The sequence below is a fragment of the Lactuca virosa genome, chromosome 1 (genome assembly GCF_052849685.1).
Source record: "Lactuca virosa cultivar CGN04683 chromosome 1, Lactuca_virosa_CGN04683_v6, whole genome shotgun sequence".
NCBI lineage: Eukaryota > Viridiplantae > Streptophyta > Magnoliopsida > Asterales > Asteraceae > Lactuca > Lactuca virosa.
The window spans coordinates 39,946,154-40,016,025 of NC_136426.1; the positions used below are offsets into that span (position 1 = coordinate 39,946,154).

The 69,872-nt window shown below is 38.1% G+C and overlaps 3 protein-coding genes, 1 long non-coding RNA gene and 1 pseudogene across 18 annotated transcripts; 3 read left to right on the forward strand and 2 right to left on the reverse strand.

Annotated features, from left to right (window-relative positions):
* Positions 1-7,749: 7,749 nt before the first annotated feature.
* LOC145108068 (glyoxysomal fatty acid beta-oxidation multifunctional protein MFP-a-like) lies at positions 7,750-12,482 on the reverse strand. Of its 14 annotated transcripts, XR_013708413.1 has the most exons (10): positions 11,382-12,482; positions 11,213-11,299; positions 10,997-11,088; positions 10,464-10,529; positions 10,308-10,382; positions 10,098-10,165; positions 9,939-10,020; positions 9,133-9,582; positions 7,958-8,361; positions 7,750-7,885 (listed from the first exon to the last, which is right to left on the reverse strand). XR_013708413.1 is itself a non-coding variant. In XM_079045466.1 (7 exons), the coding sequence occupies exons 5-7, from the start codon at positions 10,378-10,380 to the stop codon at positions 9,964-9,966; spliced, it is 231 nt and encodes a 76-aa protein (XP_078901592.1). In that variant the 5' UTR covers positions 10,381-10,382; positions 10,464-10,529; positions 10,997-11,088; positions 11,213-11,299; positions 11,382-12,470; the 3' UTR covers positions 9,863-9,963. The 14 variants fall into 14 exon arrangements, 7 of the variants coding, with proteins under 7 accessions (XP_078901352.1, XP_078901592.1, XP_078901470.1 ...); XR_013708387.1 differs by having other exon boundaries at positions 7,750-9,582; positions 11,382-12,462; XR_013708417.1 differs by lacking the exons at positions 7,750-7,885; positions 7,958-8,361; positions 9,133-9,582 and having other exon boundaries at positions 9,863-10,020; positions 11,382-11,773; positions 11,866-12,469.
* Positions 12,483-16,241: 3,759 nt separating this feature from the next.
* Positions 16,242-18,973, forward strand: LOC145108666 (uncharacterized). 2 transcript variants are annotated; one of them, XR_013708506.1, is made up of 4 exons: positions 16,242-16,461; positions 17,448-17,575; positions 17,661-18,046; positions 18,702-18,973. It is a non-coding gene; the product is annotated as an uncharacterized LOC145108666 (long non-coding RNA). The 2 variants fall into 2 exon arrangements; XR_013708479.1 differs by having other exon boundaries at positions 17,661-18,973.
* Positions 18,974-36,747: 17,774 nt separating this feature from the next.
* LOC145113143 (uncharacterized) lies at positions 36,748-38,652 on the reverse strand. The gene has a single exon (XM_079049264.1). It carries the CDS (start codon positions 38,650-38,652, stop codon positions 36,748-36,750), a length of 1,905 nt encoding a protein of 634 aa, XP_078905390.1.
* A 2,829-nt stretch (positions 38,653-41,481) lies between these two features.
* On the forward strand, positions 41,482-43,710 carry LOC145104404 (subtilisin-like protease SBT3 pseudogene; annotated as a pseudogene).
* An 858-nt stretch (positions 43,711-44,568) lies between these two features.
* Positions 44,569-45,093, forward strand: LOC145113147 (uncharacterized). Its single transcript, XM_079049270.1, has one exon. The coding sequence runs from the start codon at positions 44,569-44,571 to the stop codon at positions 45,091-45,093; it is 525 nt and encodes a 174-aa protein (XP_078905396.1).
* The last annotated feature ends 24,779 nt before the right edge of the window (positions 45,094-69,872 follow it).

Sequence of the window (69,872 nt, forward strand, 5' to 3'; positions counted from 1 at the left end):
AAAAGCCAATATCCACCTCTTGGTCTTCCATGAAAGCATCACAAATACAACAAGCATACAATCTACAACTAACAATCTACTTAACTGCTAGGGTCCAAACCCTAACTTTGCATACAGATTTTCCAGGAGCCACCTTCGGGTCTTTCATACAATGCCAAGGGATACCTCTTGGTCCTCCAACAATACATAAGTCAATGGGCCGGCATTGGTGCCTTCGACCCATAGTACAGTGAGGAGACTCAGCTCAGACTGTTGAAACCCACAAATAAATCTCTGGCTGTAGATCCGCTAAAATCCTCGAGCTATCAATCACAAAATAACATCCAATTAATAATCGGATCCCGACTCACACTAAGAGTCCAAATTAGGGTAAAATACATTTTTACCCTTTTCGAACTTGGCCCAAGGCCAAGACCCAATCCAATTATCCAAAAAGCCCAAATTCTAAAATAATCACCCAAAGCCAAAATATGGCCCAATTTTCCAAATTGGGCCCAATCCCTTTCATGGGCCTTCACCCAAGAAAGTCCAATAAAATCTCAACTGCCTAACAATAGAATTCTGATGGCCAAATAAGGCCCAAGATAATCAAAGTCCAACATGGCCCAAAACCGAGAGCCCAAAAAGACCGAAGCCCAATCTGCTGAGTACGCGGGGGGTACTCAGCTCGTACGCCCAGTGTACATACTTGAGGGGTTGTACGCGCAGCGTACCTACTTGTATGACCAACGTACTCCACCAACTTAACCAATTTCCCATATTCAGCTCTTAATCGATTAAGACTTCATCCCAAACTCATATCTGACTTCCTTAAGGTGGTTTATCACATAAAGTTGTCAACTTTACGTGCATGCATGGCTTAATGGGGCTTTAGAGCTCAAAAGAGCTTAATAAATAACTTAACACATGCATGAGATCCAAAACCACCATAAAGTTTGCACCTTTATACCTAAGAAACCCTTAATATGTCCAGATCTATAAGGATAAGCTCCAAAAACGACCTTAGCTCACAATCACCAACCAAAGGGACCAAAATGACCAAAAACAAGCCCAGAAATAGATCAATGAAATGAGATGACAAGCTTTGAACTTTATACCTCAAAAACCATGAAATGAAGGTGCTAAAGCTGGATCTTAAAGCTCTCCTCCAAAGAATAAGTCGTCCAGCATTTTCTTCTACTACTTCAAGATGCACAACACACACCAAAAGCTTCACAAGAGCTCAAAAAGCACCACATAAGGCTAAGGAACGAATTAGGGTTTTCAAGGGTATGGAGGCTGGTTAAACAAAGCCAAAAGAGGCTATCTTGTGCTTTATATAGGGTACAAGACCTAAAATTAGGGTTCTAAACTTGCTCACGTACGCTAAGAGTACTCCACGTACGCCCAACGTACGTGGATGAGCTCCGCGACCACCTTCGGCTAGTATGTCTAACGTACAAGGAGTATGCCCAACGTACTCCAACTTTCCTAAAGTTGGCAATTCATCCCCCCAGGGATCAATTCTGCAAACACTATACCCCAAAGGGTCTAAGCCGAAATATACAATAAATCGAGTGTTACAACTCTCCCCCACTTAAATTAGATTTCATTCTCGAAATCATTCCTTACCATCATTGGCACGCCAAACAGCCTGAGCAACAACAACCACACCCATATCGAGTGTTACAACTCTCCCCCACTTAAATTAGATTTCATTCTCGAAATCATTCCTTACCATCCTTGGCACGCCAAACAGCCTGAGCAACATAACCACACCCATATCATACAACAGCCTTCCCAAAGACAACCGACCCCAACCCTAGCAGGGCTCTCCAATCCTGATGATGAACGAATCCTTTCTCAGCCTAAATTAATCCCCTGTAGAATAACCACTTCTATTACCTGACATCTGAAATCTCGAATTGGTCTGACTCCCCGACAGACCGTCCATACTAAACCACTACCAGGTCAATTCTACTTTGAATTCCAAACTAAAGAAAACACTTCCAACCCTTGATTATCTTGTTGCTTCTACTGGGAACAAAACCACTGATCACTCATTGCTGCAGAACACTTTTACTTGACAGAAGACTTAGGTGTTGTTTTTTTTTTTGAAGCGAAAATTCTTGAAGTCTGCGGACCATCTCTGCAAACCTCTGCAGCAGAAGAGGTGGACCAAACGGTTGCAGCTTGTAATAAGAATCTTGTTTGTTTTTTAACATCTGCAGGCTACTGCAAAAAATTGAAATTTAAATAAACTGATTTTATAAAATTAAAATAGCTTTACAACACCAAAATTTTAATAATTGAAGTTTTACAACATTGAAATAAAATTCATTACATTTTCTATAAAAACATTTAATACTATTTACAAATTAAATGAAGTAACATTAAAATTACATTGTTTTAGCTAACTAATGTCATTTTGAGTTGCTTTAAATTGCTCTTGATTTAGAATTTCTTTACAAAAGCTTGATTCAAGACTTGGAACAACATTTTTTTTACTCCAGTTTGCCTTTGATTCACCTACTCCACAATACAAATTTGATTTCAAAGAGCATAAATACATCACATTTTTAACGACATAATTCTGATTACAAGCAAAAAAATTCATATTTTTACATTTTTATAAAGAAATTACAAAGATGTGCCAATAGCTTCGTAATAGGCACAAACAAATACCATTTGACCATTTGCATTTGTTACTAGAGATGTGCCAAGTAAGATCAAATGAAATGCAATTAAGTTAAACTCCAATATTCTCTCAAGCATTTCATCGAACACCTGTAGTGCACAACTTGTTTCCCTCTTAAATTACTACCAAAAGATGTATACAAATCCACCCAACTCAAGAACTTACAATACGTTCATTCCTATTGGCTGTTTTATGCAAATTTGTAAAATCGTAACAATTTTATGGAAAGTTTTCATGTTAAACCAATATGCTTTGTTAGTTGCCATCATTTTTATGAACTCCTAAGGTTACTTCACGTAGAAGTTGATTATTGTAACAAGTTAAGAGATAAGTAAACATATTTTATTGTTTGACTAATTACCTTGCCTACTTTTGTCCCATTAGTTTGCTTATACGTCCTTAATACAAAATAGATTATTCCTTGAATACTCCCATTTTCTATCACTATTAGCCCAGGTCAACTTTTACATTACTAATTTCTAACCCAGAGACTCGTGATCATTGTCAAATTTATCAAGACCCTGAAACAACACCTATATATTTCAGCAAATTAGAAACACCATTTCAGCAAATCAGAAATCAAAAATCGACTTTAGAAACCAGGAGCATAAAATCGATAATAGCACATCTATATCAGAAATCAAGGAAAAAAAACTACATGCCGATTTCACAAGGAAGATGCCGACGAGAAGAACTGAGACAGCGACGACGAGGTTCCCTGTGAGCAGTGACGGCGATGGTCTGTGAGTGGCAATGATGGGTTGAGAAGGAAGAACGACAAGGAAGGAAGAACGATGGGAGTTGTTTTTTGATGAGCGGCCTTTTTTTTCTTCTTCCAATGCCCCGTCTTTTTCAGGTTTAGATTAGAATGGGCTAGAAGAGACGAGCTCAATGTTGTATGGGGCAGAGGACGGGCATAGATTTTTTAATTATAAGCCTTCTAAAAAGCAAATTGCTGCAAAATTGAAAGTGTTGCGCGTGTGCTGCGCCACGCAGCAATCAGCGGTCTGAAGAGCTTTTTTACAAAAAACAAACAACCCCTTAGATAATCCTTCGAGTAGAAGACTCATCCCTGCAACGGTTAGAATCAAACGAGAGCTGCGCAACAGGGTCGAATCGATTACTCTGAGATTATTTAATCCAAGCCGCAAGTGACTTAGCATATACTCCGAATAACAAGCGACTCCACACACGATTCCCAAATCACTAATATCTCCTCGGATCATCAAGTTGCCCCCTAGTTGCTTTCCAAAATCAGTCGAGACCTCCCTGGTCCCAACTCACCTGCCGAATAACCGATTCACCGGATTTCCACCCATTTGATGCGAAAATTAGTCGTCCACGCGGCTTCCGAACGAAGGCCTCATTTGACAAGAATTGACCTAGCTATCTCGCCACTATGGCTCCAACAATCTTCCTGATTCTACCGATCATAACTAATCGTCAAACCTGACGCCACCAAATCCAATGCTAGAAGTGAATGCTACATGACCAACTGTAGTCTTATATCACAACCGGCCTCATACAACCCACCACTTCCTTAATCTCAAGAATGTTGTGGCCTTCCCACACTCTCACAACCTGACCTACCCCGGTCTAATCCCACTTGAATAAATCCACAAGCCAAATCAAAGATTTGTCATGCCCTCAGAGCTACTCAAGAACCGGTGAATGCTACACGTCACCCCCGCAGACTTACATCACTCTTATCTATCTGCCTACCTAGTGAATGTTACGGCTACCCCGCAGTCTTACATCACTCCTATACCACCTGCCAATCTAGTGAATGCTACGGCGACCCCGCAGTCTTACAACACTCCTATCTTGCCATGGCCACCGACCATGGTCTTACCACTCATCTACCAATCCATCCAGGATCATCCTGAGTCGAACACACATCTGACTATACCCCAATCAGGTATTCGGGTCATGCTTCGAACCCCAAAGCCTTAATCAGACAAGAACAGGCAGAGAGGCTCTGACACAACCCTCAAACTGGATCCATATGTATTCCTGTTATCCATCACAAAGAAGACGCCAACCAGCTGTTGGAAGTTTCCTGAACTCTCATCTTACACAATCTTTAATTCAGACGGCCATCAGAGTTGTCTTCCCTCCCGACTAGGATGTGAAACTCATCCAAGTTTCACTTCTGATTCAGTTTCCGGAAATATGAACGATTCTCCCCCACTTAGATTTGTCGAAGCTCTCCCAACCTACATAATTTGATGGATTCCCAACCCATCTTACCTCCTTATAATTTGAACCACCGACGACTTGTGCTTACCAATACTAGTGTTCAATCACTAGCCAATTCCAATGACCGCACAATTCTTGAAATCTGGATGAACACTCCTCAAAATCTCAGCAAGTTCAACAACCCCAATCGCTTCCCATGATACAACCCAAATCCTTAAGTCCTTTATGTTGATGTCAAGGACCATAACCCTTGAGATAAATAAATTGCCCTGGTACTTCCAATGACCAACCAAGCTCATGCATCTGCCACCACCATCTTCTTGATACCGCTCCTTCCCTAGCAACGGTAGTGATTGAACCCAAAGGTTCTTCCATAGACGACCGCCGATCCTTCCATCTCAAATGCTAACACAACTGAACTCCGACTTCATTGGAGAACTACCCACTAATCCGACTATAGACCTTCCAATCGATACCCCTGAATTGACCCATCAAAGAACCGGAACAACAACCGAAGCAATTGAAACCCTCTCAGCAAGATACGACCCACTACTGACTCATGGCATGCAAAATGGCATATAACAATTCTTGATGATATAACCCAGACAATAACAGGTAACTAAACCAAATATAATGCTTACCCAAACCAATACAAAATTCCAAAGCGATATCAATACTGATAATAATCAAGAAGAAAGCAAAAGATAACATACCCGCAATAGCACATGCTGGAACCCTGGCCTCTCATGACTGACACTACAATGCTCGGTTCCTTCCCTACCCTCACGACCATCAGTGATCCTCAAGGTAACCGGAACAGGTGCACTCACTGCTCCGCCCCTCAACATCGGACAGTCGGCCTTCTTGTGGTGCACTTGGTTGGATTGAAAACATAACGGGATTGTCCCCTGAGGACAATCCCGACTAATAATGACCAACCCTTCCACACTTGTAGCAGCCCATGCCCCTAGAACGACAAACCCCATCGTGCTGCTTCCCACACGTGTTGCACTGATCTCGGCCCTGCTGGCCCCTCAATCGCTGATCTGAAGTCTTAGGTCTCTTTGAAGGACCCTCGAATGCCTACACAAGCTCTGGCTCCCTCTTCCCCAAGTGATCCAAATCGATCTCCCGCTCTCAGGCTCTAGAAATCATATCATTCATGGTCTTGCACCCTGAAATACTCATGAACTCCCTGATCTCATCCCTCAGCATATCATGATACCTTAACTTCTTCTTTTCCTCATCCGTTGTATACTGCGGAACCAATAAATCCCTCTCCCGGAACTTGGCAGTGATCTCTGCCACAGTCTTTGTAGTCTGACGAAGATCCTGAAACTCCTTTTCCAACTGCTGTACCTCAATAGCTGGTGCGAACTCATCCCTAAACCGAGTCACAAACTCATCCCAAGTTATCGTATCCAGGACCTCGCCTCCCAGGGTGAAGTCTACCTCCTCCCACCAATCTCGAGCTCTGCCTTTTAGAAGACAGGAAGAAAATCTAACATTCGACCCCTCATGGAAGAAACTCGTCCAAAAAGCGTTAGCCATATCTGCTAACCACCTCCTACTGGCAATGGGGTCCTTCTCCCCAAAGAACTCGGGAGCTCCACAAGCATGAAACTCACGGAAGGAAAGGGTGCGAGCCCCAACAATCGCCAAAACATCAGCACGGAACGCTCCCAGACGCTCATCCAAAATCTCCAAAATTCTCTCATTGACCGTACCAAAGATCACAGCAGTCTGCTCCACAATACTGCGGGTAATGTCCGACGAGATGAACTCCCGCATCTGCTCGCTAATCGGCTCAATACCTGCACCTGAGCCGGAACCATAACCTGAACCTCCTTCCTGAGTGCTCATTACTAACTAAAAAACAACATGAAAATGATCAGATTATACTCAAGAATCCTCATCCCACAGGCTTCCTAGATTCTCCGAAACTCTCCCAGATTCGAGTATGGATCATGTGCTTTCAGTAGTACGAGCCCAATACTACCTTCCCCACCTATCCATACTTTCCTCAAGAATCATCCCAAATCCTCTAAGTCGCCTTCTCAAACTGATACTCCAAATCGCTAAACAGCGCAACTAAACCCACTGAAGCACTTCATAGGCTTTTTCTAGGTTCCCAACCTCACCCTGCCGTCAACTATTGAAGAGCTCCTAATAATGTCAGTTAACTACTTCATGAATACAATCACATGCAACAAAGCTTAGATAATCCGTCAAGTAATAGACTCATCCCTACAACGGTTAGACTCAAATGAGAGCTGCGCAATAGTGTCAAATCCATTACTCTGAGATTATTCAACCTTTGTCACATGTGACTTAACATATTCACTTAATAACTAACTCACATCACTTAAAAGTTCCACAAAGCATAAACCAAGCAGCATTATGGCACAAAAAATCTAACCAATGTGCCAACTAATTAAGCCATTCTATCCAATTATCTAAAAACCATACTAGCATGCAATCCCACGGCTCAACAATCAGGCATATAAAGGCATCTTTCCTACCATGAAATCCTGAGCAGATCCTTAGCCCTAACCTAGCATGCGATTCTCATAACATATAATCATAAGAGACATGTATGGGTATTCTGGGAATCACTTACTTAAGCTCGGCTGATTGCACGCACCACACCCCCTTTTGTCTATATAAAATCCTTTTTTGTAGTTTATTCCTTTTTCAAAATCTTTTTTGTAGAAACTCATTTTCTTTCAAAAGATTATCAATTCCTCAGTTTGAGTTCAGACATACCCGAGAGTGTGCCTAAATCCCTCAAACCAAGGCTCTGATACCAACTTGTAACATCCCAAATTTCAAGGTAAAAATTTCATTTTTAATACAATAAAAACACCCATTTTTCTTTTACTCAACCATTTAGAAGTATTTCATAATAAAACAGTTATCAGAGTACAATCCCAAAATTACAATGTTGCGGAAAAACATGGTGTACTCGCTGCAATCAAGCCGGGCCCTTTCCTTTTGAACCGGAAGTACCTGAAACCATAAACAATAAATTGTAAGCACAAAGTTTAGTGAGTTCTCCAAAATACCGCATACCATACATACAATAGAGAATGCTATGTGCCATCCATAGTCTTGCCATTATGTCAAGAGCCATATCATGGTCTTTCCTTGCCAAGTTGGGGCCAAAACCCTAGTTCTTACAGACAAGTGCCAAGAGCCACCTCCTTGTCTTCTATGCAAGCATCACAAAGACAACAAGCATACAATCTACAACTAACAAGCTACTTAACTGCTAGGGTCTGAACCCTGGTCTTGCATACAGATTTTCCAGGAGCCACCGCAGGGTCTTTCATACAATGTCAAGGGTCACCCCTTGGTCTTCCAACAATACATAAGCCAATGGGCCGACATTGGTGTCTTCAACCCATAGTACAGTGAGGAGACTCACTCAAACTGTTGAAACCCACAGATAAATCTCTGGTTGTCGATCGGCTAAAATCCCTGCCCTATCAATCACAAAATAACATCTAATTAATAATTGGATCCCGACTCACACTAAGAGGTCAAATTATGGTAAAATACCTTTTTACCCTTTTCGAACTTGGCCCAAGGCCAAGGCCCAATCCAATTGTCCAAAAAGTCCAAATTCTAAAATAATCACCCAAAGCCCAAATATGGCCCAATTTTCCAAATTGGGCCCAATCCCTTTCATGGGCCTTCACCCAAGAAAGTCCAATAAAATCTCAACAACCTAACAATAGAATTCCGATGGCCCAAAAGGCCCAAGACAACCAAAGTCCAACATGGCCCAAAACCGAGAGCCCAAAAAGACTGAAGCCTAATCTGCTGAGTACGCGGGGCGTACTGAGCTCGTACGCTCAGAGTACACGCAGGGCTTGTACGCGCAGCGTACTCCACCAACTTGGTGTACTTCCCATATTCACTTTTTAATCGATTAAGACTTCACCCCAAACTCAGATCTGACTTCCTTAAGGTGGTTTATCATATAAAGTTGCCAACTTTACGTGCATTCATGGCTTAATGGGAATTTAGAGCTTAAAAGAGCTTAATAAATGACTTAACACTTGCATGAGATCCAAAACCACCATAAAGTTTGCACCTTTATGCCTAAGAAACCCTTAATATGTCCAGATCTACAAGGATAAGCTCCAAAAAGCGACGTTAGCTCACAATCATCAACCAAAGGGACCAAAATTACCAAAAAAAAGCCAAGAAAGAGATCTATGAAATGAGATGACAAGCTTTGAACTTTATACCTCAAAAGCCACGAAATGAAGGTGCTAAAGTTGGATCTCAAGGATCTCCACCAAAGAATGAGTCTTCAAGCTTCTTCTTCTACCACTTCAAGATGCACAGCACCCACCAAAAGCTTCACACGAGCTCAAAAGCACCCCACAAGGCTAAGGAACGAATTAGGGTTTTCAAGGGTATGGAGGTTGGTTAAACAAGGCCAAAAGAGGCTATCTTATGCTTTATATAGGGTACAAGCCCTAAAATTAGGGTTTTAAACTTGCTCATGTACGCTAAGCGTACTCCACGTACGCCCAGCGTACATGGATGAGCTCTGCGACCACCTTTGGCTAATACGCCCTGCGTACTCCAACTTTCCTGAAGTTGGCAATTCAGCCCCCCAGGGACCAATTCTGCAAACAATACACCCCAAAGGGTCTAATTCGAAATGTACAATAAATCGAGTGTTACATAGACTGCAAGAAATAAGAATATACGAACATCATTTTAAGGGCCTTTGCAAGACCAACAAGCTTTGGAAGCCTTTGAGTTCTTGAAATAAAATCAAAATCACAAGTCAAAAAATTATAAAAATCCCTACACTAATGATAAGTAGGTAAAAGGTAAATCTTAACCAAACTTTAGCAAAAGATTTTACATTTTTTCTTGAAACTACACTATAACAGATGATCCTTTGTCGATATTATATAGAATACCCTCCACTAAAAATACTTACAGAATCATGCAATTGATAACTAGCAAGAAAAATGATAACATTATTTAAAATTAAGCAAAAATTTACATAATGTTGCATTTATTTATAGTTGTATACCTCCAAATCCAGGAATAACACCGAGCTACAATTTAGGAAAACCTAACTGAGTAGTAGAAAAAACAATTCTAGCATGGAAAGCCTGAAAATAAAATAAAGAACACTTCACAAAATATCATTAATAAAAAAGTAAAAACAGCCAGAAAAAGTAAAACATACCATAGCAACTTCCAATCCCCCACTTAAAGCAAGCTCATCAACAGCATCAACAGACAGTTTTCTTGCAGCTGAAACCAACACCAACATTTTAATATATATATATATATATATATATATATATATATATATATATATATATATATATATATATATATATATATATATATATAAAATTACCTTTATGAGGGGTACCGTGGTAATTGAACATACCTTCAAGGGTATCAGATAGAATATCAATTGATACTTGATACATAAGCATGTTTTGATGTTGCTCATGTGTCATAGCTGTAAAGAACAAAACACAAATGGAAATTTAAGAAATTTAGCAAAAATATGGATAGAATGTACGTCAAACACTATGCATACCTTTTCCTTCATGAACTCCACCAAAAGCATTAATGTCAAAACCACAAGAAAATTTTCCTTTTGCGCCTGTTTCAGATCTTGTAAATTGTTAACAATTATATAATGCTTAAAAATACTTAATTTATACATAAGACTTTCTAAAAGAATAAAAAAAATTGTCTATAGCAACGATTGCCCTCAAATCAAGTCTTCGTAAGGCTTGGTCAAAAGAGTATTGGAAATAAAAAAGATAGGAGAATTTCAAAATAATTAATAGATGATAAGATATTAATGAAAATACATAAAACACACTATGGTCAAAAGCCATGCCAATATTCTCATGTCTCAAAAAAATCACCTACCATGGATAAGTTTATTGATGGAAAATGTTTTCTAGAAACCTGATTATATATACTCATCTATTTTTCCAAAATTATCCTATGCTTGTATATATTTGTCTCTCTATTTTATCTACCAAGGGAATTGCAAACGAAAAGCATGATCATAATTTCCCACGTATTTGATAATTATTAAAGAAGTTCTCAGATTTTGACCTAATTGAAGTATGATGATAATAACCCAAATAACTTAATGTTCGAAATCCATAATTGCATAGTATTTCCTCAGTAAATGTGCCTGTTGATCCCTACAAATATTCCAAATATATACACCAGTATTATATGATAAAATCAACAGTACATCTAATTTGAATTGGAGAAATTGTCAAAGTTAGATGGTTAATCATCGAAGATTACTACCAACAATGATACCTTTCCTTTTGTGCCTTCAACATGGATTATCTTCATCTTTGAAATTGACTACTCCAAATCCAGAATCCATAAGAAATATCAGGTTGCCTTAAATCAAGAGTGCTAATAAGTAAAAACACTACTTGCATATTCCAAAACAAAGTATGTGTTAGAGGTAACTAATATCCACCTTAATGAAATTGAAGACTATCTCAAATCTAGCCCTGCTATTGCTCATATCAATATGAGTTTTCTGAGTAATCAGAGATGAAAAAGTGTCTCTTGTTTCATCACAAACTGAGACACTACTAGATTCACTGGATCCACATTCAAAAATCTTCACCAACACCACTTAGTAAAACATTTAGTAACAACTCAAACGTTCATATCATTTTAAATCTAAAACTTGTGAAATTGACAAAGTGTGGGATTGAAAACTCGTCTTGATTTGTGAATTCATCAATTGAATACAAGTACTCAAATTGCACCTGATTGAAATACGAACAAATGTAGGATAGAGAGGGAGAGCGAGAGAGAATACTCTGTGACATGTTTGATTAGGCTCTGCCGACCTTCAAAAACCTGGGTTTAGAACAGAGTGATACGATCCAACTAGTGTTAGTGGATGAAAAGAAGTAAAAGAAGTGAATATAGGGACAACGAGGTCACAACACGATTCAATGTAAAAGCAACAAAGAAGATGGCGTGACCGGTGGCTGCAGTGGCGTGTCGACGATTGGTGAACAATGACGAAAATGGTGATAAAGTGTTTCACGATCTGGTTAGGGCGGACGATGACTGAAGTAGTGATGGTGGTTGTTGGACTTTTTGGGGCCAACGGTATTGAATGGAGGAGGGAGAGGCGGAGTAATGTGGTGGTGGCGGTTGGACTTTCAGGGTCGGTCGTCGACGGTCGGGAGGTTTCTGGCATATATGGTTGGATATCACGTAGGTATAGAATGGGTAGGTGTGCGTGTTGGGTTTAGACCCAACTTTTTTTTAAATATATAAATAAAAGACAATCGATAAAATAAAGATAGGAGATTTTTCTTGTAATAGAGTTAAAATAAAGATAGGAGTTGCTGAACTTAGAAACATAAAGTGATAAAGCAAGAAAGGAAATTAGAAGAGTAGAGAGGAAACAAGAATTTTTTCTGATGAATCCAACAATTTGTTATTTGTTCGTTGCCCCCACAGCCCAAGTCGCACATCGATTATAAACCATTGATTTGTGATTGTTTACAAAAGGAAGATGGGAGATAATTTATTATGTTTCTATAATTCAAGGATGAGACATAGTTGTGCGGCATTGTTTAGTTCTTCAATGGCTGCTACTTCTCAGATATCCAAAAAAAATTGAGATTAGGTATTCTATAAAGGGTTTATAATTATATCATTGGGGGACTTTAATGGATTTTTGGGCTTTGGTTACTTGGGACTTTAATGGGTTGTTGGGTTTGGGTTACTTTACTCAATACTATAAAGTGTTAAAAATTAGAAACACTTTGATAATATATCTAATGGAGTTATTTATTTGATTAATTTTGATTATCATATATTCAATAAGTTATTTGAATCTAATTATATATGTAAGTTATTTGTTTTACTTTAAAGAGTTTCTGGTAAGTAATTCAATTATGTCATTTATTGTTGTTTTTAATTTGTTTTAAGTTAATAAATTTGTTATTAAAGAGTATTTCTTTTGTCAAAAATAAAGTTTGGAGTTTTATTGTGTATTTCAGTTATGTAATCATTAATTAATAACATAGATCAATGTTTTTCAAAATTATAAATAAACTTACTTGTCGACCGTAGAAAAAAATCGTTCTTCCGAAGAGTATTTATGTTAGTTTCTCGTTGGTTAGAATCTTTGATGAACGACATAAGAACATTTTATATTAATTGTCTTTTTTACATATTTGATATATAATAACTTAAATCGAATTAAACTTGGTATATGTCTTTTTTTTGAAGTTTTATTTTTGGCCCCCTAGTTTTAGTGTTCGTGTTCCGTCCCTGGTATTGCAATGGGAATCTAAGCATTTTATTACCGTATGCATTGCAATTCAGGACTGACTTTCATCAAGTAATTAATTATTTAACGTTTGATAATAATTGATATAAAAACTAAATAGTTAGCTTATTTAATTTTTTACATATGATATCGTCCTGATCTTGCATGAAATTGATGACACAAAGGTGCAATGCTGATGATATTAAGCTCTCTTTACCAACTTTAAACTAATGTGAAACCTTCTTAGCTTAACATTTTATCCGGGGGCGGAGTCAGGATTTTAGGATAAAGGGGGCTCACATCATGATAAGATAATAGAGTCTATAATGTAACATCATAAAATTTAAGATCGGGTTCTTAAACTAATCAATTAAATAAATGAAAAATGATTTATATAGTTAAATCATCAAGGGATAATCATATCATTAGTTGATATGAAGTTTGGAAAGTTATAAATGAAAATAGTAACATTTTAAAGTTAAAAGGGTAAAAGTGTCAAATTTACGAAGTTAATTGACCAAAGGGTTGACTCGGTTAGTGGAAAGGACTACTAAATTCATATAATGGATGGAGGAGGAGTAAGTATGTTAACCTTTTATATTGATGTTAAAATAATTGAAGTAAATCAAAATTTGAAAAAAAGTTGTAAAGTTGAGGGACTAGTTTCGACAAATAGAAAACTCTGTGACTAGTGTTAACATAGTCATTTGACTAATCAGACAAAATGAATTATTTTGGGGTCAAAGTGTGAAAGATGTAAGTTTCCTTTTATTTATTGATCAAATGGTGTTAAATATGAGAACAAGGAAGGTTAGGGGTCATTTATGCCAATTGTCGAAAGTAGTCACTAGTTAGATGGGGTTCTCTTCATTTGAAGAGAGGGGAAACGAGATTGAGTGAAAGGAACAAGGAAATGGCGATTTATATGACACAAAGGAAGATTTAGAGTAGTTATTGAGGAATCAAGCTAGGAATTGAAGATATGAAGCAACATCAAGCTTGAGAGGTATAATTTCTCATCCTCTAACTCTATATTTCGAATTCAAGGTTTGGGGAAAGCCCCAATGTCGAAATTAGTTTGATTCATTGATTAGGGTTTTGGTTTCTAACCTCCCTTGAGTTTATTTTGGTGGTTCCAATCTCAAACCAATCATTCCATTGATGGTCTTGATGATTTGGGTGAAAACCCTCATGAACCCTAGAAAATCCAAATTGAGAATATGTTAATTGTAATGAAATGAGATTAGATTCTATGACCTAGATGATATTTGATAGCAACAAATCCAATTAGAAGGCTCAAATTCATTAATGATGGTAGAATCAAGCATAAAGATGGGTTTTAGATGGTTATGTGAGAAATTGTGATGAATACAATGAAATTCTTTGAATATGAGCATTTGATGAGTATATGATACTCATAATCATGATTTGATACTAACAATATGATTTGAATGCAATAACATGAAGGATTGGGTGGTCTATAGTTGAATTTATGGAATAATTGGCCATAAGGGCATTTTGGGAAATCTATTGATAATTTCATAATGAATATCATATAAGAAGTGAATGATATTCATGAACATGAAATTGACACTCAAGAGGTGATAGTGAAACATAAACATGAAGGAATGTTAGCAAATATGCATCTCTAGTGATTGTTATAACGCAAGGGCAATTTTGGAACATGGAATAGAATTGAGAATTCCATAGTTAGATTGGGCATTTCCAATGAGATTAATGGGGGTTTTATATGCTTGACAACATTTATTTGAGTGTTCAATAAGTTGGGAACAAACCTTGTGAGCTTTGGAATGTTCAAGTGAAAAATGGACTAGTTTACTCTTCTTCTAAACACTTGAGGATCATCATGATCTTAAGGTTTCAATGAACACTTAATGGATTAAGTGGAGTGTTTTAAGATGATAAAACACCTCCTAAACATGTGTGAGAACCTATACAAATGGTACAAAGTGATTTGCAAAAGGGTCTTCAAGAACTATGCAAAGTATAGTGTTATATTGAGAAAAAACAAGTTTTGTGTGTGTACAGACAAGGAAACACGACCCGTGTTAATGCAGGCTTAATTAACACGGCTCGTGTAATCCCCTGATTTGGAGATTTTTTTGTTTTCTTCATAACTTTTGCATACGGACTCGGATTTACGCACGATTTTCGCTACATTCATATTTTTGCATGAGGAATGATTTGAAACAATAAAATTTAGTATTTGAACCTTTGAGGGGTATTTTGGTCATTTTAATGACTTATGTCCATATATGGTGTAGGTAGTGTTTGAAGAGGATTAATCTAGGGAAAGGAACTAGAAGAGAATTAGCTAACCTACGTGTGATTGAGGTGAGTACATGTTGGCATTTTCCCCACTTTGGGGAACATGACAAAATGATTTTTATAATAATGAAATACTAATGTTTTGATATATGAAACGTTTTGAAGTAAAAGTGTTAAATGCTTTTGGAGATAATGTTTTGAAAGAATGCCTTGAAGGCAAAAATGTTTTTGAAATCAAAGAACGTTTTAGAAGAACAAATATTTTGATAATGTGTTTGAAATGTTTTGAAACGAGTATTATGATACTAATGTTTGGTATGTGTAAATCATGGAAATTAATGACAAGAAATGTAAAGTAATGAAAAGGAATGGAAAGTAATGAAATGAAAACTGCCCGGGCCATGATACCTTGTGAGAGGCACCGGAGGAATCTATCGGGGTGGCGCCTCCCCTTCGCGAGATCACTACAAACTAAATGACATTTAATGGCACACTTTTTTTAGTGGCATAATTTTTTTGTGCCACTATATTGTGCTTTTAATGGCACATTCTAAATGTTACTATAAAATTTAATGGATTTAGTGGCACTTAATAGTTTATGTTACTAAAAGTCACATTTATCAGTGACAAACTAGACTAAAAGTTTTATATTATTTATTTTAATTTAACATTTATTTCTTTTATGCCACTAAAACTATAAAAATAATTGATTTTTTTTTTTTTTCCCCACAGGTGGTTTTCATTTGCATTTACTTTCACCTAGGGCTAATTAAGAGGGAGAATATTCACAGAAACACCAAGAGAGAAATACGTTCTGAACTTCATCGTCATCGGTGCTCTAAACCTAAACACCATAACCGCACCTTCAGGTCGTCACCTTCGTTGCTGTCCGTTTTCCCCGTCTTCCTTACCCACCAAAGCCGCCGCATTTGCTTTATTCTCCTCACCGTGTTTTTTGTTCAATCAGGTAATCCCTCACGCCTCTTCTTCCTCCTTCTTTGTGTTCTCCTCAATATTTTCCTTTTATTTTGATCGACATTATTGATGCTAGATTCATACAGGTTTTAAGTGATTTCATATACGATTTCGATAAAAATCAGTAATCATGGCATTTGTATGGTTCTAATTTTCACTTTTGTTGATACTTTGAAATTGAATTATTGTGATTATAATGTGGTATTTTATTTTTCATATACAAAATCTAGTTCAGTTACATCATACCTAGTTCGAATTAGGAATTTATTCATATAATGGATGAATTCTACATGAATTGGTCTTAAGGACTCTCGATAATTGCTCAGTGAATGATAAACCATGATCGTTTCCAATTGAGGATATATTTTTTTTCCAATGAGTGCTGATTGGATAATGAAACAATGTGGTTTGGAACTTGTATTGAGTGGGATTTCATTTAAGCACTCAAGGTGTTTGTTAAAATTCCTGAGTGAGTTGTAGTCCTGGTTGGTTTTAGTGATCAAGTGATTTTGTATAGTTCTCGAGTTCCTCTTTTGCTAGTTATTACAAAGATTGTTAAACAAATATTTTCTTGATTTGTTTTCTTGCTAATAGGAGGAAGTTTATGATGACCCTTCTTCAGAGTTTGAACAAAATTATCGTTATTTCGTTTCTTTCATTGAAAATGGTTTTATTGGTTAATTTTTATAACCAAATCATGATTTTACCCCTGTTGTTGGATGTTTCGCTCTTCCTAAATCTTATGCAGTTTCATTTGGATAAAGATGATAAAAGTAAGTTTATTTTGTGCAATTTCCATTCCATCACTTCTTTAATTTGGTTTTATAAGTTTTTCCACTTTGGCTCCTTATTATAATGCTGCAATCTGCTCTTGATCGCCTTGGTTAGTGAGTTTTTTCACATTTGTTTGTGTTGGTTTTGTTTATCATATAACTTCTAGTCTATTGACTAACTTTTTATTTTGTCTCAATTTTGTAGCCTATTTGCAGATCGATTATCCAATGTTATTTGAACTTAGCAATCCTTCTTCTAGTAAAGCTTCTCATTATGGTGTGCTTGAATTTGTTGCAGACGAGGGTTTGATATAGATATAGATTCCATACTGGGTATGCGATATTATTCATTCTTTTATATATTAACTTGAAAAATATTACATATCCAATTCTTTGTTTTGATTTTTTTTCATCTTAGATGATGGAGAACATGCTGCTACCAGAAGGAGATATCGTAAATCTGAAGAATGCTAGTTACTCAAAGGAGTTATGTGGAACTTCAGCCTGACACTATGGATTTTCTTTATATATCCAACCCAAAAGCCATGTTAGTGTTTTATGGTACTGTATGTCCTTGCATTTAATCTTTTTTTTTTTTATATTATATGGACTTACTTTTAATATTTTATCTAGTTTTGAATTCCCAGCTTAGAGATGTCAATGTCATCCATGGTGGTCTGTAACAAATTTTATATTTATATAGTTGAGAGTTGAGACAGATTGTGAGGTTGATTTTGCACCACCTCTCGAGTCGCGACTACAAAGAACCTAAAAGACCTGTTAAATCTAAGACACCACCAGAAGGTCTGTTTTCTCTTATTCTTCTTTTACATTTTTCATTCATTATCTTTTATTAAATGGTCCCTATGGCAGTATATGTTACATAAATGGTCTCCATGACAGAAACTATTATATAAATGGTCCTTGTATCAATATACTGTTACATAAATGGTCCCTATGGCAAAATATGTTTCATAAACAATCCATGTTGCAAAATTTGTTAAATAAATGGTCTTGTGGAAGAATCTGTTACATAATTGGTCTTTTTGGCATAAACTACTGCATAAATGGTCCTTGTGGCAGGATACTATTACATAAATGGTCCATATTGCAGAAACTGTTACATAAATCATTGCTAGAAAACATGTCCTCACTCTCAAATTCATATATATAAATAAGTTGGTTGGGACTAGGCCCAAGTTGTTATCAAATAACCATACAAATTCTTGTCATTGTTATGTAAATTTGGATTTTATTTTCGTTTTATGACCAATTATTAGTTTTTTGCTTCAAAATTTTAGTGAAGCAATCGATTTAACTCTAAAAATTCCTATCAGTCAAGGTAATATATTGGTATTTAAATGGTTTGTGGTAGGATAGTTTTCATGGAAGAGCTTTATTTAATGCATAGTTTCTTGGAGCCTAATGTACATCATTTATATTAGTTGCAAATATGCAGGTCATGCCAATATAGTTGGACAAAGTGCTCTCTGTAACTTTTTTCCTGTTTTATTAAAGAGGTAACATTAAAAAATTCCAAAATTATATTTTTTTCTTCATGGCAGCTCATCAGGTGAGTGAAAGTCATCATAACAATGGTATGTACTTTCAACTAGGATAGCCAAGTGATTCATGATACTTTTTGTGTGTTGAGATTATTAGTGTATTTAGTTCGACAGTTTAATGTTTTAAGTAATTACTAGCAAAAAATTTTAGAATTATTAATCCTCATGGAAGATATTTTGTTGTAAATATTGAGAATATTATGTAAGACAAGTTAAGTTTTAATTTAGATAATATTTTTGTGTTTTACATTTTTTATCTTAATTGTTTGTTATTATTTTATATTACATCTAAATTTTAAAAAAATAGGACCTAATTTTTAAATATAGATGTTTTATGATAAAGAAAAGCTAAAAGCATAAAAATTGCTTTTATTTTAACAATTATATAGTGGCATAAAAAAGTGTCACAAAAACCAAAAGTGTTATAGTGGCATAAAAAAATGCCACTAAAACCTAAAAGTTCTATAGTGGCATAAAAAAAATGTCACTAAAACCTAAAAGTGCTGCAGCGGCGCAACAAAAAAATATCGCTAAAAGCCTTTAGTGGGAGCGCTTCTAGCGACACTTTTTGTTTGTGCCACTGATTGCCAATGGAGTCTTTAGTGACATTTTTTTTGTTTTCAGTGACACTTTTTTTGTGCCACTAAACGTCGTTTTATTTGTAGTGGATAGATGTCCTAATGGAAGTGATGCCTTGGTGGATTGATTTGTTCTTTCCACCTTGGTCTAGACTTGGGAGTGGTTCTTTTATTGGACGTAGATCCTAAGTATAAAAATGACAACGGTTTAATACCGGAATTAGCCCTTAATGATAAAAGAAAATGAAATATGGAAATATGGATTTTGAAATGAAATGAAATGATATTGATGACATGTATGAAATGAGTTTTCCCTTGAAATGCTTGAAAATGTTTTGTGGTCTAAAACTATGTTTTGCAAAGAAGAAATGTTTTTGGTAAAAATGTGAAATGTTTTGGGTCATAAACCCACGTAGCTCACGAGACATTATTGTCTTACGTATCTTTTTTTAATGTCATGTATCTCATGTTACATTTTAAGGAGAGAGGATGATAGATGGAAGTTAGAAGCCAAGTTATAGAGAATGGAGTGGAACGTTATAAGTTCCTTATTATTTTGTATTGATGTAATTCTTATTTGCTTGCTATGAATTTATTGATGCTTAATGGTAACACCCAATGTTTTAATTTATAAAGGTTTTTGTGGGACCAGTTTTTGTTAAATGTGAGTTAATACCCGAATGTTTTTAAAACCATAGCATGAAAATGTTTTGAAAAATTTGGGGTGTTACATATAAATTATTTGTAAACAATGGGATGAGATCGAAGTTGTGCCTTGATTGACAATGAAACACTCGATCTTTGCCACATCTAACTTTATTTCTATTTATTAAACATTACTACGGTAAAATGGATCTGATCTGACTCGTCTAATAAGTTTTTTATTAAAAAGAAAACGAGAAAAACAAAACGAAGCATCCCTTTTCAAATAATATTCCAACTTCCAAAAATTCTTAAGTTTGCTTGTTGAAAACTAATCTTATAACCGTTAGGACCACTAGGATTGAACATATACTTTTATTTTTGACGTTGGTATGGTCCACATTTAATATATAATTGTTTAATCACATCACATTGGTTATTTGGAAAACTTAAGATTGAAAGTTTTCTTATGGATCATGAATAAAAAAACTAATTTTATCTTTTATAAATTTAGATATAAATTTTTTCATGTTACGATGTTCAACATCAATTGCCTCTTTGATATTACTATTCCTCTGAGGCCGTGGGATTATATTGTTAACATATTTCCTAATATTATCATCAAATATGGTTCATGAGCATCTTCTTTTAATTTGAAAAAAGAAATCAAAAGTTCTTTTCTACTCATAATTTATCTTATAATTATAAAAAACCAAATTGCCAATAATAACAAAACTATTAATTACAAATTACAAAAAGTTAAATGTGTGATAACTAATAAGAGTTGAAACTTATGTTGATTGAAAAACGGAAATCGCCTAGAAGCGCTTCTTAATCCTGGACATTTGACGTCTTCGAATAGCAAAAAGAGGTATGTCGTTGAAAAAAAAGGTTTATGAATTATGACTACAAGTCTCCACAATTAAAATAAAAAAGAGGGCAGTGGGCTTTTACGTTAATCTAACGTGGGTTTGAAATTTTATAGCAAATTTTTTATTACTTGTCTTGTATATTATAATAATAAAATTTAAAAGATACTGAGGGGGCATAAAAGAATCATTTTCAAATTTTACTGTATTATACATAATCTTTTAATGAGATTGGGAGTGGCTAAGCACCTGCATGCCACCCTATTGTCTACGCCCTGATTTTATCCACAATCAAAACAATTCAATTTAAACTACTACTCATATTGAGATTTAATATAATTACATGTGTGTTGATTACTTATAGAAAATAAGGTATGGATAGGCAATTACTTTCATAAGGTATGGAGAAGAGAAAGACTTGAGGCATGACAATTACATGTAGATTCTATGTTGCATGCATGCATGACAATTACTTTCATCTTTAAATGTTGGGTTTTTTTTGTATAATTTGAAGGATTTTTCTGTTTTTACTAAACGGCATCAAACACTTCCGCCCCATGCAAAGCATGGGTTTACACTCTAGTTATATTAAAATAGCAAAAGTAGTATAACAAATAATATTTATTTTTGACAACTTAATAACATATTAGTATCGTACGTACACTTGTATCTATTAAATATTATTTTCATCACCGAAAAATCAAAAGCTAAAAGAACCAAATTGTTTAACAACAAATCAACATAACCAAATTGTTTAGAGTTTTTTTTGTTTCTAAATAACCCTTCCATATATATATATATATATATATATATATATATATATATATATATATATATATATATATATATATATATATATATATATATATATATATATGGAAGGGTTATTTGGAAAACAAAAAAACCCTAAAAAAACCCTAAAAATGCATAAAAAAAATACCTAGACATTACAAAACTTTTTTTTGAATTTTTTTATCAAAAAATCGCAGCCTTTTTGTAAACAAAAAAAATTTTCAAAAAAATTTTCAGCGATTTTATGTTAAAGCTACGATTTTTTGATAAAAAAATTCAGAAAAAAGTTTTGTGATCTCTAAGTATTTTTTTATGCATTTTTATGATTTTTAGAGTTTTTTTGTTTACATAGAACCTAAACCTATATATATATATATATATATATATATATATATATATATATATATATATATATATATATACTAGACAAATATCCGCGCATTATGAAGGATAACATTGTATGGCTAAAAGAATGCAACATACGACACTTTTAGGAGATTTTTTGTATACTTGGATGAATTTTGTAGTCACACACACGTATGTCACTTGTTTAGCTTCATTGTAACCAATGTGTATATGATATGACTTTGATGTCATTTTGTTAATATGAAAATACATCATGTTATATAAATACTAAAATGGATATATGTATACGTTGTAGAGAACGAAATATTTTAATAATTTAATCTTTTACGTTATAAAAAATGATGATTTTTAACATTTTAAATAACAACCGATGTTGTTTGAAAAAGTTTAAGTGCACAATACTTTTTTTCCATTTTAAAATTTGTAATATATTGTCATTTCGTTTTTAAAAGTTAAAGAAGTAAAAAAGTTACCAATTTGGTTCATCCATAATACTCGAGGCAAGAAAATATGCAAATATTAACTATGATTTAAATTTAGTTAGGGGTTGTTTGATGAGGGTTTTTATCGGGCCGAAAGATAGGACTCTACCCGACAAAAATTTATCAGCATGTTTGATTTGCGATGAGGGTTCTGACTCGGTCCTAATTCTGACCGAGTCCAACCTTTTTCTCCTGATCTGGTTTAACAAAATAACCTTTGGCTGAGTTTTACTCTTCGTTTTTGGACTCGATCCTCGGTCCAAGTGTTTAGCATCTATTTTTGCTTTTGACTCGGTCCAAGCCTCTAACCCAGTCAGCTTCTAACTCAGTTCGTTCTAACCTAGTCAGCCTCTATCAACCTCTATCAAACGACCCCTTAGCCATTCGACATATAAAGTGTTGGATTAATGTGTCTAAGCTCATAACTAAATTGGTATATACTTGTAATTAGAAGCAAAGTCCTTTCGGGTTACCCTCATAACCAGAAATAGTTGGAAATAATATTAGGAGAGAGATAACTTATTAGATTATTATAGGATTAATAAACTAATTGGAAATTATGGAAAAATAATTTGTTAATATATTATATGATTAATATATTAATTAGAAACAGATAATTGATTTGTTAATTTATATGATTAATAAATTAATGTGAAATCGATAAGAATTGATTAATTATTAATCGGAATTAATATGGAATTAATTCGAGATTAATTGGAATTAACTAAAGGTGTAAGGGGTGAATTGTAATTGTTCAATAGTTGAATAAAAGAGGCAATTCTAGAACCATCCAAGCATGGATGGTTTTAGGAGCTCTTCTAGGGTTTCTAGAAGCATCATGGTTACATAAAAGGAAAGGATTTGAATTATGATTAATTATTATTTAATCAATTCAAATCTTGTTTTGTCTGCAAGTTACCTAAACTATAAATAGGACCCCTTGGCTTGAAAATTTTGTTCATGACATTCCCTAAAGTCATATGAACGAAAATTGTAATGCCAGTGTTCCAGGTATTTTCATTTTAGCATTGATTCTATGACAGCCGTCAATTTCCGGTCAAGTCAAAGTCAAATAAAGTCAACAAGTCAAACCGGTCAACTCAACTAACCCTTGTATACTAGGGTTTACGTTATGTAATTACTGTACAACTCGTTATTCTAATGAGAAATCATCAATTGAAAAGTTCGTGTATCTAAATTTCCTTAACCTAAAACTGTGGTAAGTAATGAACCAAATCGATAAAACAATGTTGCATACCCATCGGGAGTGTGTAGGACCCTTAAACATGGCTTAACGGGGTTTAAGGACCTTGCGTTGCGAAGCCGGACACTCACAAATGTCACACACGAAACCTCTCTCAATCGTTTTCACTCTATCTCTCTCTATTTAGAATCTCTCTCAAATCTCTCCCAAATCTCTCTAAGTATGAGAAATCTCTCCAAGTTTGTGAAATCTCTCCCAAATCTCTCTCAAAAGTTCCTTTAACTTTTTATAGTCTTTCGGGCCATCCCGACCCTTAATCGGGTCAAAAACCGCTTAAAACGGGGTAAAAACGAGTAAAATAGGCTTAAGGACCCGAAACCCATCCTTTTGGGCCGAAGCCTCTTAGAGCCGAAAGTCCCCTATAGGGACCGAACTGCTGAGCTGAAGCCCCAAGAACCGAACCTGCCTTTCGGACCGAGCCTCGCAAGAACCGAACCCGAAGGTCCTCTCGGACCCGAACCTCGCGCGAACCGAACCCGAACCCTTCGGTCCATTTCGCTTCCTAGTCCACCTTCGCCTTCGGTCCCACCCTCTAAAGGAGCGAACCCTCGCACCTTCGGTCCCTCATGCGAGAGGCCTCGCAGAAAAGCCTTTTCTTCCCGGTTTTCGACTAATTTTGCGTTCTAAGCCCGATTTTAATTATTTTAACGCGGGGTTTTCACCCAAAACTTTATTTTAACATATAAGGCCCCATATTTATTAATTAATCACGTTTTTGAGGATAAATCTTATCCAAGATTTAGTGGGTGAAGTACAAGAGGTGGAGTGTTGACTTTTCTTTAGTTTATGACACAAGCAACCACCCACACCCACTCCATGACCAACCATACTCCTTCCACCATACCTAGGTCATGTCAATGTACTTTATCATCATTTCCAGCCATTTCCCACGTTCTTAGAGCTGGAACATCCACCCTCTCTCCTCACACTTCATTCAATCTCTCATTTTCCTCCAAGAATCACACTCCAAACTCTCTCATCTTTCTCTCTCAATTTCGAGAACTTCAAGGCATACTCCAAGGCTTATCTCCTTCATTTGTTAAGTATCATCATCTTTCTTATGATTATTACACATCCTCCTACTCAAAATCATAGATTGCTTACACGAATTCCATCACATTAGTGTTAGATTCTCGAATCTTCAAGCAATCCTCCAAGTGTTCTTGAGTTGAACACTTCTCTTCTTCAACACTCACCCACTGAAATCATATAAGGTGAGTTCATACCCCTATCTTTTCATGTTTTTCTTAAGTTTTAAGGGGGGGAATACAAGTTAAAACACAAGAACACAACTAAACTCATTTAACAGCCTTCATCAGAAAAGTTCAACTCCATTCACAGACTGTTTTGGTAAACTTAAACATTTTAGTTTTCAAAACTGTATTAGGTGCAAATATTTCAGGTTCATACCTTTAAAATGACTACTTGCACATCACTATAAGATTTTTCTACGATTTATGGTGATTTTTACAAAACTGTCTATCATTTCATAAACAAATCCGGACCAGTCTGTGAATATGAACATTTTCACACAAGTTAAAGACTTCTAAAAATCATAATAAAAATTATGAATAAACTAGACACATTTTGTGAACTCTCAAAATTTACGGATTCAGTTTTCGACTTCGTATGATTTTTCTATAATTCTTCTAAAACAGTGTAGAAATGTCAAAATCTAGATAACAACTTATAACTTTCAACACACTTTGTAACATGTTGAGCAAAGTGTTAATATTTGAAGATTTCATATTTTACATGTGTTACTTGTTGTGGTATAATTATATAACAGAAAATACTCACTGAATTGTAAGAATCCTCCACCATTACCATTAGTACAAAACAAAGTAAGATAAACCTAGTTATATTTTGCTATGCATTCGACTTGCATAGAAAAGGGTTCTTATACACCACAAACAAACATACTAAACTATAATAGGTATAGTTAGGTTGCATATACATTTCAAACATTTTGATAAACTATAATAGGTATAGTTTATGTTCATTTACATTACAAAAGGTTTTCAAACGAAAAGGGTTACAAATACAAAGTACCAGGTTTTCATATGAAAAGGGGTACAAATACAAAGTACCGTTTTCATACCAAAAAGGGGTACAAATACAAAGTACCGGTTTCATACTAAAAGGGGTACAAATACAAAGTATCAGGTTTTCATATGAAAAGGGGTACAAATACGAAGTACCGGTTTCATACCAAAAAGGGGTACAAATACAAAGTACCGGTTTCATACAAAAAGGGGTACAAATACAAAGTACCAGGTTTTCATACGAAAAGGGGTACAAATACAAAGTACCGGTTTCGTACCAAAAAGGGTACAAATACAAAGTACCAGGTTCACACAAAATAGTTTTTATGATATTAAAACTATATTTCATCTAGAATTGTTAGACTTCAGCTATAATTGCTAGGTGTATATGCTAGAGTTATATAAGAATCTAGTCACAATCAACTTAGAATTGGTGGGCCCGCCTTATCTCCTGTTCCTTGTTTGGTTGTGGACCTAGGGCAGACCCATTATATTCAACGGTTTATTTAACTTAAATTTTATATGACTTATATACGCTGGGCGATTATAGAAGGAATCTATGGGTCTTCTAGGGTTCATTATCGCATAACATAGGAGCATTCATTCCACACTTAACTAAGAAAATATTGGATTTTCTGGAAACCATACTTTATCGCTTTTACAAGGAAAACGGTTTATTTCTCAAACAAAACTCTTATGAACTCACCAACTTAATTGTTGACACTTTTTCAAACCTACTTGTATTCTCAGGAAATCAGTGAAACAGGAAATCAACAGCATTTTGAGGATGAGACGTTAAATCGTCAAACAGTTTATTTTGTCATCATAATGTAATTGATTTGAAACATGTAAACATATACTTTGGTGTAACTTTTTCAATTATATTTATGATGGTTGTATTTACTTTGAGCACTATTATACTCGTTGTTGTGATACTATACATGAAGTCCTCCACCCCCGGACGTTTCCGCCATCCTTGGTTTGGGGGTGTGACAGATTCCTTAAACAAATTGCAAATTTGGTCCCTTCGTTGGGCTTACGAGATGGGTACGTTGGGTGTAGGTCCTTAAAGATGGACACAAATTCCCTCGTGTACGCTAGGCGTACGCATGCAGAGGGCGAACCCTAATTTTTAGGGTTTTGACCCTATTTAAAAAACTTCATAGCCTTAAATCCTTTCTTACCTCCAACCTCCATCTCTATTTGCCTCTATTTCAAAATCCTAATTCTTGTGTATGCGTTCTGAAGCTTTAGAGTGACATTTTGGTGTTCTTGGTGGTGAAGGAAGAACTTTGGAGTTGTGGTGTTGCTCTCAAGCCTTTGGATCCAAATTCTTCTCATCTTTGTGCATCTTCAGGAGGTATAAAGTTCAAATCTCGATGCTTGCCTTGTTAGATCTTGTTAGGTTGCTAGTTATGACCTTTTTTGTCGTCTCTTGCGTATTGTCTACTCGAAACCATTTGAGCTTTCCTTTCAAGCATTTTAGAGTGTTTAGTGTCATAAAAATGCAAGCTTGGACCTTGTTATTCTTCCATGCAAGAGTTATGGAGTTTTAGATGGTTAAATAGTTAGGATTATTAATAAATAATACAATTTAAATATAAATATTAAAACGTAGCACTTAGAAAAAAAAATTATATATGATTGTAGTCACCCATACTACACTATGGTTAGAGGTCTTTAGAAAGTTTTGTTTTAACTGATATTTTATATTATTATATAGTTTAAATTATTATATAGTTTTGTATCAAATTAATATAAAACTTTATATGTTATAGATAATGGCAACAAAAAAATTATTTTTAATCAAACTTATATTTATATTTATATTTATATTTATATCTATATCATTTGTATTTAAAGTTAAATTATTTATATTTGACAATATTAACTTGAATTTCATTGATTTATTAACTTCCAATAATAATGTAAAAAATTAACTATATAATACTCTTTTTTGTTTATGTTTATTGAGTTCTAAATCGGTAAAATTATAAATAATTTAAACATGATTAAGACTATGTTAAATCAAAATTATATTTAATTTTTATTAGTAGTTGAAAACAATAATGATGTGTATTAATTTAGAACGAAGTTTAATAGTAAGGTGGTTTCAAATCAATATAGTAAAACATAAATGAATTATCTTTAACCACATTAAAAGTTTAAAAGAATTGCCACCTTTATAATATACTAAGCGAATGTCCGCGCGTTGTGCATATTTAAAAAATTATTTATGTGCGTCCATATTCTATGTGTATTATTTATATAAGAGTAATTGAAATATATATCTTATTTAAGTGAGTCTTAGTAAGAGTAATTGAAATATATATCTTTAACCACATTGATGTAATAAAAAATTATTAATTGCATTGAAATTCTATTTTAATATTCCAAATTTTCAAATTCCAATTAAAAGTTATTTAAAAAGAAACCACTACAACAAAATAAGTTTTTTCATTTATGATACTTAATTGATACTTATGAGACTTAATTAAATAAGATTAAAATATTAAAATTGTGTTTAGTAAATTAAATGACTAATATAATCATCTAATTTTTAGTACCAAAAACCTTAAAACCAATAATTAAAAAGTAAATTATTTACATATATTGTTTTGTGTAAAAAACGACATTTATATGTATTAAATTACAATAACACATACATTGAAAAAAAATATTAATGTTTTTTTCTCCAAAGTTAAAATTCAAATGATGCTAACCAAATTTCATAAAAGTGCTGAAAACAGATTCGGTTAATTTGCCAAAAAATAATAATTGTTCTTTGTATTGTATTTAATTAGAATATCTTTTAGGAAAAAAAAGACAGTTAAATCAAATCATAATAAGTTATATTACCTTAGGAATTTACAGATGCAATGCATAATAAGTGATATTAGCTTAGGAATTTACAGATGCAATGCATGACACCATTTATACACAAATCATTTCATTATATACTTATAAAGGAAACATTTTTCCTTACACCACATTCATTTGAAACTTTCATTCCTTTTTCTTTTCACCACATTCATTTGAAACTCTCATGACTTTTCAATTTCTTTCTAATAATGATTATAAGTTGCTTAATAATGTTAAATAAATATCAAACCTAAAGTGTAATCATATACAAACTAAATTTCAATATTAAAAGAATATATTTTCTTATACTTATAAAGTTATGTTTTTAACTTTTAACATAGTATACTTAATTTATTAGGTCTAACATGTTGTTGTATATAAACCATTATCATTTTGAAAATTTTGTATAAAATACTTAAATTGTTAATTTAAATATAACTTTACAATATCAACTTAAATATAAATTTTAGTTCAACTTAAACAACCCAAAGAATATTTAGTAAATAGTTAAAAGTGATAAATTGTAGTGTCTTTCTAATAATGATTATAAGTTGGTTAATAAGGTTAAATAGGTATCAAACCTAAAATGTAATCATAAATAAAATAAATTTCAATATAATACTTTTACTTCTACTTATAAAGCTAAGTCTTTAACTTTTAACAAATTATACTTAATTTATTAAATTTAATATGTTGTTGTATGGAAACCATTATCAGTTTAAACCTACAACTTTTGAACAGTTTGGACAAAATACTTAAATTGTTAATTTAAATATAACATTACAGGGTCAACTTCAATATAAATTTTAGTTCAACTTAAAAAACCCAAAGAATATTTTGTGAATAGTTAAAAGTGATAAATTGTAGTGCTAAATACAAAAACTAAATTGTCATATCATTTTAACTAAAATATTTCTTAAAGATATTTTTATAATTGTTAAAAGTTTTAAAATAAGTAGCTTAAAATAACTTACAATAACAATAGTTAAAAAAAAACTCTATATAAATGATTATATTGTTACCTTTAAAATCAAAAAAAATTGTTTGATGTTTTAAATAATTACAAAATAGAAATTAAAACGTTAAGCAAATAAATTTTAAAAAATTAATTAACAATAACAACAACTATAAATAACATTAAACCATATATTATATTTAATTTTATTCATGAGTAACCTGTCAGTAGAGGTCATTCAAACGATTAAGATTATGCAGTTTTAATAGATTTATATATTATCATATAACTCAAAATAATCAATATATTATATCAACTTAGTATACGAATTATTATATCAAATTTAACAACAATATTATTTTTATATTTAAAAAAACATATATTTGTAAAGATTTCAGCTATATAGATGTTTCTGCGCAACGCGCGGGCAATAGCCTAGTGAATAAATAAATAGATGATTAAATTCAAAAGGGTTTAAAATATCTTCTTATGACCTTTGAAATACAAGATTTTTAAAATATCTTAAATGTGGAAAATTTTCAAACCGTAATTCTTAAAAAATATAAGAATGCATTAGGAGTATTTTAATAATCACTTTTTAAATTAATTCACACGAACCAATAATGTAGTCACCATATTGTTCTTTTTTCCCTAGTTATGCCTTGTATTTATTTCATCAATATAAACGTAACTCATTAAAAGTCAATACTCATATTTTCTTTCAAAAACACACTTCAAACACATTTATATTCATAACACAATTCAAAAACATCAAAATTTACAACACTTTTCTTTTTTCTTTAAATATACAACATTCACGTAAAATTGACAACACACTTTCAACACATAACACATCAAAATTAACAACCATTTTCTTTTGCCTATAATGTACAACCTTGAAACAATTTTTCATCATCTCTAAATACCAAAAACAATTGGATCGGATCATGTAGACAATAAAATTCAAATGGAATTTAAAGAAAATAGAAATAAAAAAGAAGTGGAAAGATGAAAACAAACCTATTTCAAACTTCTCCATTCTCGTGCAATATAGATAATGCAAATGATAACAAAAGACAACCAAATGATTTTTATATACACAACAAATTTCAATTAAGTAATTATTAAGTAGCATAAGGTGAAGACTTAGGAAGTGTCAAATGAATATGGTTCAAGATAGATGATTTATCTTAAACCACATTCATTTGAATGGTCTCGTTTATATATATATATATATATATATATATATATATATATATATATATATATATATATATATATATATATATATAAAGGTTCATGTGAGACCATCATATTTTGTGAAACATGGGGACGCAATCCTAGCCATATATTTTGGAGATCAAAAAAATATTTTTAAAATGCAAAATAAATGGAAATTTTCAATTTTAGCCATACAATTTTATCCTTCATAATGCGCGGATATTTGTCTAGTATATATATATATATATATATATATATATATATATATATATAAAGTAAAATTAGTTACCTTTGCGATATTATGTCATTGCACGTGATCTGGATTTGGATTGTTTATTTAGCGTTGCAACAGCTCTAAAAAAGTAAGCATTATTGATTTCTTAGAATCTATTGAAAAAATAACAGTCACAAAATACTAAATAAGAAACTTCTTACTTTTCGATATGTGTTATGATATCATAGTCTTCAAATGTCTTCATACCTTGACATGAATCCAAAATGTAGTACACATGTGTACGAGGGCAGACTACAAATAATATGTAGTGAAACCTAGTAAAGTTTAAACATGTCAGCAAAAATTATTGACAAACATATAAGGCGTATAACATTTTCTAAAATATCATACCCTTGCAAATACGGTGCTAGAAAAATATCTTTATCTTGATGAAAGTTCATTGCATCAACTAACTCATTTACAACAACGTTTGTTCCGAGTTCCTCATCGGTTCCACATTGCAAGGCCGTGATTTTTTGCGGGTTTATGAAGGCACATTTATTATTGTGTTGAAACATTGAATGTAGCATCCTGAAAAAAATGTATATATTATAAAGGTAAACTACTATGAAATATTAGTTATTTAAATGTTAACATACTCACATCTGAAAGCAAAAAATAGAATCAACATCGAGTTGCTTATTCGTCATAAGCTCTTTAATCACGTCCGGATAGATTACAACGTCAGTCCTCCCAGCTCCAAAGATCCCTGGCTCACTTCTAACATGAATTGGATATTCAATGTTGCAGCTCATAAAATTTTTATACAATAACTTGATCTTCGGCCTGCCATTTAGTTCTTTTGGCATCACAAATTGTCGTATTTTCTTTGTAAGGGGCAAACTGTTGGTCTCCTCGTACTTTCTTTTTTGGTGTATCTACATTAAAAAACCATTTGATCAACTAAAAGTTTTAAGGCCTAACAATAAGTTTAAGCTACTACTTTATCACCAGGATTATGAGAAGTATTAACCTGTGTTGATGTCGGTGTTGGTGTCGGTGTTGGTATTGTCGTCGGTGTATGGGGAGGTCTTTGATCTTTTTGCACAGTTGGAGTGGGCTGGGAAGCTTAGAAATGGTTACATATTGATTTCATTATATATGACTATAATATTAAAAAATAAAGGAAATTTGTATTTTACCTTAACTAGAGCAATTGAATTTCGTGGCCATTGTGTAAAACCATACAATGCATTCCCCAAATTACATGTTTCTTCAGTCGGCACATGAAGAGGGAACAACTTATAACCATCATAAATCTTTCGTACAAATACCTTCACATGATGCTCTTTGAGCGGTATCCCATGTAACATCCCATTCTCTGATGGGTAGACTTTCCCTTCGGCAACTATATGATGTTGTGTATCGGATGGTAGCAGCAACCGACACTCAATGGGAGCCTACACACACATACACACACACACACACACACACACATATATATATATATATATATATATATATATATATATATAACATGTACTTAATTAGTTTGTTAATGCGTGTTTAAATATATTCTATATGAAGAAACAATGTATACCTTTATATTATCTAATGCATCCATCATTGTAGATACAACACTAGGTTTCTTCAATTTTGGGCTTCTAACTTTTATCTCCTCGTTCCTACGAGTATCATCATGTTGCATCATGCCATGATTCATACTAGTAGCCACCATAGAGTCGACCATGTCTCCAACAGTATCTACCACCTTAGCCATCATATCAGGCACCATATCAGTCATCAGCTTATCATATAATTTCTCATATAACTTATTAAACAATCTCTCCTCTAGCCTCGTCACCAAATCTTCCAAATCTGGTAACTCTTGTTGTTTCTTATTTCTCTGGTTAATCCTTGATTCTTTTAGAGTGACATTATAACCCACCGCCCTCGTGCGACCTGAGTGCTCTTTTCCTAAAATCGTTGCCATCAAATCAACTCCGGGTTTATCTTTTGATATATGTACATGCAAACAAAAGGATTTTATTAAAACTTACTTATTAAATAAATGGTATATAGAGATGAAGAAAAAAAATACACTTACAAACTCATCCGCTAATTGCTCACTCTCAGGCGCTACAATGTAATCCCCTGAGGGAGTGCATTTTGTCCTAGCATAGATAAAATCTCTTGCCTGCTCGCTTGATATATGGTGTCCTTTTATTTTCGCACCTAACTCGATATCTTTATCCCACCGAGCTTTGTTCCCACGATACCCCAATGGGCCTAAGTGCACTGGATTTTTGTTCTTCTTCACAGTCTCTTTCCCCTTTTTCCTTTTTTCCTTCACACATATAAATGCAATTAGAATATGTATTGTATAAAAATATCATAAATAGGTACTAAAGCCTAAAAAACCTGGAATTCTTCAGTGGATTTTAGCTTAACAAAATCTTCCCATGCTTCTTTGGTTAGGTACGGGTAAAAACTTGATGCATCAAGACCATTGTCCATGAAATCAGTAACAAGCGTCGACTTGTAGGCCCTCCATGACTTGTTGCATACTTGAAGTGTTTGTTTTTTGGGAGCATCATTTGGTATATTCCAATAATTCTGTTTTTTTAAATAAAGTATAGTAACTATTAGTAACAATTATTAATTAAAGAACATTTAGCAAGTAATAAATATCATACCTTAATGTCCAACCACAAGTCATGGAGCTCTGACTTAGATACTTTATCCCAACTCTCTTTAAGGATAGAAATCCTACTCCTGGCTGTGACTCCACAATAACTTGCAAACTTAGGTTGATACTCTCCAATAGCTCGATTATGTTTATCGAAATCAACATGCATTGCTGCTAATTTTTCTTTAGTCTTTTCCCTTATCAATGTGACGCTTCTCTTACTCCTTTCTATATTTTCCATTGTTGGACGGGTATGTTACTGTAGAACTCGGATTCAATGCAACTATCATGTTAGTTTAGTAACAATTTGTTTAAATTCATCCCAACAGTTCAACAAAAAATCGGTCAAAACCGTTCTAGTCAAACCGGAATACCCGGTATATATTAAAATATTATTAAATTTTGTACTAAAAGAAAATGCATGGACACCAATGTTTTGATTATGTAGGTCCACACTTTGCTTTTTAAAACTACTTAACACTCCCCTCCCTTTATAAAACTCTCATACACTCCTAAATTTTCTTTTCTGGTGGGATGTGGCATGTGGGAATATGAATTGTGATGCAACCTAAACATATAAAAACAATCATAATTCTTCTCCCATATTCTAATATTCAATACAATCTAATACATTTTTTTTATTCTTTCTATTATCTTTATTTTTTTTCAAATAAAATCTACATAATGACATTTATTGTTACTTATTTTTATTGCAGACTGTTCTAGGATGCCATATTTCATCTTTTCTCCACTTTATGATGCTTATCGTGGATTAGATAAACAAAAACTATTTATATTATTGAACAAAAGTTTAAGAAAAAATCACATGTAACTTATTAGAACGCAGAGATGAATTCGATCGACCTTTTGTACAATTGGGTATTTAGTTGTTTACTAATAGTATAAAGAAGAGTGAAGATGGTAGCGGGTCACGTAGTAAAATTAGAACAAACTGTTAAAAAACGTCGACTAAAAGAAACATACCTGGTGGTCAACGACTGTGAATGTGGTGGCGGAGGTTTGACCGGTGGTCGCCGGTTATGGAGAGTTTATGGCCAATTGACGTCTAATTTTGACAGATGGTCACTGGCGATAAAGGCAGAGTTGATAGTAGTCGCCGGTGATGAAGAATTGCTAGTGTCGCCGTCTTTGTTGGCGAAAGATGCTGCAACGTGGAGAGGGTAAACACGGTAATTCTTGGAGGAGGATACTTACGGTCTAATTTAGGGTACAGGGGGTAATTTTTGGATGGAGATTTTAAATACTTTGGGTAAATTAATTGCCCTGTTCCAATAAACGATCGGCCCATTTTTTTTTCTTAGTTATTTTTCTAATATATGCAATCGGAGTTGGTACATTTTTAACAAAATACCATTTGATTTTGTTTTTCTAATACACTCCCCATCATTGTCATATGTATTTACCTTTTCTTACATACCCATGATATATATATATATATATATATATATATATATATATATATATATATATATATATATATATTAATCGATTACAATAATTTTGACTTTTAACTAGTTTATTTGAAAATTTTGAAAGATTTTAACTATATTCTAATTATATAACATACATAATGAATTCTATAATATTAAATAATAAATAACAAAAGCAATATATTTAAAAAAAACAAAATATTAAATTATTTACAATATTGAACTAAAATACATTATAATTAAATAAAAGAAAACAAAGTCAATAAACACAAATATCTTCTCTAGTAGATGTCTTCCTAACTAAGATGTCATTTTTTTGTTTCTGCAAACAAACAAAAAATAGTAAGTATATAATGTCATAATCTATTTCGTTTCAAATGACAATCAAGTTGTTTTGTTATGGTTTTTTAAATTAAATGAATGACATTATACCTTTTCCTCTTCTTAGATTCAACATAAACTCCTTCGTTGTGGTCTGACCTTAAATAAACACTATCATTGATAATGACATCTGAAGATGTGATGCCGATAGAAAATGGAGGTAGCTCGTCAAATTGGTTGTATTCTTCCTCGTCCTCAACATTTTCAACACCAAGTATACGTCGTTTACCTTGTAGGACGATGTGTCATCTAGAATTCTTTGGGTCCTCAACATAAAATACCTGATTAGCTTGATTGGCTAGAATAAATGGCTCAGATGTATAGCCATCTGTGGAAAGGTCAACAAGTGTGAAACCATCTTCGTCAACTTTAACACCTCCTTTATTCTTGACCCACTTACACTTGAAGAGCGGTACTATAGTTGATGAATCATATTTTAATTCCCAAATTTCTTGAATGACACCATAATATGAATATTTGGCTATTATAGCTCGTGCCTCATGATTCACATTAGAGTATCCAATCGAGGTTGCTATTAACGTCACACCACTATTTTGTTGTGTACTCTTTCGATCCTGTTTTTCAGTGTAAAATGTATATCCGTTAATGTCGTAGCTCTGGTAAGTGGACACGGCATTTCGCGGACCATACGCTAATAATTTAACCAAAGGATCAAGAGTTTCTCTATCTAACTTTTCTTTCACCTTTTCCTTCAACCATGCTGGAAATGTTCTGATTTGCTCCTTAACATACCATTTCTCAGACCTTTGTTTGTTTCTAGACCGTAACTTTGACATGTGCTCATTTATGTACGGAGCAACAACTGTCATGTGTTGTAACACTGTAAAATGTGCTAGGTGGAATTCATCACGATTAGGCACGATCACTTTCAATCCAACTACACCTATACCTTGAAGTCTACCTTCATGTCTTGATTGTGGCATCCCAATAGCGGGAACACCTTTCAGATAGTTTGTACAAAATTCAATCACCTCTTCTGAAGCATATCCTTTAACAATACTGCCTTCTGGTCGATGTCGATTTCTTACATACCCTTTTAAGAAACTCATGTATCTCTCAAATGGGTACATGTATCTCAGATATACTGGACCACAAACCTTTATTTCTCTTACAATATGAGATACAAGGTGAACCATGACATCAAAAATGAAGGTGGAAAGTACATTCCAAGTTGGCATAAAGTGATGATCATATCGCGTTGCCATGAATCTAACACTTGGGGATCAATAACCTTTGAATGAATCATGTTAAAAAACAAGCATAACTTTGTAATTGCGTGTTGGACGTCATCTGGTAGTATTCCACGGATTGCAATGGGAATCATATGTGTGATTAGAACATGAAAATCATGCGACTTCATACCCATTAATTTAAGGTCTTTCATTGACACCAACCTACTGATGTTTGAAGAATAGCCAGATGGAACTTTCACACCATGCAAACATTTACAAAATTTTGTTTTCTCATCTTTAGACAAAGTATGACAAGCTGGTGGTAAATACGTGCGCTTTCCTTCTTTTTCAACGGGTGCAAGTTGTGGTCGTATTCCCATTATCACCATGTCCCTTCGAACGTTGACCCCATCCTTTGATTTCTTATAAATGTCCAACAACAATGCTATCAAGGCATCACAAACATTCTTCTCGATATGCATAACATCAAGACAATGTCGTACCTCTAACTTTTCCCAATATGGTAATTCCCAAAAGATAGACCGCTTTTTCCAATTACTTGGCTGCTTATTGATATTGTGTTTTCCAAACTGAATATCTAAATTCTGAACTCGGGAAAATGTAGTTTTTCCGTCCATAGGGTCAGGCATATCTCGCTTTTCAGTTTTACCATCAAACAAATCTCCCTTCTTACGATAAACATGGGTCTTTGGAAGAAATCGTCGATGGCCCATATATACATGTTTCTTGCATTCTCCCAACCATAAAAATACTGTGTCTTTTTCACAAACTGGACAAGCCTTCTTTCCTTTTGTACTGTATCCAGACAAATTTGCGTAAGCTGGAAAATCACTTATAGTGCAAAATATCATGGCGTGTAGTTGGAAATACTCCTTCTCAAATGCATCATACACTCTAACACCAAAATTCCATAATACTTTCATTTCCTTAATTAATGGAGCCAAAAACACATCAATGTCATTACCAGGTTGTTTTGGACCTTGAATTAGTAATGTCATCATGATGTATTTTCTTTTCATGCATAACCAAGGTGGAAGATTATAAATGCATAGAAGTACTGGCCATGTGCTATGACTGCTACTCATGTTTCCGAACGGATTGATTCCATCTGAACTAAGTCCAAACCGAATATTTCTAATCTCACCACCAAATTCTTTAAATTCAGAATCAATATTCTCCCATTGAGGAGAATCAGCCACATGTCTTAATTTTCCGTCTACCGTACGCTTATCGGCATGCCAACGTAACAATTTCGCATCGTCGGCGTTTGCAAATAATCGTTTCAATCTTGGTATGACTGGCAAATACCATAACACTTTTGCAGGGGTGCCGTTCTTTTTCACATCACTGTTTACTTTTGTTTGTTTCTTTTTCATATATCTTGACGCCCCACAAGTGATACATTCATGTAGATTAGCATGCTCATTTCTATATAACATACAATCATTTGGACATGCATGTATTCTTTCGACTTCTAAATCCATTGGACACAATAGTTTTTTGGCTTGGTATAATGAAATAGGCAACTCATTATTTTCAGGGAGCATGTCATGTAGAAGCTCTAGCAAGTCCGTGAAACTTTTATCACTCCAACCATTGCTTGCTTTTAAATTAAACAATTTTAGCACGGCGGAAATTTTGGTAAATTTAGTGCAACCAACATACAATGGTTTTTCAGCGTCGTCAAACATTTGTTGAAATTTTTCATAATCTTTATCGGGAATATTATCTTCGATATCATGCAGCATGTCATCTACTTTATCAGAATTTTCATTTTGTGGATCATCAATATCATCACCATTATTTTGAGTATCAACCATGTTACGATCAACAAATAATTCACCATGTCGTGTCCAACATGTATAGCCATTCATAAATCAATAGCATATCAGATGTTCTTGTAGTATGTTTAATTCCCTAAACTTTTTGCAGTTATGACACTTTTTACAAGGACACCAAATGTGAGTCTCTCCTTCTTTCACCCGATGATCATCAGCAACTTTAAGAAAAAAATTCAAGCAATCTAAATATTCATCGCTAGCACGGGGCAAGTCATACATCCAAGTTTCACGGTCCATCTATAAAGTGTAAAATCAATATTTAGTAAATACATATACATGAGATGAATATAGATGGTGCATGTAGACACACTTAAACCACTTTTTGAATAATTTGTCTAGGGAATAAATATTAACATATCGACTATATTTAAGAAAAAGTTTGCAACATTTCACATTAACATATTGAGAATTTATGAAAAAATCAACAAAAGTGAATATGCATATTTAACCTTAGGTATATAACCATCATAAACTGACTTAGTTTTATTTCCCATTATCTTGTTTTCTTAGCTTAATATAATTTTTCAAACGCCCATGATTTTAAAATCTATACGTTTTGTAGATTGTTTTTTTTATTACTTTTAATTGGATACATCTTTTAAGAATATAATATATTTTCCAACATTAGAAGCCAACACCAATTTTCCATCGTTTAATAATTTCAATTTGAAAACTTGAGCTATTATCTTTAGAGGAAAACCTAAAATCTAGGCCAATAAATAGACTTAATCTAAATTTAATCAAAACTACGATCAAATCAACAAACAACAATATAATATCATTTACTAAAACTAATTTGATTGATAAATGATTATATAAAGATTATTATAGGAAAATAAAAAAACATACCTCAACTAAGCAAGTAGGCTGTCCATTTGATTCTCAATTGACCAAATAGGTTCTCGATTTGATTAGAAAAAAGATGATGTTACGGCTTCAAATTTACATATAATAGGGTTGAAGTGTTTATATATATAATAGGGTTGAAGTGTTTGTGTAGTAATCGTTTATGAGTAAAAATAGGAACTAAATAGATAAACAGGGATTGATTAAATAAGTTTTTTTTTAGATAAATAAGAACTAAATAGGATCTATTACGTATAAAAAGGGCGTTTGAAAATATAAACTTAAATGGAATACAACAAATTAATCTAAACCAAATACAATACATCAAATAGAATACGGCATATTTTGTTAGTGTATTCTATATCTCAAATAGAATACACTAAATAGAATACATCTACTAGTATTTCCGTATCCTAATTTATATTTGAGATAGCATACACCTAATAGAATACGTTTATTTGATATCATGTATCCTATTTCCCATTAGGATACGAAACTAGTTATATCCGTATTATATATGGTGTCTCCTATTTGTTATTTTCTAGTAGTGGACTATCGGGCTCTAAATCAAACTAATTTACCCTGGAGATATTGGGTTATTTTGAAGTGGATTCTTACCGGTTTTGGAAGATTTTGCCCCAGGAAAGAATTGGATTCGCGAAAAAAGTTTAAATATCATATAGTTACTTATTAATCCTTATTCTTTCTTTTATTTTATATGGATATTTTTTGTTTTTTAAATCTAATAAAATAATTTATTTTATATGAGTTGGCAGGTCAAAAAAACTCAGCTCAAACTCGTTTATCTTCGTATCGGGTTGTGGCAGGTCGTGATGAGAATTGTCACCCGTAGTGTATATGTTCATTTTTAATTCATGATGGATTGTGAGTCTTCTTCGTTCTGTTTTGGACGATTTTGCCCCCGAAAAGATTTGGTTAATTGTCAAATGGATTTTACCGGAACAGAGGTACTTTTATAATAACGTCCGAAAGTGCAATGCTATTGTTGGTGTGTCACCGATCGTTACTAGGTTTGGCTGCTTGAAAGATTATATTGTTTTGGTCGATTTTGCCCCTGAAAGTACTTTGCTGTTGCTGGTTCATTACTGATGGTGCAATGCTTTTGAAAGATTGATGGTTGCCCTTGAGAGTTCCTGCTCAATAGTGCAATGCTATTAATGGTTCCACCTTGGAACTTGGAAGTGCATTGTTTTTTTCTGATCAATCGCCATAGTGTAGTTCTTGGGCTTTTGTTTTTTTTTCTGATAAATCATGCAATTATAATCAAAGGTTATTAATTAAGGGTGTCAGATTAGCAGTGATCTTCATGAAATCTTGGTTATAAAGAATAAAAGAACAGTATACATCTCCTTGAAAGTATGAAAATCAACTGTGTATAGCTACGACAGGATCACTCTAACCATGTCTCCTGTTTAGTGTTCATATATATATACATGTAACAGAAACCAAGAAATTCCAGACATGATTTGAAGAATAATCAAGTTCGAACACATATATGCATAACATCACATGATAAGAAGACCAATTCAAAGAATTGGGGCAGATCGAGCTTCGGTTTCTCAGAAAGTTTATAGACAAGAAAGCGATGACAAAACCAATGTGCAAATACTCAACGGTTGACAATTAAGACAGCATCTCAAATGTTGCTCGATAGGTCAAACGAGACAGTACTTTTATATAGTTACAACAAATGAAGTACATCTTCCTAGCAAGTTTGCGATAATGCCGATCACTAAATGTTTAGATTTCTACTTGTTTTATATTTGATGCACCTAGAAATATACGTCAAGAATAGAATTGGTCAGAATATTTTCATCTAGTTTACAGACCTTATATATATCACACTCTTTAGCTTAATGATCATCATCATCCAAAGATACACTTAATTACTCGGCCATGGAAAGGTCTTTTTTCTCTTCAATGTTGTTGGTTCAGCTACTGATGCTGCTACCAGCCTTCATTGTTGCATCCACACAGCCTAAAATGGCTCAAACTTATATCATCCACATGGACCATTCCTCAAAACCTGACCACTTCTCAGACCACGAGTCATGGCATCAACACACTGTAAACTCCGTTTCATTGACTTGTCGTGAAGATAAAGAGCCATTTCTCTACTCTTATACACATGTCATGCATGGGTTCAGTGCTAAGCTCACCCCTTGTCAACTAACAGAGGTCGAGAAGTCTCCAGCTCATGTTGCCACTTACAAAGAGTCATTCGGCAAGCTGTTCACCACCCATTCGCCGGAGTTTCTTGGACTGAAACGCAGTTCCGGCATATGGCCAACCGCTTCGTACGGGAAAGACGTGATTATAGGAATAATCGACACCGGAATTTGGCCGGAAAGTGAGAGCTTTAGCGATAAAGGGATGTCTAAAGTACCGGCAAGATGGAAAGGGAAGTGCGAGAATGGCACAGCTTTTATCCCCTCTCTTTGCAACAAGAAACTCATCGGAGCTCGATCTTTTAGCAAAGGGCTCCAGGCAGCGGGTATTAATATCTCCACTGAGTACGACTTTGACTCAGCTAGAGATTTCATGGGTCATGGGACCCACACATCATCCACAGCTGCAGGTAGCTATGTCTTCGGTGCGAGTCACTTTGGTTATGCAAAAGGAGCAGCGAGAGGTATAGCACCAAGCGCACATGTCGCCATGTACAAAGTCCTCTGGTCATCTGACACATTCGCATCCGCAGCTACTGACATTCTTGCTGGCATGGATCAAGCAATTTCTGATGGGGTCGATATAATGTCAATATCTCTAGGGTTAGGTCAAACACCCTATTACGAGGATGTAATCGCCATTGCATCACTTTCAGCCATAGAGAAAGGGATAGTTGTAGTTTGTGCAGCTGGAAACGAAGGACCAAGTTCAAGTTCAATATACAACGGTGCACCATGGATCATGACCGTAGGTGCAGGGACCATTGACCGAAGTTACCTAGCCACATTGGAGCTCGGAAATGGGTTGAAATTCGAAGGGACGTCATACTTTCCACAACGCGTTTCTATATCCAATACACTATTGTATTTTGGACGTGATGATCCGAAGAAATCCGGATGTGTATCTCTGAGTAGAACCGAAGTCATGGAAAAAGTAGTAGTGTGTGACACCACCAACCTGACGGATCTCTATGGGCAAATGGAAGTAGTAAGCAACGCAGGTGCATACGGTGCAATTTTCTTGACGGAATCGTTGTTTCTTGATCCGGAGGACTATTCCATTCCAGGCATATTGTTGCCTACTCGATACGGAAACGAAATAATGGAATACGCATGGAGAAACACATCGATTGTGAAAAGTATGCAATTTGTGTCAACGAAAACAGGCTCCGGACCTGCTCCGGAGGTCGCGTATTTCTCTTCCAGGGGACCTGATCCTATCAGCCCACACATTCTAAAGCCTGATATTCTTGCTCCTGGAGTAGATGTGCTTGCAGCAGTGAGACCAGATGTGCCTTTCATGGAAGCTGGAGGCTACGACTTGCTTACAGATTATGCGCTTTACTCAGGTACATCAATGGCAGCTCCACACGTGGCTGGAGTTGCAGCGTTGGTGAAGGCTGTTCATCGTGACTGGAGTCCAGCAGCTATCCGGTCAGCTATAATGACAACTGCAACCAAAGGAGACAATAAACTTGGAACCATTCATGACCAGTGGAACGGACTCACGGCTACACCATTAGGGTTTGGGGCAGGCCACGTTAACCCTAACGGAGCCATGGACCCTGGACTTATCTATGATTTGGATACACAAGATTATATTCAGTTCTTATGTGATCTTGGATACAATGAAACACAAATGGGTGCTGTTATAAGAAGAAGTCAATGGGGTTGCCATATTAACCATACAGATCTTAACTACCCTTCGTTTATCGCCAGTTTCAACCAAACCACTTCTTTGTCAGAAAAGCAGTTCACCAGGACCTTAACAAATGTTGGAGCTCCTGGATCCACCTATTGGGCCTCTCTAGAGGTTCCTTCTGGAATGATAGTCAGCGTGGAGCCTAATACCATCAAATTTGCTAGCAAATATCAGAATCAGAAGTTTGTACTGAGCATAAAAGTCGACAAAAACGCTCCAAAAGTTAACTATGGTTATCTCAAATGGATCGATGACCATAACCACACGGTATCTAGCCCTATCGTTGTCACCAGTGATTGATATGCGTCGTTAACCTTCAGCAGCTTGTGATGATCTCTGATATTCGGATACTAATAACACAGACGCCATTGGAATGTTTCTGTAAGCATAAAGACATATAAAACCATGCATTGAATCATGAAAGTGTGCATGAATCAATACTTGGGTTGTACCATTTTTTGTATGAATAATTTGATATCGATTCACTTGCTGCTTTTTTCAAAAGAACCGAATGTTTTACAATCAAAAATAGATTCACATGATCACAAATCTAAGAAAAATCAATCAACAAGATCAATCAAACGACATGAAAAAATTGATAAACTGAACTTTGATCTACATCAACGACAACCTTTGTTTTTTATTTCTTCTTTTATCACTCATAGAAGATAACATGTGAAATAAAGACAAATTATAGACTTCATTTATCATCCACATTATAGACTTCATTTACCATCCACATAATTCTTCATAAATGACTAGACCACTCATTTGGTACCTTTTATTATACTTCTTATTTTTGTAGGTTACATGAACGAAAAATAAATATAATAAAACTTCAACATAATGTCATGCAAGTTAATTTATTTTCACCAACCATGCTTCCCACAAATTGTTAGACCAAGTGCGTGTTGTTACAAGTTGTTAGTTAGATTGTTTCTAGCTCATATATAGCTTACCTTGGTTCACCATTGTAACTTAATGAATTCAATACAATGAAATCTTGAAAAATCTTTCATCTTTACTTTCATTTCTTCAAATGCAAACATGGTATCATAGCTCGTTTAAGTGATCATCACTTTGTTCTTCATATCATTCACCATTTCACTCTTACTCTGTTCTTCACATCTTTGTCATTTACAATTCAATTTCATTACAATGGCTTCACATTCATCTCAATCAAGTCAAAAATTATGTTTGAAACTCCTCCGCTCCTCTTTATCTGCAATCATGCTATTGCTTTCAAAACAAGTTGACGGGTTAAATTTTGGTTTGTCGAAGAAAACTATCACGATAACTTTGTCTGCTAAGAACAAAGTGGGGTTCGTGAATGTAAAAGTGATCAAACCTTCTTCTCATCACAATACCTTTGATCTAAGGCAAAGATGCAATGATATGGGCATGTCATGGATCCTGAATGTTCTATCTAGCGAGATCGTTGAGTCTGTATTGTATTCTTCTTCAACACAAGAAATTTGGAAAATTTTGGATGATAAATTTGGTCAATCCAATGGTGCGAAGCTTTATCAACTTCATAAAGAAATCTTAGATCTGTCTCAAGGATACAATGATCTTGGAACTTATTTCACCAAATTGAAGAATAATCTGGATGAGTTAAATGCTCTCTCAACCATTCCTAATTGTATATGCAATGTTAAAAACCAGATGCAAGAGATTCAATAAAATCAGAAGCTTATAAAATTTCTAATGGGATTCAATGCAAATTACAGTTTTTTTAGAGGCAATATACTCATAATGAAGCCACTTCCAATAGTTGCTCAAGCCTATGCACTTCTAATGTAAGATGAAAAACAACGAGAGGTGCATTCTCCTTCCAATTTCATATCTAAATCAACTTCATTAAATGCTTCTATCAATGTTAACTCTGGATCCAGAGGAAACAACTTCAAAAGCAATTACGAAAATAAAAAACATCTTTCATGTATATTTTTCAAGAAGTCTGGTCACACTGCTAATAAGTGTTATAGATTAGTTGGATTCCCAAAGGATTTCAAGTTCACCAAAACCAAAAATGCAACTACTAATGATTCTAATGCTTCTGGTTTTCAAATCAATAATGATGATGAACCAAAGGAATATGTACCTTTAATATCTCATCAAAACAATTCTTACCCAATGCATGATCTCACCAATTATCAGTATCTTCAACGTTGTTCCTTATTGAATAAACTCAATGAAAGTAGTGGAAGTGACAGTCATCAATAAAAGGCTTTTGTGAATCAATTATCTGTCAGTTTTTCTGGTAAAGCATTCCTATCTCAATAACAATTAAATTATCATTGTGACGCTTGATTCATGTATCATTTATTTCTCAACACTTTAGGGTTTTGGGCTGGAACTCGACGAGTTGGGGAGCTCCAACTCGTCGTGTAGGAATCGTTTTAGACGCGAGATTAAGGGTCTATTCGACGAGTTGGAAGGCCCCAACTCGACGAGTAGACGTTGGAAAGGAAAACCCTAATTTTTAGCGTTTGCACCCTATTTAAAGGCCTAAAGCCTCATTGTTAGCCTCCCTTACCGCCCCTTTGTCCAGAGAAACCCTAGATCGTGCTTTTCCTACCATTTTGAGTGTATGAGAGCTTGAGGAGTGCCTTTTTGGTGTTTATGTGAAGAAGCTTGAAGTGGTTGGTGCATAGCTGAAGGGAGAGGCTGTAGATCCGGTGTTTACTCTATTGTGGCAACCATTTTAAGGTATAAAGTCGATACCTTGGCCTTTAATTGCTTAGATCTTCTCCTATGAAAGTTTATGGCCATTATTAGCCTAGTTTGGGGACCATTCTTGGATTTGAGCATGTTATGAAGATATGGCTTCAGATCTGGACATCTCATGGCCTTTGTAGACTTAAAGTTGCCAACTTTATCAAGTCTTGGCCCTCCTTCATGATGTAAGTCCCTTGATAAGATTTGTTTGAGTGTTTTAGCCCTTTGATGCCTTGCATCGATGTAAAGTTAGCAACTTTACGTGGTATCTTAACCCTAGGCGACCGAATCTGTAGTTTGGGGCTTAAGATTCGACTGGAAGGGGATGAATATGTTCAGAGTGGGAAAAATCGATAAGTTTCCCTAACAACTCGACGAGTTACCCTGAAAACTCGACGAGTTTGATCGGGTTTTCCCGCCTTCTGGATACTGAGCGAACTCGTCGAGTTAATGAGATAACTCCGTGAGTTGGCTAGGGTTTTTCCCGGTTTTATGAACACTGAAGGAACTCGACGAGTTGCTAGATGCACTCGACGAGTTGGGTCAACATTGACTGTTGACCTTGACTTTGACCATGGTTAACCAAGTTTGACTTTAAGGGTATTTTTGGTATTTCGGGATTTTGACAAAGTTAGTCATATGGTGGTTATAGGCAGTTGAGTTGGAGCTGTGAGTTGAGATTGATCTTATGAGTTCAACATTTCTTGAGAGGCGAGTCTACTCACCATGCCAATGGGTCTAAGGCACCAAGGTCGGCCCATTATGTGATTTGTGGTTTGTTAGTTGATTATGTGTTATGTTGGTATGACATTTGCATGGAAGACCCCTGGGGGTTCCCGTGGCAGTAGATTAAGACCATGTGGGGGTTCCCATGGCATTTGGTATAAGACCTTAGAGGGTTTCCATGGCATCCTAGTATGTTTGCATGTTTAGCTCGCATTATATTTCTTTGGTTAGTTAAGACCATGTGGGGGTTCCCATGGCAGTTAGTGAAGACCATGTGGGGGTTCCCATGGCAGTTAGTGAAAACCATGTGGGGGTTCCCATGGCAGTTAGTGAAGACCATGTGGGGGTTCCCATGGCAGGTAGTTAAGACCACGTGGGGGTTCTAGTGGCACCCGGTGTAAGACCTTGGAGGGTTTCCATGGCATCCTTATATTTTTGTATGCATGGCGTATGTGGTTTATGTAGCTGATATAACTAATATGGATTATATGATTATGTGGATTGTGTGGGGTATGCTCTGGGGAACTCACTAAGCATTAGCTTACAATTTGTTGGTTGTTTCAGGTACTTCAGGGTCTAAGGGCAAGAGCCCGACGTGATGGCGCGGCATGCACTCTCCGGCGTTTTATTTGGGGACACTCTGATATTATGAATAAAATGTTTGATGTTATGGAAATGATTTCGTTACTTAAAAATGAAAAAATTTATTGGAAATTTGGGCTGTTACAACTTGGTATCAGAGCCTTGGTTTGAGGGATTCGGGCACACTCTCAGGTGTGTCAGAACTCAAATTAAGGAAATGGTAAAATTGTTTTCAAACAAAATTAAAGTTAAAACTTCTTAAAACCGAAAAAGGGAGAGTGCAATGCGCGTAATCGGCCGAGCTCAAGTAAGTGGTTCCCAATATGTTAGCCATGTTATACTGATATTTGTAATATGATAGTCGGATGGATTTTTCTATGTGTATGCTTTAAAAATTGTATACGGTTAGGATCTTATAGCCTTAGAATGATTGATTTGGCATTATTTCCTGTTCCTCGTCTGGTTGTGGTCCTAGGGTAGAGTCTGTTATTCGAAAGTCTATTTGATCCTGTTATGTGTATAATTTGCATGCATTGGGCAACATGTTATGATTGATTTGAGTTCTGGTTTGATGGGAATGGAGCAAATCTTAGGGTAGCCTAGGATTTGAGTTATGCAGTAGTTTGTGAGATATGTTTTGTTCTGGGGAGAATTAGAGTTATCAGGTAGAGCCTTGGGGAAGGTACAGGTAAGTGTGGAAGGCAGTATTGGGCCCGTACTACTGAAAGCACAGGACTTGTACCCGAACCAATGTTAAATCTGGGAGCTCTAAGGAAACCAACGTGGAGGAATCCCTTTAAAGATCCTGATCATTATATCGTATATTTTATAGTTCATAATGGTGGTGACACGTTATGGAGCAGGGGGATTAGGATCAGGATCGGGATCGGGGTCGGGCTACGATACCGAGCCAATTGACGAGAGCCTGCGCGAGCTCATCGCAATCAAGGTTACGAGGGGAATCCTTAACGGTACCCCAGTGATTTTTGGGACCGTCAAGGAAGGGATGATGGAGATCATGGAGGAGCGGCTCAGGTCTTTTCGAGCCGAGATTGTTGCGGGCCAGGTCGGGGCCCGAACTCCCTCATTCTGGGAGTTCAAGGTGTGCGGAACGCCTGAGTTCTTCGGGGTCAGGGACCCCATAGCTAGTCGACGTTGGGTGGCAGACATAGAGAATGCCCAACGCACGAGATTTTTCCCCGAGGCAGCAAAGGTGGGGTTTGCCTCGTGTATGTTGAGGGATCGAGTCAGGGATTGGTGGGAGGAGGTGACTAGCCAGGTGGGATCAGCCGGTGTGGCTGAGATGTCATGGGAGGAGTTTGTCAGGCTCTTTGATCTGGAATTTGCACCATTTATTATGGTGCAACGGTTAGTGAGGGAGTTCCAGGAGCTACCGCAGAGCACCGAGACTGTGGCGGAGATCACCGCCAAGTTTCACGAACGAGCACGGTTGATCCCGCAGTATGTTGCAGATGAGGATATGAGGAGGAAGAGGTATCATTCCATGTTGAGGGATGATATCAGTGAGTGCGTGAGCTTTATGGGGTACAAAACCCTGAATGAGATGGTGGAGAAGGCCCGAGAGCGGGACATGGAGTTAGAGCTTCGCACCAAGCGGAAGCCAGAGCAGGTTCAGACAATTGTAGGCCAGGCTAAAAAGCCTAAGACCTCTGATTCTTCCAGTAAGGGCCAACAGGGCCGTGGCCGGTGTGCCAAATGTGGGATATCGCACGGTGGGGTTTTCCGGGCGACGGGCCCGGTGTGTTATACATGTGGTTAGCCGGGCCACGTGAGCAGGGATTGCCCCAAGAAGGTCTTGATTTGTTTCCACTGGAACCAGACCGGCCATAAAAAGGCCGATTGTCCGAGGTTGCAGGGAGGGGGAGGAGCAGTGGCGACGCATGCGCCTGCCACAATGAGGATCACTAATGGCCGCCCTGCCAAGGCGGATGCTCCCGCGGTGAAGAGCCGCACTTTTCAATTGACCACCGAGGAGGCTCGGGCAGCGCTAGACGTCGTGGCTGGTACCTGATTTATTTTCCTACTTGATATTGATTTGCATTGCTTATGTATATATGTGCTCCTGTATAGGGACCTTTTTGGTTAATGGTATGTCAGCTCATGTTCATTTCGATTCGGGAGCTACCCGATCGTTCGTATCTCTTGCGCTTAGCAAGAAGTTCTGGGATGCTCCGGGGACTTTGGATTCTCCGCTTGAGGTTGAGATTGCGGACGACCGCACTGTGAGTGCTGCGAGAGTATATCAGGACTGTTTCCTGAATATGTTTGGGGAGAGGTTCCGTGTTGATCTGGTCCCAATACTGTTGCGAGGACTGAAGATGATCGTCAGAATGGACTGGTTGGGGGCCAATGGAGCCATGATAGACTTCGAGCACCAACTGGTGAGGGTTCGAAGCCCAAGTGGGGAATAACTGGTTATTCATGGGGAGAGGACCTCGCAGGGGCAACCCTCTATTCGGCTGCGAGGGCTAGGAGACTTCTCCATCAGGTTTGTTCGGGATTTTTGGCATACATCTCAGTTACGAGGGTTGAGACCCCGACAGATTTGGACAGTGTACCGGTTGTATAGGATTTTCGGGATGTCTTTCCCGAGGAGTTGTCTGGGGTGCCTCCGGATAGGCAAGTAGAGTTTCGCATTGATTTGGTGTCGGGTGCCACTCCGATAGCTAAGGCACCGTACCGGCTAGCTCCGCTCGAGATTTGTTTATTCGTCCGAGCAGGAGCTGTCTACGCAGCTTCAGGAGCTGCTAGAGCGAGGGTTTATTCGTCCGAGCAGTTCCCCGTGGGGAGCACCGATCCTATTCGTGAAGAAGAAGTGCGGGTCACATAGGAGGTGCATCGATTATCCGCAACTGAACAAGCTAACGGTGAAAAACCGTTATCCGCTTCCGAGGATCGATAATTTGTTTGATCAGTTGCAGGGTGCATCTTGGTTTTCCAAGATTGATCTTCGGTCAGGGTACCATCAGATGAGGATTAGGGATGAGGATATACCGAAAACAGCTTTCAGGACTCGGTACAGTCACTATGAGTTTGTGGTGATGCCATTCGGGCTCACCAATGCCCCAGCAGCGTTCATGGACCTCATGAACATGGTGTGTAGGCCGATGTTGGATCGGTATGTGATCGTTTTTATCGATGATATTCTGGTCTATTCTAAGACCAAGGAGAAGCATGAGCAGCATCTGAGGGAGGTGTTGGAGACACTGAGGACGGAAAGGCTTTATGCCAAGTTCTCAAAGTGTGATTTATGGTTGCGAGAGGTGCAGTTTTTGGGGCACATCATCAACTAAGAGGGTATTTTGGTTGATCCAGCCAAGATTGAGGCAGTGATGCGTTGGTAGATACCGAAGAATGCATCTGAGATTCGTAGCTTCATGGGTCTAGTGGGGTACTATCGAATATTCATCCAGGATTTCTCCAAGATCGTCGTACCTTTGACTCGTTTGACCAAGAAGAATGTGACTTTTCGGTGGGGCTTGGACCAGCAGTTGGCTTTTGAGACCTTGAGACAGAGGTTATGTGAGGTCCCGATTTTAGCGCTACCTGAAGGATTAGATGATTTGGTGGTGTATTGTGATGCGTCTATCTCAGGGTTAGGGGCAGTCTTGATGCAGAGGAGGCATACGATCGCGTACGACTCGAGGTAGCTGAAGCCTCATGAAGCGAACTACCCCACTCACGACCTGGAATTGGGGCCAGTGGTGTTTGCCTTCAAAATCTGGAGGCATTACTTGTACGGAGTTCGGTGCACCATCTTTACTGACCACAAAAGTTTGAAGTATTTGATGGATCAACATAACCTTAACATGCGGCAGAGGAGATGGTTGGATGTACTGAAAGATTACGATTGCGAGATTTTATACCATCCAGGGAAGGCCAACGTGGTGGCCGATGCTTTGAGCCGCAAGGCGGCAAGTGCTCCGATCGGGAACGTTTGTTTGAGGATGACGGTGATCTCTCCATTGTGGGATATGATCAAGGAGGCTCAGGTGGAGGGTTTGAAGAAAGAGAACTGGAAGATAGAGCGGATTCGGGGTCAGGTTCCCTTGTTTGTTCGGGATAGTCGAGGTCCTCTGACATAGTGTGGCTGGGTGTGGGTACCAGTATCCGGGGGTGTGAGGCAGAAGAGCTTGGAAAAGGCACACAAATCCAAGTTCTTTATTCACCCGGGGGCCACAAAGATGTATAGGGATCTGAGGTTGAGTTACTGGTGGCCCTGCATGAAGCGGGAGATTGCATAGTTCGTGGAGCGGTGCTTGACCTGCAGGAAGGTCAAGGAACGAACATCAGAGTTCTCACGGCAAGGTTCAGCCGCTACCCATTCCTATGTGGAAATAGGAAGATATCACCATGGACTTCATCACGAAGTTACTGAGGATGGCGAGGGGTGTGGACTCCATTTGGGTCATTATGGATAGGTTGATGAAGAGTTCCCATTTTATTCCGATCTCCGAGAGTATTGCTGTTGAGAAATTAGCAGATATCTATCTGCGGGAGGTGGTGGTCAGGCACGGAGTGCCAGTATCGGTGGCCTTGGACCGCTGTAACATCCGGATTCCCAGGTATATTAATTTACTGATTTATTTTTGAGGTATGCCGAGTAACTCGACGAGTTGGTGCCTCGACTCGTCGAGTATAGTCGCGACTAGTGACGTGAATTAATGAGCTGACTCAACGAGTCTGAGAGCCGACTCACCGAGTCAGCAATGCTGAAGGAAACCCTAAATTCTCGGGCCTGCGGCCTATTTAAAGGCACTTATAGCCTCCATTTCGTCTCACCAGTACCCTTACACCCTTGAGAGAAACCCTAACGTCCATAGTGAGCTAGAGTGGTGAGGATAGCTAATCTTGTGTTATTTTGGCTCATTTCCTTGAAGAGGAAGGAAGGTTTATCAAATATCCGGAAGGGAGGGCCAGTAGATCTGTTTCTTCTTCATCTCAAGCTTCAGATTAAGGTAAAAAGCTTTTACCTTTCTAGTAGGATGATTAGATCTCATGTTTTTGAGGTTTAAGGCTTGTAACACCTTCATGATGGGGCTATGGATGCATCAAGCCCCTTTTTGAGTCTAAACTTCAGATCTGGACCTTGTAAGGTCCGGAGAGTCCAAAGTTTAGAGCCATAGTGGATCAACCAAGGAGTTTCTTTGTTTTGGAAGCATTAATGGAGTAGTGATGGCATATAGAGCAATATATGCCATGCATGATCATCAAGATCAAACAATTATGTGACTTTTGGGTATTAGGAGGTTAGATCTAGAGGTTGGAGTTGCAGATCTGACCTCGGGTGCCCAAATGAGAAATCTGAATGAGTCAACTCGCCGAGTCTAGGAGATGACTCGACGAGTCGGATCGGGTTGCCCCAGCGTTCTTGACCCAGTGATAACTCGTCGAGTTGGAGGTCAACTCGACGAGCTGAGTGAAACCCTAGGGAGGGCTCTGAGGATACTAGTGGACTCGGCGAGTCACAAGAGTGCACTCGGCGAGTCACGTCAACTCTTACTGTTGACTCGTGTTGACTTCTGTTGACTTTATGGTTGGGTCAAATATGAGCATTTGAGACCAGGGAGGGGTAAAATGGTCTTTTACCCATTCCAAGGGTTAGAAAGAGAGTAAGAGTACTTTTGGTGTATTTGAGTAAGAGTGGGATATTGATTATAGATGCTTATCTAATATGATAGGCGGAGGTTAGATCGAGGATTTCCGAGCACGAGATTTTACTAGCTAGCTTACGAGGTGAGTCTTCTCACTATACTTTACCTAGAGGGGTATTTATGTGTGACCGGAAGGTCTTTATGTGCATACTTGAGTTGTGCAATTTTCTGTGTGATATATGATATATTATGACCGGACCGGAGGGTCCAATGAACCATGGGACTGGAAGGTCCCAACCAGACCGGACCGAAGGGTCCAACGAGCCATGGGACTGAAGGGTCCCAACCAGACCGGACCGGACGGTCCAACGAGCCGCGGGACTGGAGGGTCCCACTGAGACACATTGACCGGAGGGTCTTACAGAGTATAGTCTCGAGTGGCTATTGTGTTGTATGTGGTATTTTGGGGAACTCGCTAAGCTTTGTGCTTACCATGTTATGTGTTATGTGTTTCAGGTAGTTCTGAGGATCGCGGGAAGGCACCGACATGATTGTACACACTGGCGAGAGATTATTTTATGATTCTAGGATTGTGATTTACACTTGTGGATTGTTGACATTTGAGACACTTGTGATTTTGAGATTATGAAAATGAGTTTCATTGTGTTTTGGAAAATGAAAATTTTGTTTGAAAATTTACGTTGTTACAAGTTGGTATCAGAGCCTTGGTTTGAGGGATTTGGATGCACCTTCGGGTATGTTTGGACTCAAACTGAGGGTTTGAGGAAAATTTTAAAGAGAAACGATTTTTCTAAAAACGAGTAAGAGTTTCTAAGAGAAAAGCGGAAAAGAGCAGTGTGTACAATCAGCCAGTACCCGAACGGTGATTTCCCAAAATACCCTTACCTTATGTGTTATGAGATATTATGAGATATATTATGCATGCTAGAGAATAGGATAGGTATTTCATATTTTAGGACTAGAGTGGCATGATTTGTGATGCCTTAGCCTAGGAGTTACTGCTACTGTGAATTGCTTTGAGTGCAAGTAGGTAGCAGAGAGGAGCTTATGAGAGGTCTACTAGAGAGTAGCCTGTGTACGGAGAGGCATAGAGTACTTGCGATCTGGAATCCTAGGAGGAGGACTTGGGGTGAATGCGGATGCGGTGTGGAAGGTAGTATTGGGCCCGTACTACTGAAAGCACCGGATCGGTGAGCAGCCCAAGTAAGAATCCTTAGGATGCTAAGGAACAAGTAGGGCGAGTGATCGAGTGTGAGTATACTCAAGCGAGTCTCTGATTATTCTGTGTTGTGTTTCAGAGACATCATGGTAGGTACACGCCACAACCCCGGAGGGAGTGGGACTAGTGACGATGAGATCCGGAGGATGATTCACGAGGAGGTGGCCGCAGCTATCCGAGCAGAGATTCCCGAGATGTTTGGGTCTATTAAGACCACCATGATTAAGACGTTTGATGAGCGATATGGTGCTATCCTGAGGCTGCTGTTGCTGCCGCCACTACAGCTGTCGTCGTTGCTAGGCCATAGGGAGGTCACTCATTGTTGTTCCGGGAGTTCAGCAACACGAAGCCACCAGAGTTTGATGGGACTCAGGATCCGATTGCTGCGATGAGATGGATCTATGATATCGAGGGGTGTTTTTACACATGTTCTTGCCCATATCACTTGAGAGTTCGGTTTGCGCTGAACCAGCTTCGCTTGGGAGTGAAGGACTGGTGGAAGTTTGTGACAGCCAGCTTTACCTCTGCAGATCATGCTGCAGTGACATGGGAGAGGTTTGTTCAGATGTTCCGAGACGAGTATGTTCCCCCTGTGGAGAGGGAACGATTGGCGCAGGATTTTCTGTCTCTCAAGCAAAAGACAGAATTAGTGACTGAGATTTCGAGGATGTTTCACGAGAGGGAGATGTTTTTCCCTGAGCACGTGTCCACTGAGCAGGCACGTGTGAGCCAATATTTGAGCATACTGAGGAGGGATATACGAGAGTTCGTGGCAAACTCGTCGTACAGGACATTGGCCGAGCTTCAGGCCAATGCCAGGAGGAGGGAGATTAAGCTTAAGTTGCAGACCAGGGAGGAGGAGGAGTCCCGGGGTAGGGACCGAAGGCCAGTACAGTTGCAGCCGGTGACAAAGCGGGCTAAGCCCGCTGATACCAGAGCTAGGGGCCAGAAGGGCCGCACTTGTGGGAAGTGCGGCAAGAGTCATGAGGGTACATGTCGAGCGGGATGTTGCTACAAATATGGTAAGGAGGGGCATATAGCGAGGGATTGCCCCAAGGGATTCTCAGTCTGCTTTCACTGCAACCAGACCAGCCATCGGAAGGCCGAGTGTCCCCAGCTGCTACAGGGATCAGCGCAGGGATCTACATCTGCTGTTACTCGAGCTACATAGAGTCTGCCAGCGAAGGCCGAGGCACCGAAGGTTCGCGGGAGAGCCTTTCAGCTGACAACGGAGGAGGTCCGCGCAGCACCTGATGTCGTGGCCGGTATGTGCTCTCTTACTTATTCTATCTTGAGTTATATTGTTCTTATATTGTGATATGCATAGGTACTTTTCTTGTGAATTCCGTACCTGCCTTGGTGTTATTTGACTCGGGTGCGAGTCGATCCTTCGTGTCATTACCGTTTAGTCGCCGCATCAGTACCCGACGTGAGGCATTGAGTCCACCTCTGAGAGTTTCTATAGCAGATGATCATGCGGTGCAAGCTACTGATGTGATCCGAGGATGTATGCTTGAGATTTTTGGTGTTGAGTTCCCGATAGATCTGGTACCGATCGCGATGGGTGATGTCTGTGTCATCGTGGGCATGGACTGGTTGAGTCGATTTGGCACTGTGATCGACTGCGAGCGTCAGTTAGTGACCATACGAGATCTTAGTGGGGGGAGTGCTTACTCTATATGGAGAGGGTACCCGATCTGGGTCAGCATTCGGCTCGGCTTCCAGAGCCAGACAGAGTCTTCAGCAGGGTTACAGGGGTTTTGTAGCGTATGTGATCGACACACGAGTTGTTGTTGAGAGACCAAGTTCTATCGTTAAGGTTCCAATAGTGAGCGAGTTTCTGGATGTCTTCCCCGAGGAGTTACCGGGTGTTCCTCCCGAGAGGCAGGTGGAGTTCCGGATTGATTTGGTTTCGGGTGCGGCACCTATTGCCAAGGCACCCTATCGCCTTGCGCCACCAGAGATGCAGGAGTTATCCTCTCAGCTCCAAGAGCTGTTGGGGAAAGGGTTCATTAGACCGAGTAGTTCACCGTGGGGAGCTCCGATCCTTTTTGTCAAGAAAAAGTATGGTTCGCACCAGATGTGCATCGACTACCGGGAGTTGAACAAGTTGACGGTCAAAAACCGTTACCCACTTCCGAGGATCGACGATTTGTTTGATCAGTTGCAGGGGGCGTCGTGGTTTTCCAAGATCGATTTGAGGTCTGGATATCATCAGATGAGAGTCCGCGAGGAGGATGTTCAGAAGACGGCCTTAAGGACGTGTTATGGGCACTATGAGTTCGTGGTGATGCCTTTCGGGGTCACCAACGCACCGACAGTGTTCATGGACCTCATGAACCGGCTGTGCAGGCCCATGTTGGATCGATCGGTGATCGTGTTCATCGACGATATCCTTGTGTACTCGAGGTCCAGGGAACAGCATGAGGAGCATCTTAGAGAGGTTTTGGGGGTTTTGAGATCGGAGAGGCTATATGCCAAATTCTCCAAGTGTGATTTCTGGTTACGAGAGGTCCAATTCCTAGGACATCTCGTTAATCAGAATGAGATATTGGTTGACCCAACGAAGATTGAGGCAGTCATGCGATGGGAGGTTCCGAGATCCCCATCCGGGATCAGGAGTTTTCTAGGATTAGTCGGCTACTATCGGAGATTTATCAGAGATTTCTCCAAAATTGTTGTTCCCCTCACCAAGTTGACCCGGAAGGGTGTTACTTTTACTTGGGGTCCCGAGCAGCAGACCTCATTTGAGACACTTCGCCAGAGATTGTGTGAAGCCCTGGTGTTAGCCCTTCTATAGGGAATGGAGGATTTTGTGGTTTATTGCGATGTATCTATTACTGGCATGGGTGTGGTACTGATGCAGAGAGGGCACGTGATAGCATGCACATAGAGGCGGTTGAAGCCTCATGAGACGAGATATCCCACCCACGATCTAGAGCCGGAGGCGGTGGTGTTCGCCCTCAAGATCTGGCGTCACTATCTGTACGGGGTTCGGTGTACCATATACACGGACCACAATAGTTTGAAGTATCATGTGGATCAGCCCAACCTAAACATGAGACAGAGGAGATAGTTGGATGTGGTGAAAGATAATGACTGCGAGATCCTGTATCATTCGGGCAAGGCTAATGTGGTAGCCGATGCCCTGAGCCGTAGAGTAGAGAGTGCACCGATCCGAGATGTGTGTATGAGGATGACAGTGATGACTCCGATCTTATATACCATTCGAGAGGCCCAGGTGGAGGCCGTGATACCGAAGAACCGCAAGAGGGAGCGGGTGATTGGACAGGTATCCGAGTTTGTGACGGATAGCCGAGGGCTTATGACTTTCCAAAGGCAAATTTTGTTGCCCTATTGGGGCAGAGCCCAGTGCATACTGATGGAGGAGGCGCATAGATCGAGATTCTCGATCCATCCCGGGGCCACTAAGATGTATTTGGACCTGAAGAGAGATTACTGGTGGCCATGTATGAAGAGGGATGTTGCTTGGATAGTTGAGAGGTGCTTGACCTGCCGTCGGGTCAAGGCAGAACATCAACATCCACATGGTCTATTGCAGCCTCTGGAGATTCCCCAGTGGAAGTGGGAACAGATCTCGATGGACTTTATCACCAAGTTACCGAGGACTGCGCGTGGAGTCGATGCAATTTGGGTGATTGTGGACCGATTGACGAAGAGTGCTCACTTCCTTGGTATTATTGAGAGCTCTTATGCGGAGAAATTAGCTGAGATCTATGTGAGAGAGGTAGTAGCACGTCATGGGGTGCCAATCTCTATCGTGTCAGATCGAGACGTGCATTTTACTTCCAGATTCTTCAAGAAGTCCCATGAGGAGTTGGGTACCCGGTTGCACTTCAGTACCGCATACCATCCGCAGACAGACGGGCAAAGCGAGCAAACGATTCAGACGCTCGAGGATATGTTGCGTCCATGTGTCATGGATTTTGGAGGAAGTTGGGACACTTACTTGCCCTTGTCTGAGTTTTCTTACAACAACAGCCATCATTCGAGTATTGGTATGCCTCCCTTTGAGCTCCTATATGGGAGGAGGTGTCAGACTCCCATTTGTTGGGGAGAAGTAGGGCAGAGGGTGATGGATAGCACGGAGATAGTGCTGAAGATGACCGAGCAGATTCAGCAAGTCAGACAGAGGTTACTGACGGCACAGAGTCGCTAGAAGAGTTATGCGGACAGGTGACGATCCGAGCTAGAGTTTCAGGTCGGAGACTTTGTACTCCTGAAGGTATCCACATGGAAGGGGGTGATCTGATTCAGGAAACGGGGCAAGCTGGGACCCCGGTACATCGGTCCTTTCAAAGTAACCGCCAGAGTGGGTAGAGTAGCATACCAGTTGGAGCTACCTGCGGAGTTGAACCAGATCTATAACACCTTCCACGTGTCCCAGTTGAGGAAGTGTGTGGCCGATGAGACGGAAATAGTACCACTGGAGGACATTCAGGTAGATGCGAGCCTGAATTATATTGAGAGGCTTGGGAGCCGAAGTCAGAGATGCGGGAGCAGCATCCTGAATTATTTGTCGAGCATGACTTCGAGGGCGAATTGTAACATCCGGATTCCCAGGTATATTAATTTACTTATTTATTTTTGAGGTTTGTCGAGTAACTCTACGAGTTGGTGCCTCGACTCGTCGAGTATAGTCACGACTAGTGACGTGGATTAATAAGCTGACTCGACGAGTATGAGAGTTGACTCGTCGAGTCAGCACTGATGAAGAAAACCCTAAATTCTCAGGCCTGCAGCCTATTTAAAGGCACTTATAGCCTCCATTTCATCTCACCAGTACCCTTACACCCTTGAGATTAACCCTAACGTCTATAGTGAGCTAGAGTGGTGAGGATAGCTAATCTTGTGTTATTTTGGCTCATTTCCTTGAAGAGGAAGGAAGGTTTATCAAAGATCCGGAAGGGAGGGCCAGTAGATCTGTTTCTTCTTCATCTCAAGCTTCAGATTAAGGTAAAAAGCTTTTACCTTTCTAGTAGGATGATTAGATCTCATGTTTTTGAGGTTTAAGGCTTGTAACACCTTCTTGATGGGGCTATGGATGCATCAAGCCCCTTTTTGAGTCTAGACTTCAGATCTGGACCTTGTGAGGTCCGGAGAGTCCAAAGTTTAGAGCCATAGTGGATCAACCAAGGAGTTTCTTTGTTTTGGAAGCATTAATGGAGTAGTGATGGCATATAGAGCAATATATGCCATGCATGATCATCAAGATCAAACCATTACGTGACTTTTGGGTATTAGGAGGTTAGATCTAGAGGTTGGAGTTGCAGATCTAACCTCGGGTGCCCAAATGAGAAATCTAAATGAGTCAACTCGCCGAGTCGGATCGGGTTGCCCCAGCGTTCTTGACCCAGTGATAACTCGTCGAGTTGGAGGTCAACTCGACGAGCTGAGTGAAACCCTAGGGAGGGCTCTAAGGATACGAGTGGACTCGGTGAGTCACAAGAGTGCACTCGGCGAGTCAGGTCAACTCTTACTGTTGACTCGTGTTGACTTCTGTTGACTTTATGGTTGGGTCAAATATGAGCATTTGAGACCAGGGAGGGGTAAAAGGGTCTTTTACCCATTCCAAGGGTTAGAAAGAGAGTAAGAGGACTTTTGGTGTATTTGAGTAAGAGTGGTATATTGATTATAGATGCTTATCTAATATGATAGGCGGAGGTTAGATCGAGGATTTCCGAGCACGAGATTTTACTAGCTAGCTTACGAGGTGAGTCTTCTCACTATACTTTACCTAGAGGGGTATTTATGTGTGACCGAAAGGTCTTTATGTGCTTACTTGAGTTGTGCAATTTTCTGTGTGATATATGATATATTATGACCGGACCGGAGGGTCCAATGAACCATGGGACTAGAGGGTCCCAACCAGACCGGACCGGAGGGTCCAACGAGCCATAGGACTGAAGGGTCCCAACCAGACCGGACCGGACGGTCCAACGAGCCGCGGGACTGGAGGGTCCCACTGAGACACATTGACCGGAGGATCTTACAAAGTATAGTCTCGAGTGGCTAATGTGTTGTATGTGGTATTTTGGGGAACTCACTAAGCTTTGTGCTTACCGTGTTATGTGTTATGTGTTTCAGGTAGTTCCGAGGATCGCGGGAAGGAACCGGCATGATTGTACACACTGGCGAGAGATTATTTTATGATTCTGGGATTGTGATTTACACTTGTGGATTGTTGACATTTGAGACACTTGTGATTTTGATATTATGAAAATGAGTTTCATTGTGTTTTGGAAAATGAAATTTTTGTTTGAAAATTTACGTTGTTACAACCGCGATGTTCAATTCACCTCCAGGTTCTAGAGGAAGTTCCACGAGGAACTGGGCACACAGTTACACGTCAGCACTGCGTACCACCCCCAGACAGATGGCCAGAGCGAGTGGACGATCCAGATGCTCGAGGATATGCTACGGGCATGTGTATTGGATTTCAGAGGGAGTTGGGATACATACCTCCCACTAGCAGAATTTTCATATAATAATAGTTATCATGCTAGTATCGACCAACCCCCGTTTGAGATGTTGTATGGTCGATGGTGTAGGACCCCAGTTTGTTGGGGTGAGGTTGGGCAACGAGTCATGGGAAGCACCGAGGTGGTGCTTAAGACTACCGAGCCGATCCAGCAAGTGTGCGATACACTGCAAGTCGCGCAGAGTCATCAGAAAAGTTATGTTGATCGGCGTCGCTCGGATCTCAAGTTCCAGGTGGGAGACTTCGTTTTTCTGAAAGTGTCACCATGGAAGGGTGTAATTAGGTTTCGGAAGAGGGGCAAGTTAGGGCCCCGATATATTGGTCCGTTCAGGATTTATGCTCGGGTGGACAAGGTGGCTTACCGTTTGGATCTGTCGGACGAGCTTAGCCAGATTCACAACACCTTCCATGTGACTCAGCTTCGGAAGTGTGTCACAGACGAGGACGTGGTTATTTATTTTAATGAAATTCAGGTGGATGAAAGTCTCAACTTCATTGAGAGGCCTGTTGCGGTCTTGGATAGGAAAACTAAGGTTCTTCGTAACAAAGAGGTGAAGCTAGTAAAGGTAAAATGGCAACACCGGAAGAGCTCGGAATGGACATAGGAGCCAGAGGAGGAGACGCGAGAGCATTACCCAGATTTGTTTGCGTCAACAGAGTTCGAGGACAAAGTCTAGTTCAAGTGTTGGAGATTTGTAACGCTTGATTCAAGTATCATTGATTTCTCAACACTTTAGGGTTTTGGGCTGGAACTCGACGAGTTGGGGAGCTCCAACTCATCGTGTAGGAATCATTTTGAACACGGGATTAAGGGTCTACTCGACGGATTGGAAGGCCCCAACTCGACGAGTAGACGCTGGAAAGGAAAACCCTAATTTTTAGGGTTTGCACCCTATTTAAAGGCCTTAAACCTCATTGTTAGCCTCCCTTACCGCCCCTTTGTCCAGAAAAACCCTAGATCGTGCTTTTCCTAACATTTTTAGTGTGTGAGAGCTTGAGGAGTGCCTTTTTTGTGTTTATGTGAAGAAGCTTGAAGTGGTTGGTGCATAGCTGAAGGGAGAGGCTGTAGATCCGGTGTTTACTCTGTTGTGGCAACAATTTTAAGGTATAAAGTCGATACCTTGGCCTTTTATTGCTTAGATCTTCTCCTATGAAAGTTTATGGCCATTATTAGCCTGGTTTGGGGACTATTCTTGGATTTGAGCATGTTATGAAGATATGGCTTCAGATCTGGACATCTCATGGCCTTTGTAGACTTAAAGTTGCCAACTTTATCAAGTCTTGGCCCTCCTTCATGATGTAAGTTCCTTGATAATCTTTGTTTGAGTGTTTTAGCCCTTTGATGCCGTGAATCGATGTAAAGTTAGGAACTTTACGTGGTATCTTAACCCTAGGGGACCGGATCTGTAGTTTGGGGCTTAAGATTCGACTAGAATGGGATGAATATGTTCAGACTGGGAAAACTCGACGAGTTGCCCTGAAAACTCCACGAGTTGGATCGGGTTTTCCCGCCATCTAGATACTGAGCGAACCCGTCGAGTTGATGAGATAACTCGGTGAGTTGGCTAGGGTTTTTCCCGGTTTTCTGAACACTGAAGGAACTCGACGAGTTGCTATATGCACTTGACGAGTTGGGTCAACATGGACTGTTGACCTTGACTGTTGACCTTGACTTTGACCATGGTTGACCAAGTTTGACTTTATGGGTATTTTTGGTATTTCGGGATTTTGACAAAGTTAGTCCCATGGTGATGATAGGCAGTTGAGTTGGAGCTGTGAGTTGAGATTGATCTTATCAGTTCAATATTTCTTGAGAGGTGTGTCTCCTCACCATGCCAATGGGTCTAAGGCACCAAGGTCAGCCCATTATGTGATTTGTGGTTTGTTAGTTGATTATGTGTTATGTTGGTATGACATTTGCATGGAAGACCCCGAGGGGTTCCCGTGGCAGTAGATTAAGACCATGTGGGGGTTCCCATGGCATTTGGTATAAGACCTTGGATGGTTTCCATGGCATCCTAGTATGTTTGCATGTTTAGCTTTCATGATATTTCTTTGGTTAGTTAAGACCATGTGGGGGTTCCCATGGCAGTTATTGAAGACCATGTGGGGGTTCCCATGGCAGTTAGTGAAGACCATGTGGGGGCTCCCATGGCAGTTAGTGAAGACCATGTGGGGATTTTCATGGGAGTTAGTGAAGACCATGTGGGGGTTCTCATGGCAGGTAGTTAAGACCACGTGGGGGTTCCAGTGGCACTCAGTGTAAGACCTTGGAGGGTTTCCATGGCATCCTTATATTTTTGTATGCATGGCTTATGTGGTTTATGTAGTTGATATAGCTAATATGGATTATATGATTATGTGGATTGTGTGGGGTATGCTCTGGGGAACTCACTAAGCATTAGCTTACAGTTGTTGGTTGTTTCAGGTACTTCAGGGTCTTAGGGCAAGACCCCGACGTGATGGCGCGGCATGGACTCTCTGTCGTTTTATTTGGGGACACTCTGATATTATGAATAAAATGTTTGATGTTATGGATTTTGAAAACAATTGTGATTGGGATTTTATATTTTAGGGAAATGATTTTGTTACTTAAAAATGAAAAATGTTATTGGAATTTGGGTTGTTTCAAGTTGGTATCAGAGCCTTTGTTTGAGGGATTCGGGCACACTCTCGGGTGTGTCAGAACTCAAACTAAGGAATGGTAAAATTGTTTTCAAAAAAATCAAAGTTAAAGCTTCTTAAAACCGAAAAAGGGAGAGTGCAATGTGCGTAATCGGTCGAGCTCAAGTAAGTGGTTCCCCAATATGTTAGCCATGTTATACTGATATTTGGAATATGATAGTCGGATGGATTTTGCTATGTGTATGCTTTAAAAATATTATACGGTTAGGATCTTATAGCCTTAGAATGATTGATTTGACCTTATTTCATGTTCCTCGTCTGGTTGTGGTCCTAGGGTAGAGTCTGTTATTCGAAAGTCTATTTGATCTTTTTCTGTGTATAATTTGCATGCATAGGGCAACCTGTTATAATTGATTTGTATAACATCCCAAAATTCAAGACTAAAAAATTCATTTTTAATATAAGGATAACACTTAATAACTTTGTTCTGGACATTGAAAACATTTCATTTTAAACAAATATCAGAGTCTTATCCCAAAGATCACATAATGCAGAATAATATAGGTGAATGCTGCGATCGTCCCGAACTCCTTTTCTTGAAAACTGAAGATACCTGAAACTGAAACTGTAAACCGTAAGCACGAAGCTTAGTGAGTTCCCCAAATACCACATACCATACATATCTATTGAGCCATACATATCATACATATCCATAATCAAGTAAGATGCTATGTGCCGCACATAGTCTTGTCGTTATGCCACGGGCCGCCACGTGGTCTTTCTTGCCAAGCCGGGGGCCACCCCCTGGGTCTTACAGACAAGTGCCAAGAGCCGCCTCCTGGTCTTCCATGCAAGTATCACAAAGACAACTAGCATACATAGTAATCTACTTAGCTAATGAGCATATAATGTGCCAGGAGCCACCTCCCGGTCTTTCATACATATTGCCTAGGGGTAACCCCTGGCTATTCCTTCCATACATAATAACATACTGTGTGCTAGGAGCCCCTCCTGGTCTTTCATGCATAACGCCTAGGGCTAACCCCTGGGTCTTCCTACCATACATAAACTAAATGGGTCGGAATTGTGGTCGTAGACCCATACACATAGTGAGGAAACTCACCTCGCACTGCTGAAGTCCCCCGGATAATCCTATGGCTGTTAGTTGGGGAATCCCCGAACTGTTGATCCTTCGGCTCCCCGACCAACTAGTTATCATATAAACTAATTAAGTTTGGGATTCTCATAACTTAACCATAAGTTCTCACCGGGGTAAAAGACCATTTTACCCCTCATATATTCTTGTCCAAAATGAACTCCACTAAATCATTGGCCCAAAAGATAAACACTCTTATAAGGCCCAACACTTGGCTCAATTTCCAATTGGGCCCAATCCCTTCACATGGGCCTTAGCCAAAAGCTCAATAACACTTCTCTAGTCCAATGTCCGATTCCAGATGGCCCACTAAGGCCCAAAGCAGCCAAGTGCCATGAATGGCCTAAAACGAGGCCCAATAACGCAAAACCCACTCTGACTGAGTACGCGGGGCGTACTCAGCTGTACGCAGGGCGTACTGGGCTTGTGACCTATACGCTGCGCGTACCAGCTTGTATGCCCAACTTACTCACCTGTTAAGCCCTTTCTTCTATTAAGCACTTAATGCTTCTATCCAATGGTCCAAATCATAGATCTAAGTTCCTCTTAACGTCTGAATCCATTAAGTCATTGACTTGGTGACTTTGCATGTCCCAAAGAAGCCCAAACTCCAAAAATGGTACTCTACTTCCATGAAAATGGTCTTAACTCTTGCATGAGGCCATTAAGACCACCAAGATGACAACTTTCTGTCTTAGGGAGTCATTTACCACCAAGGGTGGCAACCCTTAGTCTAGGAATCAGATTTGGACCATAAAGCTTCATCCTTGGGACCAAAAAGATCCAAAACTCCATCATAATAGATCTAAGCATTCAAGAGACAAGTTCAAGACTTTATACCTCAATAAAGCCTGAAATGAAGCAATAACCCCAGATCTATATCTTCTCCTTTAATCTACCACCATGCTTTGCTCTTCACTTCCTTGAAAAATGGATCCAAAACACCAAAATGCTCTCTAATGGCCTTCTAAGCTCCAAGAACACTCAATGGAGGATTAGGGTTTCGTGGTAGTTGCTTTAGGGTGAGAGGTAGGTTGATCCTTGAAGCATTATGTTCTTTATATAGTGTCAAACCCTAAAAATTAGGGTTTTGGTCTGAATGGAGTACGCCCCGCGTACCTCTCTATACGCCCGACGTACTCAAGAACCACCCGCGCCCCTTTAGCCTTATATGTTGGGCATAACCCAGCCTACGCTGGGCATTCCCAGCCGGACACGTTCATGCACCCCATGCATGCATGAGTCATATCTGCAAAACAACCCCATTAAGGACCAAAAGTGACAATAACTTCAAAGTGCTATAACTTCTTCGTTCTAAGTCTGTTTCCGACGAACTTTATATCCACGAAAAGGTGGCGAAAAGCCCTATGCTCCCAGCTACGCACCCTATCCCTTCAACCATCCAAATAAGACCCAAGACCCATAAAAGACCGAATCGCCACATTACGCCTATACCCTTGTCCTTCGAAGCCACAACCGAGTCCATTCAAAACTGGGTGTTACAACTCTCCCCCACTTAAATTAGATTTCGTCCTGGAAATCACTCCCTACTAACACCCATATTCCAACAAGTGATCTAAGGAACGCTACCATCGCACTAAGCTTCCAATGGCCTTCCCAAGGAAAATGAACCCAACTACCAAGACCTCCGGAGAACTCATTCAGTCTTTTCGAGATCTGTAATCTTTAATGGTCTGTCTCCCTGATGGACCGTCTACGCTTCCAAAACTACCATACGAGAACCTTATCGAATCACCGACCACACATTTCCAATTCTAATTATCTTGATGCTACTCTCAGAAACGAAATCCCTGTCCATAACCTGGTGTAGAATACTTACACCTGACAGAAGGCTCAGATAATCCTTCGAGTAGAAAATTCATCCCTGAAACGGTTAGACTCCAACGAGAGCTGCGCAACATGGTCAAATCCTTTACTCTGAGATTATTCAATCCAACTGCAAGTGACTTAGCACCTTCGATTGATAAGCTATTTCTCATACGAGAATCCTCACTTCATTACTGCTACCTGAACATCGAGCTGTCTCTTGAACACTGTTCAAATGAACCGAGACCACCTTGGTCCCAACTTATCTGTCAACTATCCGGAATACCGGATTCCCACTCGGTTTCTAAACCAACAAACACCCTCTCAGTAGCTCCCAGCGACTTCCGAAGAAACTTCGGCTACCGAAAACTACTTTATCCACATTGCCACTCATGGCTCCATAATTCCTGTCGATCCTCCTGATCACACCGTTTGACTATTTGTTGCCATAGAATCTACTACAAAAGATGAATGCTATCAGAACCGTTGTAGTCTTACATCACTCCTGGTCTCCAACGACCTACCGATTTCCAATCCAATCATATTGTGGCCTACCCACATCCGTGCGGGCTGTCCTTCCCTAGTCTAAACCATCTGAAGAAACCCACAAGCGAGTAACGCATCTGATACATTCTCACTGCCGACTAAAGATCGGCGAATGCTACGGGCCACCCCGGAGTCTGACATTCCCATACTATCTGACCACTAATGCATGCTATAGGCCACCCCGCAGTCTTACTATACCAATATGCTAACGGCTAACTAACGAGTGCTACGGGCCACCCCACAGTCTTACTATACCAATATACTAACGACTAACTGATGAGTGCTACAGGCCACCCCGCAGTCTTACTATACCAATATACGAATGCTACAGGCCACCCCGCAGTCTTACAACGTTCCTACTCCATCTGCTAACTAGTGAACGCTACAGTCCACCCCATAGTCTAACAACACTTCTATACTACCTGCTAACTAATGCTACGGGCCACCCCGTAGTCTTGCCACATTTCTCATGCTATCTGGCCACTGGTGAATGCTACGGCTATCCCGCAGTCTTACAACACTTCCCCGCTGTCTGGCTACTAGTGAATGCTACGGCTATCCTGCAGTCTTACAACACTTTCCACGCTGACTGGATACTAGTGAATGCTACGGCTGTCCAGCAGTCTTACAACACTTTCCACACTAACTAAACCGTTGACCATGGTCTTCCGTTGACTACTAATATGAACCCACCCAAGGTCGAGCATACATACATGATCTAATATCCCAAGCTGAACTCATGTTCTGACTGAAATTTCCCCATCCTGATTTCTTAAGACCTGCTATTAACCATCACGTGTCACACCCCCAAACCGGAACGGCGAAAACGTTCGGGGGCGGAGGACGTCATGTTTAGTATCACAAGACATGCATCATAGTAATCAAAGTAACAAACAACCATTGTATTAATATTAAAGTGTTTACAAAGTAGTGATTCACAAAAGATTGAATCCAAAAGTAAATAACAAACAAGACATGAAACTACAGTACATCATCTTCTGAATCCCAGTGCGCGTACCTGTCTACTGGTTTCCTGATAATGCAAGTTATTTTGAAAGAGTAGGTCAGCATTTAAGCTGGTGAGTTCATAAGTATTTTAGTGATGTATTAGTAAGTTGTAAGTTCTTTTAGAAAAGTTCGCGTGTTTCCTCCAGAAGATCCTATATCTTCTGATATGATGAAAAATAAGTAAAAATGTCTCTACAATCTTTTCTATGAATGCTAAATGGATACAAATTATATAGAATTCAGATCAAACAAACAATTGATTGTGTGAATCTGCCGTAAGCCCACAACCAAACAAGGAACAGGGAATGAGGCGGAAGTCACACATCCAATTGCTTGTTAGATCTTTACTGTATATAACCCTGGTGTATTCATTTGGTAGTCACGGAGTTAACTGTAATAGTTCCTTTATATTTGAAGAAAACATTCTTTAAGAATAACCCTTAATTCCTTTACTAAAAATGGTAACCAAAATAGTTCCTTCTATAATCACTTAGTTTATACAAGCTATATATAATCTAATATCGAATGGATAGTTAATTGTATGAATCTGCCCTAAGCCCACAACCAAACAAGGAACAGGGAATGAGGCGGAAGTCACACATCTAACTACCTATCGGATATTAATTATATAAAACATTGATGTATAAACTAAGGTTTTATAGAATTAACCAATTAAGGTCCTTTAAGTTGTACTGGATTAATAAAATGGATTAAACCTTTCACTGACAAGTTTCTAGTTTAGTTTACTCAATGTTCTATCTGAAAGTATGTTTTTGTACTAGAAAACGGTGTATTGAATTTGTATACTATGACATGACCTATACCTGGTACTCCTTATGATTACTTGGTGTATACGGAATATATATATATATATATATATATATATATATATATATATATATATATATATAGTTAAGATCGAATAGATAGTAGAGTCGGTGCATCTGCTCTAAGCCCACAACCAAACAAGGAACAGGAAATGAAGCGGAAGGCACACATCCTACTATCTACTGGACTCAATTATTATATATCCCTGATGTATCTACCGAGGAATCATAAAGTTAGCATTATAGGACCCCTTCTAACTGAATATTCATGTTACGAGTAAGTTATGTGGCGTTGTTCTAATATTTGGAAAATTACTAGAAGTAATGAAATTTTGTACTCTTAACGCCTCAGTCGATACTGCTGTGAGTTTTGTATATATTTTTGTGTTTTATTTATTATTTTCCGGTACTTTGTAGATGTACCCTTTATAAATAACTCCAGTATCATACTCTTTTTTGCTAACCCTGGTACGTTGTATTTGTACCTTTGTTAGTGCGAACCCAGTATGATGTATTAGCTCGTGTTAGCTAACCCTGGTACGTGGTATTCGTACCTTTGTTAGTGCAAACCCGGTATGATGTGTTATTACCTCGTGTTTGCTAACCCTGGTACGTGGTATTCGTACCTTTGTTAGTGCAAACCCGGTATGATGTGTTTTGTATATATATTTATGTGTTTTATTTATTATTGTCCGATACATTGTAGATGTACCCATTATAAATAACTCCAGTATCATACTCGTTTTTGCTAACCCTGGTACGTTGTATTTGTACCTTTGTTAGTGCAAACCCGGTATGATGTATTACCTCGTGTTTGCTAACCCTGGTACGTGGTATTCGTACCGTTGTTAGTGCAAACTCGGAATGATGTGTTATTACCTCGTGTTTGCTAACCATGGTACGTTGTATTTGTACGGTTGTTATTCCAAACCCGGAATGATGTTATTACCTTAATTTGTTATAAACAATGAGTTAAAGATACGATATCTTTCTAGGATACTAGGAATATATAGTATAAGTGTGTAATTCATGATTTATTCTTCTGTTATAGTTATAGTATGTTCCTCCCTGTACTAGTTATAGTATG

Bases quoted from the DNA above. Each gene is read 5' to 3' on its own strand.
- LOC145113143 (XM_079049264.1), bottom strand. From the start codon at position 38,652: ATGGTTGATACTCAAAATAATGGTGATGATATTGATGATCCACAAAAT.
- LOC145108068 (XM_079045226.1), bottom strand. The intron at 10,166-10,274 runs GTAATTTTATAT...TGTTGGTTTCAG, and splicing joins CCACGGTACCCCTCATAAAG to CTGCAAGAAAACTGTCTGTT. The intron at 10,021-10,097 runs GTATGTTTTACT...TTTTATTTTCAG, and splicing joins GGGGATTGGAAGTTGCTATG to GCTTTCCATGCTAGAATTGT.
- LOC145113147 (XM_079049270.1), top strand. From the start codon at position 44,569: ATGGCTTCACATTCATCTCAATCAAGTCAAAAATTATGTTTGAAACTC.